The sequence below is a fragment of the Stylophora pistillata genome, chromosome 4, assembly GCF_964205215.1.
Source record: "Stylophora pistillata chromosome 4, jaStyPist1.2, whole genome shotgun sequence".
In the NCBI taxonomy this organism is placed as follows: Eukaryota; Metazoa; Cnidaria; class Anthozoa; order Scleractinia; family Pocilloporidae; genus Stylophora; species Stylophora pistillata.
In genome coordinates this window covers 34,156,893-34,227,863 of record NC_142522.1, presented here as the reverse complement: position 1 = coordinate 34,227,863, position 70,971 = coordinate 34,156,893, and the positions used below count along the sequence as shown (strand labels likewise).

The following is a 70,971-nucleotide window of genomic DNA, read 5'->3' as shown; positions in this document are numbered from 1 at the left end:
TTCGTGTCGCACTTCTTTCCAGTTCCACCTCCAACTCGTTTGGGATTCAGGTACTACTTCCCTTTTGCGCAACTCGAAGTTGTGCAAGAAATGTCCAACATTTCTCTCGCCCTCGGATTTGATCCGAGTTTTGTCGTTATTTTTGTGTTTAAAGACTACCAACATGCTTCTCCCGCGTGTGACTCAAATTTTACGTTTCCTTCTAGTGTGACGTACGCAAGCCTTCCGTTCTCTGAGTGGGTGATTCCAGCTCCAACTCTCTCTCGGCCTTTGCGATCTCATTTAAAATGGCTAAAAAAATATATATCCATTATGCAATAGAATGCGCAATAAACTGGAGTGAAAACCAACTATTCAAAAAGTTTTGATTTCCTATTAACATCATAGTTATTTTTCATCTACAGGACGTCTCGGACAACGGGTGCTCTAAGTATCCTCGATTGTACATTCCTGGCCAGACTAACCTACTGTTCAATAAGAAAATTTTCTTCCTGAGCCTGTTGTATGGAGCTCTTACGTCGTTAGCAATCTTCTTTTTGTCCTACGGCGCGTTCCGTGATGAAATAGTGAAGGATGGCTTAGAGACGTCATCTGTGTATTTCTTCGGTACGGTGGTCGCCGCTATATTGGTAGTCGTTGTCAATATTGAGGTGAGTGAATAGGCGCTGAAAATTCAGTCTGGTGACAGTGTTAACGAATAGTTTAATCTTCTCTGTTTTGATGAACTTAATCAACGATTGACTATAGTTGGGACGAAGGAAGATAGTTCTGAAAACTGAGGAACATGAAGAGCTCGTGTACTGTGACAAAACAATAACTTAGGTTTTTTAAAATTTTATTTTGATATGTTACGGCGTTGTGCTGGTACCATAATGGCTGTATCACAGGAAGAAATATTGACGCAATTTTTTTTTCCTCGACAGATCTCGTTTCTTACACAGTACTGGACATGGATTAATCACTTTTTTACCTGGGGTAGCATTGTGTTCTACTTCGTTTTCTACTTCGTCTTTTACGCCGAGTTTGTTTTCAAGCTTTTCCCGCAGGGCCACTATTATGGAATGCAGTTTGAGGTGTACGGTAATCCGAAATTCTGGTTTACCCTATTCCTTGTTCTTGCTGTGTCAACAGCACCTCGTTTGTCGTACTACTTTCTCGAGAATGAAATGAGTCCCACACTAAGCGACATTGTGAGGCGAAAAGAAGCACACAAGAGAATGCGCTTTACTTCCCCACTGGTAGAGTATGAGCCTCAGCTAGTTCGTAGGCGAACCTCTAAACGTTCAAGTTACGCCTTCGCTCATCAAGAAGGATTTGGCAAAATTGTTATGTCACCGGCAACATTTTTAAGGAAAAAATTACGTTCAACAACTCAGCCGGCTGGCCAAAGTAGTGTAGTTACTTTGTAATTCGATAAAAATTACCACATCGATTGACTTTTTATTTTCTTATTGTTATTTTTTTAATCCATTGACAGACATATACGCCAGACGTAAATTATGAAAGTAAATGCACTTTTGGAAACTTGGCAGTTAGGGAAACTTCTATTTTTATCCCTAACGCATTTTATAGGCCATAGTTTTATTCATTTCCCCCTCCATGAAGAATGCTCACGTGAAACAAAGATTGTACACTTTCGACCAATCGTCAGAACGATTTAGACTAGGTTTACACTAGAGGAGAGTTTTCCGGATTCGTAAATGTTTCCGGATTCATTAATTTCGGAGTATTCGGATTCGTAGGCGTTTACACTGAAAGGATATTCGGATTCCTGACCGTTTACACACAACGACAACTCCGGGAACATTCGAAATGGAATGGTTACCAAGCCCAGTGTTGTTTCGTCGTTCGATCGACAAAGTGAAAATGCCTCCCCCAAAAAAGGCTAGAGTAGATCCAGATGCCACTGAGGCAAATTTGAGTTGGACAGATGCCAAGCAGTCTACGTCGTTGGCGATTAAGTGTGGCTGACGTTAAACTTCCTTGCAATAATGATTTGCGTTTCTTCAGAAATGCACATGATAAAATTTATCGCCTGAACCTACAACAAGATTAGGCAACCGGAGACCGCCAGCAATGTTAGCACCAGATCCATTTTGGTTTCACCGCAAACTCAAAAGATTGCAGGTGGAAATAATATCCGGATTCGAGAAAAAAAGCGGTTACACGACAAAACTTTCCGGATTCAAAAGTTATCGGATTCAAAGTTCCCACTTTAAATTCCGGATTCAAAATCTCCGGAGACACGACCAAACCGGGAAGTTTTTATTTCGGATTCGTCCACTTTCGTGTAAACGGCAGAAAGAATCCGGTACTAAAACGTTTCGGATTCATCACGAATCCGGAACAATTTCCTCTAGTGTAAACCTAGTCTTATTGAGCTTCTGTTATGATAAATACTTGCTCATGGCTATTTCATTGCATGTTTACCGACATACATTTAGTCAACACCGTTATTCATTTGCATTTTTTTTTATTTAACGATTTATATCCTACTTAGACCGAGATACATATTGGTACAATTAGTATTGTTTAGTGTGTATCGATGCGAAAAAGGTTAAAAAATTTTTAACTAGTAGGCCATCCAAGTGAGTGTAATTAATTCCGATTACGTTTCAGGGCTAAACCTTTAGTTTATTGCCCTGTCGGTTTTTTCCAATGAACTAAAAAATAGATTTGATTCACCTTTGAGCAGAAGTAACGTTCAATTTGATATTTCTTTTCTCATATTCACTTCTATTTACTTCATAAACGGCCATTTGTGACTGCTTTTGAAAGTGTTACGAGTAACATTCCACATTTGACATATTAACAAAGGCCAGGCAATGGTTTAAAAGATTATACAGAGTTGTCACAGTTGTGTACTCCCAATTGTATAAATGCCTGAGAGTTTACAAACTCTGCGTTCCAAAATATTTTTGAAATCCCAGTTCCTTCTCGTGTTGTTGAGCCAAAAAGCCTCACCTTGGAGAAGCTTTCAATCAGTGCAATCACCGCCAGCACTGGCTAGTGATAAACCATTCTTGAGCAGGCTTCGCCGTCGTCAATTTTATGTTCAGAAGGCACTCATTTCGATCCTGGAGCTTACCTCTGTTGCCCATAACATGCGCAATTGAGAAGATGCCCTAAGTTCGAGATAAAAGAAATAGTTACTTCTAAGGTAACAGTCATAACTTAGTACGTTTTAAACAGCCATAAGGTATAGGACGAGCGTCTCAGCAAACGGTCAACTACTTAGTCCACCATTTTAAGTCAGTTAAATTAATGCATTTTAGCAGATGCATAGATTTTCCACACTATTTGATTTTGAGGAAGAAAGGGTATATTGTAATGTTAGGCCTTCTTTTAAGATTAAATTTGAAAAAAATAAATACTCTTCCAACCTCAAATGATTAAAAATGAAACAATTAAACAATTGCTACTGCTGTATATTACTTTGCAGGAGTATTTGAGTTAATCACAGGATTTCCTCGAATAAGCACTCACGCTCTATTAAGCCAGGCCAGGCCAGTGGGAATTTGTCTGTTGTGTTGTTATTTGTATCGGACTTATTTCCCTAAAAATGCTGGTCTTCACTTGCGACGGAGTCGCAATCAGAAGTGTGGAGCGATACGATCAAGTAAAAATCAAACCGACGGAGTCGGAAGCAGAACACCAATTCTGCCTATGACTCCGTCGCTTACGATCTAGTGAAAACTGCATGGTCGGAGTCGGAAGTGGAAGCGGAAGAATAAACCTATCATAATGCTCGATTCCATCTTTCCAAAATGCACAAAGAGCCGTAACAAATTTAAACGTGTGAGCTTGATTATATAAAATTACGAAATTAGAAGTTAAAATACTCGAAACCTACCGAAAGTAGAATTTATGATCACCAAGTCCGCGAGGTTAGCATACTCTCCCAAAGCTGCTCGAGTCGATAGGTATCACGAACCCAAAATCGCTTTCTTTTTCGAACGATATCATTCCTGTATTGTCTCTGCCTGCGCAAAATAATGATTAATAAGAGCCAAAGCGCAAGTTGCTCTTCGTCCGCCATATTGTCTTTGGCGCCAAAATTTGTACTTTCGCGGGCCTGGGAATCGAGCATTGCGATTGGTTTATTCTTCCGCTTCGCTTCCGACGCTGACAATGCAGTTTTCACTAGATCGTAAGCGACGGAGTCATAAGCGGAATCGGAAGAAAATTGAAACGTTCTGATTCTTCCGACTTCGATTTCGTCGAGCTTATGACTCCGCTTACGACTCCGTTTTTAGATTTTTACTAGGTCATAAGCGCTCTTACGACTCCGACTCCGTCGCCCGTTGGAAAGATGAGCAGTCTAAATCCCACAGGGATCAACGAACGCTTTTCATTCCACTAATTTATTCTTGTTTTTCTCGTTGCCATGTTCCCACCAATAACGTAGCTCCATTTTCTGCCTTTAAAAGCACACACAACCCACAATTCCTCTACTCGCTCCGACGAAGGGCTAACTCTCGAAACGTCGATCTTAGATATAACTTCTTTAAAGTCAGCAGGACCTGTACAGACTTTTGATTCAAACTGTTAGATAAGTTTTGGCCAAACTGGTTTTGCTTTAGGACTAAAGGAAAAAAATCACCTCCATTATTTCCATCAAAGGCAAGATAATTCCTCACTTTTTTTTGTAGCAATAATTAGTGTATCTTTATTCAAATTCAAGTCGATAACCATGGTTATAAACTCTTCTAAACAGCATTCAACGGAGACGCGTCGAGACCACATGTAACAAAGAAGCGTTTGCTCTACTTCAAAGGTTAAAATGATTACGGTCACCGAAAAACCAACGACGAAAAGGGCATTTCATTCTCGCTTGCGCGCCCCATCATTCCTTTTAATTGTACTCGTTTTAATGGTCATTCTTTTGGCGTACTATTGCTGGACACTCTCTGCAACAAACCAATCGCTTTTACGGGAACTGAGGGTTGTTCGAGGCAGTAAGTTGGAAGAAGAGAAAAGCCGTGCGGCACTAGAGGGAAAAATGGTTCGTATCGTAAATCAAAGACGCATGTTCGAGGAAGATTTTTTTAAGGAAAAGGAAAAGATAAAAGAAGTAGAAAGGACAGCCTTCGAAGAAGCTTCTGCTCTCAAGGTAAAATTAGAAATATCACAGAGACAGCTAGATAGCGCACAAAAGAAGGAGGTTTGTATAAAAGACTTATATACATTAACTTAAAAACTGGATGTGCCAGCGACACATTAACCGCTTCTGCAAATTTGACTTGTCATAATTTTGTGACAAGTATGCAACTCAGAGTAAGAATCTACATCGAAAATCTCATATATCTCGAATTTATTACGATTTTTGCAGTTTTACGAGGGGCTTTACTGAGAAGGGAACGCCATTTAATTGTGATATTTAGCCAGAAGTATATGGCCTATGCTATAGTTATCTGCTTTTATTTCAAGTGACGTAATCAATTTTAGGTAGCAAAATGACAATAAGATATTTTCCGATCGTCTCGAATTGATTTATACCACACTGCTTAGTAACAGAACTAACCCCCAAAGCTATTGCTAGAATTTTATTTCACGGTTTATGTCCAGTCATCTTCGCAGCCGTACTTTTGTCATGTCATTCAGCACTTTCTCACCTCCACTTGGAAGAGAGAACGTTACGGGACGAGACTTTATAGCTTAGTAGAATAATTGTTTTATTAAAAACGTTAAATTAAGTTATTAAATTTTATTCTTTTTTTTAGCTCCCTTTCAATTTTAAGCTGACGCGTGCGCTTATCATATTTGTAGATTATGGTATATTGGTTCATATACCATAATGGCTAAGCCAATAAAAATTCTTGAATTACATTATCCAATGATCCAGTTTTTAATAATACAAATTATATTAGGAGCTGGTATCCTTGATTCCTATGAGGCTCAGCAACATCTAACATCTGTACCTCGTTGTAACATTAACCATGGTTTAATTAACGCGCGCCTATGTTTGAACCACCTGACATGCATTCAAACAGTCACAGGAAATTGACTAGCATAGTGTTCTGGCATAATTCCTTTTAAGTCCTCAGTAAGATTAATATTAATTATAATGGATAAGTACATCAAGTTATCACATTCAAACGTCAACAAAGTAGCTCAGAGGCATGAAAATAAAGTGGACGTAGACTATGGTTCTTCCCTATTCTAAGGACATCTGTTTAAACGTCTTCTTGCAAATATCTCGTGTCTCGTCAATCTTCAAGATGAGTCCTTTCAAAATTTTTTCACGTTCTTAGTCAAGTGTGACCACACTTATAAACAATGTTTCAAGTCTAATTTTGAACAAAAGCTGACAAAACAAAGCTGATATTGCCTTTCGATCGTAAGGTCCTATACAGACCCTTGTACTGACTTGCTTTTTTCCGATACGTATATGTATCTGTAGTTGAGACAAAATACCGAACAAAACACAAAGTTAGGGCGTGGCCAATTTAGGCCAGCTGTTCAAAGCTAAGAAGGTAAGAGCACTGTTTAATATGTTATGGGGTAATGTAAAATGCGGCACTGCCAAATCAGATGCTTGTAATAGAAAATACAGGCATTCACGATGAGATTCGAAGAATGCGTCTCGTAATGAATAATTGGATTTCTGTGTAAACATAGACCACTTTCATAAATGGCTGCCGTATAAATATTCTTTTGTTTAAACTTAAATTAGCCCTTCTGGCCTCGCTTGAGATAATGTATTCTTTTGAATTTTGTACTGGAGAACGAGGCCAGTAGGGCTAATTTAAATTTAAACAAAAGAATATTAATCCGGCAGCCATTTATGAAAGTGGTGTATAGTAAAGAAATATTCATCAGTCAAACGACCCCCGCGAAGTGGGAATCTTATTGTCGCACAGACCTCTGGGTAAGCTTTCCTTGCAGTTTTCATCATGGCGTCAAACGGCCTAGTATTTAGACCGGGTCGAGGCCCATCTTTTATCCTAGTTGGGCTTGTTCTCATCGTTATAATACTGTTCTACAGCTACTGGGGTGTTTCTTCCAAAAATAATAAGTTACTTAGAGATGTTAGCGTTTTACAAGACCGGTTACGTGTCTTAGCGGCTCGAAAACTAACAGCAGACAAGAAAGGTTCTGCCCTACTAACCCAAATCACTCAGTTGCAAGAAGACAAAGAGCAGAAAGATAAGGTTATAAACTCCAAAGATGAAAAAAATGCTGATTTATCAGCATCTTTACATAAGAAGGAGAATGAATTAACAAAAGTTCGACAGCAAGAGGTTGGTAGTTAACTGTAACTCCGCTTGGTGAAGTGTGTGCGGAACATTTATTACCCGCTTCTGATTAGCATATTGGAGACTTGTTTTCGTTTCCTTTTTAGGTTATTTAGATTTTTTATTCTAATTCTTGATATTGAAGCTGAAAACTTTGCACATCCGAAGTTTTTAGACATTCACGTGCTGGCTTACTTCTTTCAGTACACTACAACAGCTCAGTTCGGAATAATTTTGACAATAGTAGCTAAGCAACTTACTTTTTGCAGCTGAGAATGTGTGACTTTATATGTTAATTTTTGCGCATGATGGTTATTCTCGCCTGATTAACCCATGTTTCACTTAAGTTTATCACTCTGCAAGTACTTTTACTTCTACCTTTACCATTGATTGTTTACAAGTATACATGCAAACTGAAAATTGTGATTGGCTTTTAAACAGTGTCTGTAAAATACTGCTGTGAACCGAAGAGAATATTGCAGATTATTTATTGGATGGTTTCAATTGAATAATTTACTCTCTAACAGGGCATGCTTAATGATTGAACAGTCTCCTGTTCAACAACAATTTGTGTAGGTATTCACATGATTTCAAGTGCAATTTGGGATAAGTCAGTATGAGTAAATTTTTCAAAGGTTAACCAAATTGAAGAGACCCATAGAGCAAGGACTCTTTGTAGTCTCTGAAAATTTAACATGTGCTGACTTATTCCAAATTGCTTGAGAAAAAAATCATGTGATTTGATGTTAATGATATGCATGCATAAGTTTGGCAAAAAATTTTACTTCCTGTTATGTCTCGCTAGTTTGGTTGCATGCCTTTCTGTTGTTGCTAGAGTGGTCAGGGTTTTCCTGCAAGAACTGGCTTGCTTGATAAACAGCAACTCTCTTTTATCTTTTCTCTGTATTATTGAGAATTGGGTAATGTAGAGAATTAATCTAAGTGTCTCAGGCCACAAACCCCATTTCCTTTTCTCAACCAAGCTGAGTACCACACTTCCTTAAGTGGTGTAATGTCTCTCCTAACTGTGGTGACATTGCCTCCAAAGTTTTAGCCCATGACATTGTGATAAATGGTCAGTCCCAGAGGTATTATGGAGTATCATTGTGTGGCACGAGTCTAACTCAAATTATACTAACAAACTTGCATTGGCACACACTGTCAACACCAAACCAAGACGTACTAAACTTGTGAACTCCTTCATTGGTTCATTGGTGTAGAATGGGTTAAAGCAAGGGGTTACTAGTTCTGATACTTGTTGCAAGATACTTTGGTGTTTGCTGTTTTCTATGTTTTCTAGTAGAATTCCCACTCAAACTTTGACACAATGGATAAAGGCTACCTTAAGTATTTGCCACAGCTAAACTGGCAGTTTGACAAATGATACTTATCCATATTTATTTTGTTTCTAAAGCAAAATTACTTAATGGAGTTAGAGAAACTGAGGAAAGGAGTAAACAGTTCTTCCTCTGGTCTCAGAACATTGAAAGGTTAGTTGTACTTAATGATGTTGTGCAAAGTATCTCTATGGTTGTGTAGCTGCTTCAAAAAAAAAAATTTTTTTTTTCTTCTCAGGCAAGGCTGATCAGCTGTTGAAAAGCTATCAAGATATCAAGGCAAATTACTCTTCACTTCTGCAACAGATTACCATGTTGACATCTCAGAGGTGAATTTTATTTCTTTACATGTTTACCAATGACCTTGAGGATGTGTTTCTTATACTGCTTGATATTATTTTCAGCAACAAAATTATCTAATAGAATTAGAATTCCCTCAAAACGATGAACTGTATGTAACCTCCATGCATGAGACTTTTTGTACTGGTTGCCAAAGTCAAACTATTATCTCACATGGAAGGTTTTATATCCTTCAAATAATCAGTTCTTGAAAATATAATTTTCCCCTGAGTTTCCTTCCATTAGCAACCACTGTTGTCTAAACTCTGAAACATCTGCAAGTTTTCTAAGTCTACATGTCATCAGTTGACACCTACATTTGCTTTCTACTTTTCCTATGAAAGGGATCTTTACCAAAAGGAATTAGCAAATGTCAAAACAGAACTTGAAGACCTAAAGAAAAAAACAGGTAAAAAAAACATAATTATTATTCTTTTTTTGCCAACACATTTTCTTAGTATATCTATCTATTGCATTCTTTCTAAGATAACTTTCTTGTTGTCAAATGTGTTTGCACCCTGGAAAATTTTCAGAACTGTTTTGTGTGAAATTTCCTTTGAACTTTGTATGATTTCTTTCATTATCGTACATGTACATGTATTTCTTTTCGTTACGTCTATTTTGAAATTGGTTGTGATTCTTGTAATCTGATTGGCTGTCATCAGTGTGATTTGTATACACAAATTGCACATTTTTCGCTGTTAATCCCATCTTTTCCCAGCCAATGAGAAAACTTCACTAAAACACAACAACTAATCTGATTTCAAGGCTTGTGTAAAGAAACAAACCAAATTGCAGGAAAATGAAAGAAAACTTTTGCATCTTTTTGCAAACCAGCTCAGTACAGGATCAATTTAAATATTTGCACCAACTAAAAATTTCCTTATTTGAGGTCTGAAGTTTGGTATTTTAAAATGGGTGTAATAAGGTGGTGATTGAACTTTGTGTTGTACAATTTTGGTCTGAGATCATACTTGTGATTTCAAATCAAACTTGTATTGTGCGCTTGTCTGGTCCTGCAATCATGTGTATGATTTCAGACCTAAAAATACACATGCAAAAATTTCAGCATGCTCATTGGCTGAGAACTTGTCAACTAATCTCAAACAGTGCAAAAAGTTGAAATTGAATGCTGAAAATTGAAACTGGGTGCAGAAAGGTGAAATTAAATTGATTGACTCGTAACTTCTTCAAAGACTAAAAATTGCGCTTGTCCTATGGGCCAATGTAATTGGTTAGCCTTTGAAAAGTTTACTTGTGCTGATTTATCCCAAATTGCATTCAAAATCATGTGATTACCCATACAAATTGTACTCCATCCATTTTGATTACCATTAAAGTGCACCTAAACCCAAACATTTTTTTTCGCTTAACGAAATAAGCTTATTTTTTGGAGTATTTCTGTGCAAAAATTTTTTAATTTGCCTAAATCTTAAATTTTCTGTGCCTAGTCAAAATACGGAAAATCGGCGGCCATCTTGCCCCACGACCAAGTTTAAAGAGGAATGGCTCTAGCGGATAATGTGACGTCAAATCGAGAACACGAAAGTCTGCTTTTCACACATTTTCACTTGTTTGGGAAGGTTGTGGTCGATATTGTCCGAAACATGCCAACCAGGTGTGTTGTATGAGGAATGTATGAAGCGTGATACCCTTTTGTAAATTTCGCATGTTGCTACATCCTCCTACAACACACTTAGTCGGCATATTTTCGGACAAAATCGACCACAACCTTCCCAAACAAGCGAAAATGTGTGAAATGCAGACTTTCGTGTTCTTGATTTGACGTCACATTACCCGCTAGAGCCATTCCTCTTTAAACTCGGCCGTGGGGCAAGATGGCGGCCGATTTTCCGTATTTTGACTGGGCACAGACAATTGAAGATTTGAGCAAATAAAAAAATTTTTGCACAGAAATACTCCAAAAAATACACTTATTTCGTTAAGCAAAAAAAAATTTTTGGGTTTAGGTGCACTTTAAAAAACAGGGTGGCTAATTATGCTTTTCTTTCAATATCAGTTGATAAGGTCCCCACAAAACCCAATAATGAAGGAAATAAGGAACCAATGAGAGATGCCTCTGAAGGAGGCAGCACAAATGAGAGAGAAAGAGATGAACTAAAGAAAGCTGTACCAAGCATATCAGAGACAAACAAGAAAGGAGCTGGGAATGTGAATTCTTCCTCAGCAGCCAATGTTTCAGATCCAACAAACATGAAGTCAGGTGGAAATAAGACTCAAAGTGAAGAGAGTGCTGGTTCTCCAACTAAAAGTAGCACTGGCATCTTGGATAGATTGAAACAGGGCATTATGGGGGGACCAGACGCAGATGAGAAAGAGGTGACCAGAGTCAATGAAGGTGGCCAACAGCCAACTGAAAAGAGTTCTCCAAGTGATGAGAACAGTCAACAAGAAAATGAGGATGAAGCTAATGATGAAAGGGATGACCAGGAAGAGAATGAAAAGAAAGATATGGACAAAAGACAAGGACAAAATACTCCTATCAACACTGAGGAGAAAGACATGGAAGAAAAAGAAAAGACTGAATCTGTGAGAGATCAAGAGGATGAAAATGCTGAAGAGAATGAGAATGTGGATAATAAAGACAATGAATCTGACAAAGATGTGGATGACTCACAAAAGGATGAAGGAGAGGATACTGAAACCCAAGGGCAACCACTCTCTAGAGGCAGTCTTCAGAGGAAAATGATGATTCCTCCAGACAGTTTAAAAGACATTAGAGGCCTACCAAATGTAAGTACTGCCAGTAGTGTTTTCTCAAGTAGATTGTACAACAGTCCTTTCTGAGGTCTATTTAGTAAACTTAGACAGCTACACAATGCATGGTTATCATGTCAATTTTACTAGTATGTGATGTTGCTTGTGATTTTTTAGTTTACACACAAGCTTTTTTGCAGGGTACATGGCTCAACACTAAAGGTAGCCCACTAGCCACACACTTGTAGAAATTCAGTTTTGGCAAGTGGTTTTCAATTTCCACTAGCCAGTTTGGCTAGTAAACAAACTGAAATTGTTGTAACATCTAAGATGTAACTAGCCTGCTGCCAGGCACTTGGCTAGTAAGTTGAAAAGTTAGTGTCAAGCCATGGGGTATGTTGGAGTTGAATAATATGCTTAGTTTTAGTTTAAAGTTTCAAATTTGTTTTGGTGTGGTTTCATAAAGAGCGAGTTTGAAGCTCATTTTATTTTGTATACTGCACTCAATCCAAGTGTGGGGTGCATGCTTTTCTTCCAAGGTTTATGTGACAGAAGACAATAGATGCATAAGGTCGTAGTAGTAGCAAGTATGACAAATATTGTCAGAAATAGACAACTTTTTTTGAGAGACATGTTTCAGCATGCTTGTGCCATCTTCAATCAATGAGTAACTGAACGTGAGTAATTATAAAGCATACAAGTAGATGAATAAAAAATTTACAGTATGATGTAATACAAAGGCGGGTACTAATTACGTGACACCAAACATTAAAGGTGGGAACTTAAACACTAGAAAAGTGTTATAATGCTGTAATTGTTTGTTAAGTTAGGTTTGGCCTCGTTTATATTGAAAGGAAGAAACTCAAAGAAGCTTTTTATATAAATAAGACCAAACCTGAACTTAACAAACAATTACAGCATTATAACACTTTTCTAGCATTATAGTTTGCATTCTTTGGAAATGCACTTTAAGAATCTAAGGTGATTAAATGATTAAAGTCACCACAGAAAGTAAGGAACTATATGCGCCACGCCAACATTGTCATTTATCCTGTCACTCCTAATTTTAGATAAAAAGGAGTTTCTCACTACAGTATTTATACATATTCATACAGAAATATCAAGTCAAAACTCTTAAAGCAAAAATCAAAAGAAACTGTGTTAATAATTGCTACTGGGTGTTGTAGGAGTGGCTCGGCATTATTTTGAAATATCAGAAAAATTAATAATGATGATGATGCCTGGGCGGAGGGGGCATCTTCAACTTCCTTCGATTTGTTGTAAACTGCTTCTAGCAGTCTGGCAAAGTCCCCCGCACAGTGTTGTAAGAATGGCCTTGAAAAGCCCCATGGAGAGTGGTCATCTAACCCATCCATCCATCCATCCATCCATCCATGATAATAAAGACAGATATTTAACACGTGCATACGATCATTTTGTGTTTTCGACAGACTGATAATAAGCGACCCCCAGTTGGCAACTCAAGGCAAAGGTTTGACCCACGAAGGTCACGGGACACCCCTGGTAGTTTGGGTGTTGGAAGAAGCATGGTAAGATTTTTTTTTTTTTTGTCCTTTTACAAAGGAACAGCTGAAAGTATTTTAGGTAAATATATGATAATTGTGGTGGAATAAAGAACTAGGGATGGATGTATGTACGTATATGCAACTTCACCTGGATTATGATACAGAGGGATGTTTTTTTTTTTGTCTAGTTAAGGGCTCAGGACAAAGGAAAAAATTCTGTCTGGTTAAGAGCTTATGACAAAGGAAAAAATTCTGAAAATTTTTTCGAATTCTGCCTTCTAATACTTTACCACTGAGTCACAGACAGTCTACGGTGAGTTTGGCCACCTTGAGGTGCATATGCGTCATGCATGGTATTATGGTCGGTAATGTCGAAAGCGTCATGTGCGTTAACGGAATAACAAAGATGATTAATTTTGAGTTCGGTAAAGAGATAGAGAAAGATGTTTATTTTTCGTCTTTTCACGAGCGTAGGACAATCTTGTCCTCTTGTCTTCACTGTTGTAAGTGTTTATTTTCTCTTCGCCAGGGACGAGATGATCCAGATGATAGAATGATACGGAAGTAAGAATGATGTGTGGCCGAAAATTGTCCACAAATGGTCTTGTTTTTTTTACTGCGGAGATGCAAGACCCACGGTAAAAGAGCATCGAGGTTTAAGACAGCGTGGTAGCAGTAAAAACTCGACATGGATAGTAATTACATTTTAAGTGTTTGATAAAGCGAAGTAAGTTATTTAATTGCATTAAGGGGAGAGCAGAACCTCGTAGAAAGTTGTAATGTCTTTTTTTTTTCTTCTCTTTTACACGTGTAGAGGTGCTACATGTAGGTTTGTAGTTTGGTGTAACAAGTTTCACAAGAAGTGATGTTTGTAAATCGATTGGCTTTGTTTGTAAATCGATACATTTGCTACTTTTGTCCTTTAAAAGATATATATTTTAGTATTTTTGTTGGGCACGTATAACTCAATAACAATACCAAAAGGGTATTTAAATCAGCTTTAAGAAAACCTATTAACATTTCTATCATTAATTCTTGGTTAGTAGGGTAACCGACCGCGGATTCGGAACAGGCTAGGGTTAGGATCCTCCAGGAAGACTAAATTTTACGCTTTTGTTACGGGAGGACGAACGATGTTCTACATCGATTTTGTGGTAGCCAGCTGTAAAAAATAAATTTCAACACTCACCAACTTAGGACACTTTCGCCGCCATAGTAGAAATGGCACTTCCACAATGCAATGTGATCCCAGTAAACATAAACTTCGGTTGCTCGTTCACTTTTAGTTGTTCTCACTTCGGGATCCGGAAGTCTTCGGAAGTTACGGACAATCTTACTTAGAACATGATGACATGATACGTACTGGCCTTGCGCCAGTTAGCATCTAGTTAGCATGATAACAGTGATTTACATTTGAAAGGTAGCAAGGTTTGTATCATAACAAGGTCATCTCTAGCCTCACTCCCGTTCAAAGGCTTGGCAACCAAGCACACAACTGTAAAATGGACTATTAATTCCATTAGAATCTTTATCGGTGCCCTTGCTTCATGTTCGTTTATTGGTACTTATAAATTACGTATTTTCAAATTTAGGGTGTCATGTTAACCATTAACAGTTCGTCCAGTGTATTACGGAGGAACAAAAGAAATCTTTTAAAGTTTTCCCAATTTTTTGGGCTCAAATTTCATTCTGTAGGTTTTGACGAAGCTACCGATTTTATTAGCAATGCCTAGAAAATTGATCGGAAAAAATAGCTGGGATCCTTTAAACTAAGTTAGGCTATCAATTAGCACTTAATCTGCTGTAAATAGCACTAACGTCATGACTCTTTAATAAACTTCCAATACTTGTAGTTGACAACGGTTCCCCGTACATCTCTAGCGTTTTTTTTTTTTTTTCCTGTGTGTCTGTGTGTCTTTATTGTTCAAAAGATAAAATTACATATCTTATGTTACATCTAATACAGGAAGTACACTTTCACAAAGCTACATTATACTTAAAAACAATTCTATTAAAAAATGTATTCTTAAAACGGTTTGTGCGAATAGCGGGCATGACAGGGGATTTATTTCTCAAATTATACCTCGTGATCTTGGTCTCAGGGAAGTAGGCTCTAAGAGGATGGCTCCGGATAGTTGAAACCTTGCGACAAATTTTGTGATCTTGCGTTTTAAGTAAGTCACCTATCACTAATTTCTTAGATATGTATTTACGTTTAAAACAACGATCTAAAAACTGCTGGGCTATAGTTAGCTCCTGATAAGCGGTATCCACTCTCTCACCAAGATATGCCCGTTCGCTGGAATTTTGCATTTTAACCAGGCCAAAATGCTTAGACCTACTTCTTGCTTAGCATTATGACTTTGTTGCTCGGTCCCGGTATTGACATCGCCTCAGAGTCGGGTAGCCTGAGAAGCCGCGTCACGCTACCCGATTCTAGCCCACGTCTGAACCAAAGTCATACTATAGTCGAATCTATCGCAACTCAGTTTGGCAGGGCAGAAGCACGAGGTCTGAACTGGGCCATAGGTTTTCCTCAGTTTTAATACCGGAATGACTTCTTGTCAATTACGTAGCGATATAACTGCCCCGCCCCCGAAAAAGAATGTTAAGCGTAAAATACTCTCCTAATGTCGCTGTTACTATCAAAGTTATCATCATTGTTACAATTGTTATCATAGTTATTGTTATTACAGTTTTGGTCATCATTATTTGTCCGGGTCGGACACAAAGCGGCGAAGATGTCGAATAACAGAACAGCGCTTCAACCAACGAGTTTAATGACGGCGAAGAATACCAATATTTACAGAACGATCCAGTTGCCCTTCCATCAGAGATTGCGGGACTCAAGGAGCCGTAAAAAACCACATGATGAAGGGCGGTAAACGAAAGAAAAGGAACAGTTTTACGTACCTAAATTTTTACAAGCGCTTCAAGAGTAACCTTTCTTCCCCGGAAAGCAAAGGAAGTTTGTGTGTTTTTAAAATCCTTAAGTCCTTAGACTTCTCAGCTCTCCGTCTTACTTACTATGAGTCTCAACACTTCTTTTGACTCATGTCACCTTTTGAGCTTATGAAGCATGTAGCTCAGAAGAACCAGACAACAACAGGCCGATTTCATTGTTACCCATCCTATCGAAAGTAGAAGAGAGACTGGCACACAAGCAGTTTGTGGAATTTTGACAACGCATGATTAACTGTCGACATATCAAGGTGGCAACAGGAAAATGCATTCAACAGAAGCTGCCCTCATAAATTTTACAGACAACATTTTAAAGGCAACTGATGAAATATCAGCCTCGCCTTGGTTGATATGTCAAAATCTTTCGACAGATTTAATCATAGTCTATTGTTAGAAACTGAATTACGAGAACTAGGCCTCCCAGCTGCTGTAACTTCTTGGTTCAATAGCTATCTATCCTATCCTGTAGTTATCAAAGAGCTCGTTACGAAGATTAGATCTCAGAATTGTTACCCCTAACAAATAGAGTACCTTAGGGATCATTTTGGGTCCTGTGCTTTTTACTATTTACATCGATGATTTAATCAGTGTTATTACCCACAGTCAACCCACTGCGCATGCGTACGTTGGTAATAGTCAATTAGGAACATCAGTAATTGGTATACATATATCTCATTAACCAAGCGCGAGGGCCGTACTGGGAGAATATCGGCCCGAGGTCTTGGTCAAATAAGACCGAGGGCCGATATTCTTCCAGTACGGTCCCGAGCAAGCTTGGTTAATAAGAGATTTATTATACGACTGAAGTTCGAAGGAACACAAGTGCGGTATCATTCGGGACCATTCGGGACAGTGCCCGGTCCAATACTGAGAGAACATTGACCGGCAATAGAGCATTTTGATTGGTTGATTTTAGTTATTGGCCCTCTGACTGCCCGAGTCGTGTAATAAAAAGAATTATCTACTTATAAGTCTGAGTAGACAAAATTAGTGGTTGTTGTCTCAACACAACTAATTAAGAGGCTACCTCTTATCTTCTTATGCATGTTAGGCAAAACTGTCTCGCCAGTTTCGTTTACTAAGGGTCTCAGGGTATATATATATTTATAACCCACCCATTAATTTTGACGCGATTTTATTGGTTACTTTACGTCACGTGGTGCAAAATCGCAGGACAGTTATCACGCAATAACCCCCATCCGCGTCGACATTTGTCCTCCGATTTTTTCCGTGAAAAAGAAACATGAACACAAGAGTTTCAACTTTTCCGTTCTCCTATTTACATGGAAGGAAACCAAACTCGTTTTTTTTTTCCTTGCTTGCCTCAATCACGCGCATTCGCCATCAGATCACCTCTGGCTTTTTTTACTGTGTTTACGTGCAGTTTAATTGCGATGTGTAAATTAATGGGAGGGTAATTAAATAACTACTATTACGGATTGTGGAGATGATGTTTGACTACTATCGATTGTTAAATGAATGGTTATTTCTTTTGGGCGCTTTGAATAAGAAGGATTGACCAATACACTGATTCCTTTTTAACCCTAACCCCAACCATAAGAGAATACCCCGGTCATGTTTAAACGTAGACAGCAGATCGTGCAGAACGTAAACGGACCGTAAAGGATGTTTGTTTGTTTGTTTGTTTTTGGTTTTTGTTTTTTTTGTTTGCTTTTTTTGTAACTCTGATTTTCACCTCTTCCTGAAGGTTAGCACACACGAGGGGACTAGTCCCTGCGAATAGTTTCTGCGACTAGTCCCTGCGACTAGTCCTTGAAACTAGCCTCCTGAAGAGTTTACTGAGGGACTGGTCGCAGGGACTACTCCCTAGTAGTGTTTACACGCGAGGATCAATTGCACAGGAAACTAACAAAAACTGGGTGCAAACAGTATCATTCTGTCAATCTGAAGCTTTCTTAATAAACAAAAATTATCAAAATAGCAATGTAGCATTGAAATAAATCAGTTCAGTACAAACAGTAGATTGCTTAGCGAAGTTAATCAGAGCTTGAAATGTTTCTGATTCAGTTCGGATATAAGCGGAAAAAACCGCTTTGTTACCGATCAAATGTGGCCAATACAGAAACAAAAAGAGGCGAAAATTCGATCAAGATTTCCCGTACTCATGTAAATTATTTCAAACTGGTTTAATCCCAGGGAGGAAACATCAGAAATTATCTCTGAAGTTACGCAATCACTTCTGTGCATTGTGAACCGATCTGTGATTGGTCACAGGGACTTGTCCCACTAACAGTTCATACGAAGCGTTTTGAGGAACAAGTCGCTGGGAATTGTTGCAAAAATTCCAACCAGTTTGAATTCGTGGAATAAGTCCTAGGGACCAAATTTTAGTCCCTGCAACTAGATTTTGCGGCAAAAATGGATAGTTCACACGATGGGACTTGTCCACGCAACTAGTTGCAGGGACCAGTCGTAGGGACTAGTCCCCTCGCGTGTTACAAAAAAAAAAAATAAATAAAAACAAAAACAAAACAAAAAAAAAAACGGAAAAGCAAACAAGCAAACAAAATTTACAGTCTACGCGGACTGCACGGTCTGCAGTCAGCAGTCTGCGTTTTAGCATGATCAGGAATACCCCTTTTTGAAGATCTCACATGTTCCCCCTGCAATTTCTGTTTCAGTTTTGTGGAAGCAGATCTTGCCCCCTTAGCTTGTTGCTGATTTGCTTTTCCTTTTTTTTCAGTAGACGTTAGATTTTTTTGACACTTTTTAAGTTGAGTTTGGAGCCTCAACACGTCTTTTTTCAATTGAATGTTCCTTCCTTTTAAAAATACTGAAATTGGTTAAATTTAACTAATTTCACACGATAGAGTATGGAAACAAATACAAAGTAAAATTAAATTAAATTACCCTACTAGAAATCTTATTGACGAGGTATACACGTTTAGAGTGTGGAATTTCAATTTAGCAATAAATTGTTGTCGCAATACAATTGGAAGGGATTTGTAAGGTTGAATATCTGAAAGTATTGCGTTTCCACGGCGGTCCGTGCGTTGATAATTTTTTTCATGTATATTTAAACTTCTAACACAAGCCTTGTGAACTCTCGATACGCCGTAACGCAGATAATGAGGACTTGATTACAAGCTACTCTAACACAGCTAACGAACTCTTAATCACGACTACTGAGAGAAAATACGGTATAAACTTAACCTTCGTTACAGACACTCTAAGGATCAGCTGATCAGCCTCGGTATATGCAACACCATTCCTGTTTAAAGTAAAACGAACATAAATGATCGTTTTATCAATCTCAGCTAAAAAAGAGAACAATTTAGCAATTCCCGACTTAAACGCTGTTTTGTTGATGGAGACCTAGAGGTGATGGCCTTGTCTTAACCTCTATGAAACGAACACCTCTGTAATACTTATGCTTCATTTTGTCCTATCGGTGACCAAATTAAAGAGGTTCAATTGAAGTAATAGAGAATACCACATGGGCGCACATAGATATGGAATTTCTCTTCGCGTGTTCTCCTTGATATTTCACGAGTGAGCGCAGCTCATGCGTACGGGAGTTATCGAGTTGAATAAGATAGGAGAAATTTCATATTTATGAACAATCATATCAGATTATTTCGTTTGTTATATAAACATCATAGGCCTTTACAGACGAAAAAGTCGACTTTTTTAATGATACCCCAGGCAATTCACTTTCGGTTTAAGAAAATTTTGAAGGCCACTGTCTGTGAGCGATATCAGTAGCTGATTGGCGATACATTGAAACACACGTGAAAAATTACCGTAGTTTTGCGCGTGTGCAGTTACGGTTTTTTCAGGCATGGAAATCCTATAAAATACCACAGTTTTTTTTTTATTAACATGATTTATTTTTATACAGTAAATGGTTTGAAACTGGAGTTAACATATGATAGAGTAGTCTGATCATCCGGTTGAGTGTAAATTTCTGAGAACGACGGTTGTCGGTGGTGGTGACTGACGTTTCGACAACCTGAGCGGAAAGTCATCATCAGAGTCAAGTGAATTATTATACTGTCAGTTGAATGTTCTTAGTCCGGTTCGCATGACAAAATGATTGGTCAGTTTAGCCGTGATGTTATTGGCTGTAAAACTCAAATTAAATGGCGTAAGTCGCTCGTGATCACGAAAGTAGGACAAAATTGTCGTTACATTAACAATTCGTTAGATATTATTATTTTTTTTGTTTTAGTTTTGTTTTTCTTATTTTGGCATAACAACAACACAACAATGCATCACAATAACTTATTTTACATTAGATTACTATGTTAAAAAAAAGAAAGAAAGAAAAATTGCATCGATGAAAAAAATAAAAGTGGTATTAACACTAAATAAGCTAGGAGGTTAATTTAAAAAAAGGGGGGACGGCTCCAGTGCCTCACAACATTTTCAACTGTTGTTCAAAAGACTTTGATTGCAAAAATTGTGCGGAAGGTGCTCAATAACTTGTAACAAAGAAAATTACGTAATAACTTTTGTTGTTGTCGCATAACGTGTGCGACCTCACGGTGACACTTTGCCGAATAATATAATCTTGCCCGCATTAGTAGTCATTTTATGGTTGTATAGTTCAGTGGCAGAGTGTTTTAGAGAGCCATTCCGAAGGATCTCGAGATTATTTTATGTTTCGAGCCGTTCCAAAGGATCTCAACATTACTTTAGTTCATTTTTGGTGTTTCGTGAAACCAATAGTGTTTAGATACTATTCTATCATTAAAATATAGTAGCTTTTTCACTCAAGAAAGTATAAAAACAAATAGAGCTATGTTCCAAGTTGAGGCCAGCAATAACCATTCAATGAACAAATAATCTCCTCACAGAGTCTCAACATAAATTGTTGAAGAGTTTGTAGCTCAAAAGCCTTCCGCGTCTGTTCAAATTTCTTTTACCAGTAGAGGGTAAGTTTTCAGAAAATGCTTCAGATTATCCTACTTCCCTACATTTTGAAGACATCCGTCGTTTTTCAAGAACTGGACACCATGAACATTAGCCAGAATCTTGTACCTGCCATTACTTGCGAGCTCCATCGTGGCGGGAAAACTGTGACTGCTGTTACTGAGGAACACCATTGAGGCGGGAACTGAAAATTGTTTATGACGTCTGGATAGTAGCAGGCGTCATAACTGGTGGGAACCGCATAGGTGTCAATGTGAGTCTTGGAAGCAGAATACGGTTTACTTCTGTAGTAGCAGTACTGTTTCTCCAGCTCTTTAAAATTGAACTTGTAGGCGTACTTTCGTCCGCGAATTTTGGTCAGTACTTTCTTATGGTAGTAATAGCGCATTGCACGGCTGAACTTTTGATACGTTATGTTCGGTCTGCAATTCCTTTCTCCCCACAAAAGAGCCACTTCGGGTCCGGCCGACCGATCACGAATTCTCCATCGGCTCCCTCCCATGAAATGATTGACTGGTACCGCTGCACCGAGAGATGGTCCAGAAGAAACTTGAAGAGCTTGCTTGTTTTCCAGAGTTTTTCAAGTAAAACTTCAAGAGCAAAAGTAAACATAGAGCAATCAGAAAATAAAAATTTAAAATTAACAAGTCTCCTTCTAGCCATTTATGAACGAAGAGATAACAGGTTTCAGGTTTAGGATGAAAAGTAGTACTTTGAAGGCAACTAGCATTTCCCAGCCAGTAAATGTGTAATCATAAATTGAGTGTTCCCACTGCGAGAAACAGCTAATCAACACAGATAATACACAATTAATGACTGTCTTGATGAAAATCTGGAAATTATTTTTTACCTCTAATGAAATGGCCCGCCTAGACTAGCATAGCTATATGCGGGCAAGTCCGACTTTAAATTTATGTTTTATGTAATAACAATCATAAAAAATGATGATGATGATGAAATGTTTAAAAAAGAGTCCGAGCCCTAAAATTGTGACGTTTGAACGCTCTTTGCTTATGCGAATTTCCGTAAAATGTTTTTCTAAAGCTTTGGAGCAGTGCTCTCGTTTAAAATCAGTGGATACTCCTGAATTCAAGAATTTTTTGGTGAATATGTGTAGATTCAGTCAAGTTTACCTCATAATCCAAAAGGAAATTCGACAGTTTAATTGATGGTAGGGAGTCGAAGTTATATAATCATAATCATTGAATCATCATAAAAAATAGACAAGATTTTAATTAGTCTTTTAAGTTTGCTCGCAGGAACCTATCATTAAGACAGCACGTAAACACACATCCAAAGCTTACCACAGTTGTTATAAAAAAAGTTTTCACTTCCAGAAAAAGGCAGTCCACCTCTCCCTCTAATTTCACAAAGTCATCTTTGCAGCGGAAAGCTCACTCCGGCAAACAGCAACACTGATAAATAAAGGCTGTTAGTTTCAAAAGAAACTGTTTGGGGCTGCGTCGGTGGGGGTAACGAAATAATTTGGATATATCAACAAAGTTGAAATGGTAAATTGGCCACCGTAACGATTACAAAAGCTGACGTTTCGAGCGTTAGCCCCTCGTCGGAGCGACACTGATAGCCACATAATGCCGAGGTGTCCAGCTATAAGCTAATTCATAAGGTTATTGTTTTTACAAATCATATTTGTTTCCTGGCCAACGGAATGTAATTACTCCAAAAAAAAATGCTACCGTCGCTATAAACATGACAAATGTTTTCAGATAAACTTACGCAACAAAACCCGAAAACTGCTTTGAACAGAAGATGGACCAATCAGTAAAAAAGCCGTTTCCTTTCTACTGCACGGATTCAGAGGAACTGTGTTGTTTCTATGGTGATCGTTGCTATAACAGCTAGAAGTATTTGGTTACATATTGTATGAGTTTTTCGCCATGGGAACTGAATCTCAGTCCAATAGATCTTCATTAGTCGCAAAATGAGATGGAAATTATTAAAATGTTGCCAATCACGACCTCAGACGTTAGCCGCTTTTCCTATTTCCCGATGTATTTCGATCACTGCTTTGATGTTTTGATGAAGCATTCTTACAACTTACACAATCAGATTCTCTCGTGGCAGCGTATAGGCGGATTCATGTTGACGTCATTGTTTACATTTTTGCTCATTTGCATACGGCTTTGCGTAAAGAAGGAAGCATGTTAGATACAAATTGACTTCAGGCAGCTAAAGAGCTAGAAAACCTCAGTATATGGTGAAATTTTTAGCTCTTTGGGTGTAATATTCAAGGAGAAATAGTCCATCAAAAACTGCAAAATTTCTGGGTGGCAAAAGTGCTAATGAGCTCATACATTCTATGTAAAATTTTGAGTTTTTAAACCCGTGTTGCACAAAAAGTATTCAATGCATCAGGCTCGTATTCATTGGCCGAGTTAATCGTACTTTGACCTTTCGATATTCAGAACTGATTTATTTTTAGCTCCATCAGAAACTGAATTGCTTATGCTAATGAGGCAAATATTGTAAACAAGGATTCCCCTATACGATCACTCATCACAAAACTCATTGTTTCCAAGGAACTTGTCTCTAGGGAAACAGAACAAACCTAATTTGAATGACCAATTAACGTCAATTAAGGTTAATTAAGCTCTCCCTTGGGGCGTCACGGTGTTGAAACACAGTTGAGTGATTGTAATGGAGGCAACTACCAAATAAACATATCTCAGATTGTATTTAGTTACGTTGCCAAACAACAACCACAAAAAAATGTAGCGATTCTTCGAAATTTCCTATTTTTTTTAAGTTGTAGGTGTAGTTGAAGTAGGCACAGGATAGAAAAGTACGGATTATATTCAACTCAATAACAAACACTTACTGAAAATTTTTCAATTTCAATCCATTTTTATTTTGAGACTGGTGATGTGCCTTTTAAATACGAAGCAAATTATGAAAAACTATGCAAATTTTGTTTTGGATTAAAGCTGTTGGCTTTGATACTTAACAGAAAAAGAAAAGGAGTTTCTATCCGAAATCATGATTCGCCTTTCACGAACAAAGAAATTCTTTCGACTTGTATTTTTTTTCCGACTCCGGCAAAGCTGCGGAATGACGAGGGTCTCAATGGGGCAATAGGGAGCTTAAAGGATCCCTTCCAACCACAATACATTGCGCGCGCGATATGTGAAATCCGCCATTTTCTCTGCCATCCGGTATTGGACAAGTCGTGAAGTGGAAAGAAATCCTCGTTCATCCGATTACATTTGCCTCACTGAGGTCTTGAATTTCCTCAATCGCGTTCCAAATTTATTGTTCTTTCTAGTTGACTAGGCATCAAAACAATAATAGAGGCGCGCAGGGTATTGTGGTTGGAAGGGATCCTTTAAGCAACCGCGACGAAAGGGACGACGACGACGTCAAGTAATCGCGGAGGGTCTGGAACGAGGACGTCGTTTTTAGCGGGAAAATGAAACTTAAGCAGTGAAGTTGCTCAAGGACGACGACGTCTGAAATCTTGTTTATTCTCGCTTCGTCAGTTTAAGAAATGACATCGTCCATAGACGTCCCAAACCTTCTTCTTCTCACTCATGGATCAAATTTCCACATATATATCGAAAGTTCGAGAGTAGGTTATTCAATTCTTGAACATCAACAGTCCAAGGAATTATTAAGCTTTAGCTTTATTTACAATAATTTGCGCATCGCAAAAGTTTAAAATATTAAATTTTACGCAAGTTGTTTGAGATTTAAATTCAGTTCTAAGTGTTGCTGATATAAACAAACCTATTTCGCACAAGGTTTGTCTGATTTTCAACATGCTTTAGCCTGATATGTTCTATCTTTGATGCTCCTTCCTTTGGCGAGCAAACGACGTAAATCTGTCAATTTAATCAATGCTAGCTAGTGGTCGGCACAGATAGCAGTCGTCGCACTTCACCCTAGAATACTATTTTTTCTGGTGTGATTTTGTCGGAATAATTTTTAGGGCTGTAAATCTATATCAAACATTTTGAAAATAGATTCGGAAAACCTGACAGGTATTCAAGCTCATGTTAACACACGGATCTGAAGAATTCTTTGTTGTTAAAAGCGTCTCGATTGAAGAACAGCAACACGCAAAAATTTTAAGTAGCAATAATCCGGCAGTTCCATACACAGCTTTTGACCGAACGCAGAGGTGTATTACACTGCCATTTAAATCTTTTCATTCAATAATAATAATAAACAGCACTCTTTCATAAAATATACTCAAATAAATTTAAACCTTACGTGGTCGCTTTCACCGCATGACTTGTCTGTTGTGCGGACGAAGGAATATGAGTTGGTGGGTTTTCGAATTTTATTTGTTTAGAAAACTGAACAGAGTGGTTTAAATCAAACGAAGAAGCGAATACAAACTCCAACCGGCAATAGACTGTCTAAAAACTGACAATAAACCCGCACCTTTCGATGAGAAAAACTGCTTTGAAGTTCGGAAGTTCACGACGGCGTGAAACAGGTCCTTCTCAAGTCGTCGACGACAACACGACGACGGAATTCTTGGTTCGCGCTTGCGCAGTGACGTTCTTGCTACTTCCGGTCGTCGTCCTCCGTTCGTCGTCGTGGTTGCTTAAGCTCCCTAATAGCTCTTACAGTTAACGGTTAAAATTTTGGCCAATTTACGGCTAACGGTTAACTTATTTGCGTTGTAGTTAAAAGAAAAAAGCTTCAATATATCAACAAAGTTGAAATGGTAAATTGGCCACCGTTACGATTATAAAAGCTGACGTTTCGAGCGTTAGCCCTTCGTCGGAGCGAATAGGGGAATTGTGGGTTGTGTGTGCTTTTAAAGGCAGAAAAAGGAGCTACACAACCCACAATTCCCCTATTCGCTCCGACGAAGGGCTAACGCTCGAAACGTCGGCTTTTATAATCGTAACGGTGGCCAATTTACCATTTCAACTTTGTTGATATATTCAAATTATTTCGTTACCCCCACCGACGCAGCCCCAAACAGTTTCTTTAGAAACTATCAGCCTTTATTAAAAGAAAAAAGCTTACGGTTAACTTTTTCTACAATTTACGGTTAAAATTTTTTAAACCCCATGAGACCCTGCTCAATGAAAGGTGCACAATTCAACCAGTTAGATCCAGAGATTATTTGAAATTTTAGTCGGAGGTGCAAATTGAACTTATCAATGGCATACATTTTTTATTTCCCCCGAAAGACTCTTTTAAATATTTAACTCCATAAAGCTGAGATCCTAGAAAGCTGTAGTCCTCACTGTCTACCATACATTATTTTTCATTTTAGCGCTAAGGATTTGGTGTTAATCAAACACCATTCCCTGTTTGATATGAATCATTCTTCTCGTCACTTTTCTATTTGAAAATGTATTGGTATGTCAAGAAGAAATTCCTTTTGGTCACTAATAAGAGTAAAATAGCATCTAAAGTATTTTCGTGAGCTGTATGCTTTATTCAAATATCTTCATTCGTTCAGTCACGTGATGAGCAGAGACAATCCATGAATGATGGAGAATTTACCGAAAAGTTAAGAGTAGGAAAGAAACGAGATAAAGGGGAAATAAAAGAAGGGGAGGAGAGGGAGGGGAAGAAATGGTTAAAAAAGAAGAAAATATATGTCCAGCCGAGAGATTCAGGATATCTAGTGCTGTTCTTGTTCCCCCATCTGATGGTTAGGGTTCCTGAAGTGCTTTATCAGATTTTAACGAATATAATGGGAATTAAAATGGTATATCAATTGACTGCTCTCTTTCCCTCAAGTAAAAATCCATTTAGTGCAGTGGTAGTAATGAATCAGATGTTAAAAGAGGAGGAAAAAAGGTTTAATGGTCGCGTCATCTGCATCTTGCGTCAATCTGGTGGCAACAGTGGTCCGACTGATTCTGGCGACCTTTTCGTCGATCAGTATCGTTACTCTCACATTCCATATTGGCCTATAATTCTTGGCTCTTTAAAAGTTACCCATTAGCCCAATAGTGCCCCTCCAATATTTTATTAGATTTTTACGAAAATGGATTTTTTATGATAGATATAAATCACCGATCTTCCGCATTTGACAGCTCACAATATTTTACATGGCTCTATAACATCAACCGAGATTTTGCTCTCCAAACTACCAAACCTTCTCCACCAGCCCCAAATGGAGCATGCAATAGTTGATAAAATGGACCACAGCTGGTGTTCTTCATTTACTCATAGCCCTGATGACATAGAAGCTACTTGGGTTGGACATTTTCTTGTTGTTCTGAATGTGATTTTAAGTGGAAGCGCCACCTTAGGAAATCTTCTGATCTTGGTTGCCCTTCAAAAGGACTCTCGTCTTCATCCTCCATCGAAGCTTTTGTTTCGTTCCTTGGCGTCCACAGATCTCTGTGTTGGCCTTATTGCGCAGCCAAGTTTTGTTGTTTATCTATTTGTAATCCTAGAAAACAATCATAGCCTGTGTGAAATATCTGAAAATGTAACCAACGTTTCTGGCGCTGTCTTTACTGTCATTTCGCTTTGCACATTAACATGGATAAGTGTGGACAGATTCCTCGCTTTGCAGTTGGGGTTGAGGTACAGACACTTTGTGACAGTGGCCCGAGTTCGTAGAACCTTAATCTTTTCCTGGTTGCTCGTTTTATCAATTGGCACATTGCATTTTTGGAAATTCGATGTTTTTTTGGCCATCATGACTTTGATTGTAGTAATTTGCCTTGTTGCCACAATTTTCTGCTACTCGATGATTTTCGTTACTATGCGACGTCGGCGAGCGAAGCAGATAATTGATTTTGGACAACAAACAGGACACATGCTTAGATATAAAAAGGCAGTTTATAAATTGATGGGGATTTCCCTTTTAGTGGTATCGTTTTATCTGCCGTTTTCGTCCTTTATTACTGTAAGAGTTATAAGCGGACCCGACCCCAGCTTTGCAGTATGGTTGATAACTTTAACAACAGTAGTTTTTCTCAATTCCTCCCTGAACCCACTTGTTTATATTTGGAAGATCGGGGAAGTTAGACGAGCTGTAATTTATACAGTCCGCCGATTTTGTTAATGCTGTCTGTCTTGTTCACTAGTCGTTAAAGAATTCGATTAATTTTCCTGATCAAGAGACAACTTGAATGTTACCCTCAGTGTGACACGTACACTATAATGCATGTTAAAGATGGGGAGGAGATTGTCAGGTAAGAGGAAGTCGATTCTTAGATGGCTTAACACGCTTTGAAGTACGCACCCCCAGTTAATGGAGTATATTTCACCCATAGTAGCCAAGGAGTAGAAAAAACTAGAAATTTACAATTTTTTGGAGAAAATCTTGCTTTCCTCGGAATAAGGCTGTTGTTAATTACACAGTGGTTTTCCTTATATGACCAATATTTATTTATGATATTTAAGATAGTATGCGCGCTCTCATCAATCAAGTGTTGTGTTTAGATGAGGCCAAATAAACACGTAGAAAGACGTCTTTATTTAAAGCAAGACCAGGGATATTAAACGTAATTTCGTTCCTTTAAAAGTCTTTCTTTGCAAAGCATTAATTGTGCAATGAACGCATTTTCCGAAAAAAAAATTGAAAGTCCTTTCCTATGCAAGAAAAGTGCCCTCCAAAAATTGAACAAATTGCTTCAGATATTGTTGGCGATGTAAACTGAATTTAGAATTTAGAAAGGAAGCGTATTTTATTTTTCCTCCGGAAGTACTGCCTATAAACTAACCCCGTAAAGCTGGTCTCCATTGCTAAGTAAAACACTCCCTTTACTCCAAGATCCAAATAATAATTCTCCTCACCGCTTGCCATATATCTTTTATAGATTGAGCTCCGAGAATTTGGTTTCTGAATAAAGGAATATCTCCCAGTTTACTTTTTTCTTTCATCTTGCGTCAATTCGGTGGCAAAAATAGTGCCGCCGATCGATAGTCGTGACTTTCTTCGTTGAATTAAAATTGTGGAATTTCCGCCATATTTCAAATCGTTCAAATCGTTTGCCGAACTCCCATGTTAATCCCTGAATGAAGATCGCAACAGAAAATCAAGTGGGCCCGAAGTACTCTTTTTTATCAATTTTATGGCTATCTTTTCATTGTTGTAAATTCATATCATTTCAATCCGTAATAAAAAAATTGAGCTCTTGCACAATTCACTGAAGGTGTAACCAACGTCTCCGTTTCTGTATTGCACTCATCACACTTTGCACATTGACCGGAATGAGTGTGGACGGACTTTTCGCTTTGTTGTTGAGGCTGAGATACAGATCTAGAATCTTTGTAACAGGACCCGAGCCCAAAGAACCCTTGTTTTCCCAAATGATTTCGGAACAATTCCAAATCAAAGAGAAGAGAACCAACCATATCAATAGTTTATGTGATTTAATTAAGGGCAACTGTCGGATCCTTCCAATTGATGTGAGAAGTTTAGTATGAATAGCAACTGACGCTTTTGTGGTATTTAATTGGATTTTGATGAAGCCATCAGTAAGAGAACCGAATTTCATGTAACCATGGATCATAATCATCCTTATCAATGTGGTGGCAACAGAATTGTCATCGATAAACATACTCTTTTTCCATCAAATCAAAATTGTCCCAAATATTTGCCGAGATGGCATACTAATTACCTCTTTTGCTTCCCTCGATTTTTATCGTATTTTGGCCGCAAGGACGTGAGTTGTTCCAAAGTAATTTTTGAGATTTTAATGAGCGATTAGTGAGAAAAGAAAAATCTATTATTTTGCGGAAATGGGTTTTACACTATGTTCCCATATCTAATCTCTATCTGGTGGCAACCCACTTAGTTGTTTTCGTCAAATCAAATTTGTAGCTCTCACAACATTTTGAAATTGCCAGCCATTCTTAATTTTTAAAAGTTATTAGAGAATTTGCCCCTCAAAATGCCCGCAAACTTCTCTAATGCCTCCATGGAGATCGTTAAAGTTGATGAAATACTTCAAAGGTGTTCTTTGTTTATCGATAGCCTTAAAAACTGAGAGCCAACTTACGTTGAATATTTGTTTATTGTTGTGAACGTGATTTTGAGTGGAGGCGCATTCTTAGGGAATCTTCTGATCTTGGTTGCCCTTGAAAAAGATTTTCGAAAACGAAGAATATAATAGAAGTCTCAGCCTATAAACCATTTATTGTGTAACGAAAACTCTCCAGAATAGGTTGATTTTCCTTTCCTGTTCAAGGAAAGTCACGTTCTCTGTAGAAATTGAAATAATCGTTGGTGGTAGAAATTAGATTTTACAAATATAACTTTTATTTTATTTTTCCCCTAAACGTACTATTTACTTACTCTACTCCATAGAGCTTGGTTCATTTCTAATTGAAATGAACCTAAACCCTTTCAAGTCCAAAACCTAAATGTTACTTCTTCTCAATGCCTGCCTTACATTACTACTTTGATGATAAATCAAACAATAACTGATATTTTTCCTCGATCTCATCAACACTTCGCTCGAAAAGGTATTGTTAATGTCAGGGAAAATTCCTTTTTGGCCACCATCGAAGGGTTAATTAGGTACAACAGAAAAAAAGAATTGGATGAGTATTATATTTTAATGACTCCATTTATGCAATCTAGTGATTGGCAAAGAAATTAAACTGTTTGTGGAGGAGGGAGATTCAGTGGAAAATTTCATAGGAGAAAAGGGGAAAATGGAGGGGGAAGAGATGGCTGAAACATAGCAAAGTTTCAGTCAAGACGATAGATTGGATGTAGAATGCTGTTCGCGTGCCCTAGTTTCATACTTCACTCTCATAGTTGGTTCTTCTTTTAACGAAAAAAACAGAGGGTACATCGATTACATTTTGTCGTACCCTCAATTTTACCTCAAATTTGGCCTCAAGCAAAAGACAACTTCCCTCCGGTTGACAACCCATTAGTGCGTCAATAGTATTTAATCAGATGTAATACAGGAGAGCAAAATTCCATTTATTTACGGAAACAAGTTTTACATCATGATTATAATTACAAATCGTTATCCTTATCTTGCATCAATTAGGTGGTTTTTTCTTCAAATCACATTTGTCACGCTCTCAAATTATTTTACATTGCCCTTTAATATCTTGGAGGTGTAAGATTCAAGAAGGCGTTCCTCCCTCACGACTTTTTGATGGAAGATGCAAACATTAACCGATTGGACCTCAGGTGTTTTTGGTTTATCGATATCTTTGAATACCCAGAACCTCCTTGGGTTGTCTATTTTTTCATTGTTGTAAATGTGATTTTCAGTGGAAGCGCAATCTTAGGAAATCTGCTCATCTTGGTTGCCCTTCAAAAGGATTCTCGTCTTCATCCTCCATCTAAGCTTTTGTTTCGTTCCTTGGCGTCGACAGATCTGTGTGTTGGCCTTATTGCGCAGCCAAGTTTTGTTGTTTATCTTACTTTTATCCTTAAAAACAAATTGAGCCTATGTGAAATACCTGAAGCTGTAATCAACATCTCTGGCGCTGTATTAACTGTCATTTCGCTTTGCACATTGACCGGAATAAGTGTGGACAGACTTCTTGCTTTACAAATGGGAATGAGATATAGACACTTTGTAACAGTGGCCCGAGTTCGTAGAATCTTAGCCTCCACCTGGTTGCTAGTTTTATCGATTGGTGTTTTACACTTTTGGAAAATCAATTTTTTTTTTGCCATAACATGTTTTATTATAGTATTTTGCCTTGTAGCCCTAACTTTCTGCTACTCGATGGTTTTTGTTATTATGCGACGTCGACGAGAGCGACAGATAATTAATTTTGGACAACAAACAGGACACATCGTAAGATATAAAAAAGGAGTTTATAAATTGATAGGGATTTCCCTTTTAATGGTATCGTTTTATCTGCCATTTTCGTCCTTTATTACTGTAAGAGTTATAAACGGACCCGACGCCAGCTATGCAGCATGGTTGAAAACATTTACAACCGTAATTTTTCTCAATTCCTCCCTGAACCCACTTGTTTATATTTGGAAGATCAGGGAAGTTAGACGAGCCGTGATTGTCACAGTTCGCGAACCCTTTACATTTTGCCTCTAGCATGAACGGGCAAAGGCTAGGGTTAGTGTCCAATTGCTCAAATTGTTTGCTTTAATGTAACAAGCCAGTCGTCCTGTATTGAAGAATTGATTATGTTTCATCAATAGTAGTCAAGGATTGCAATAACTTATGTACTATATTTTTTTGATGCGGTAATTTGATAGTCAGGTCTCTACTTCTGTCTTCAATGAGGATATTACGACCGTCAGGTACGATTGCAATTGTAACTTTCGGCTTAATGAGTTGCCAGTTTCTCCAAGGTATATATGGTGAGGTATGAGCTTAATTTTTTTTTGCATCTTATTTTGGCCACAAGGATGTGAGTTGTTCTAAAAATAATTTTTGAGATTTTAATGAAGCCTTTAATGAGCAAAGGAAAATCCATTATTTTGCGGAAATGGGTTTTGCACTGTGATCTCATATCTACTCTCTATCTGGTGGCAAGTCACTTAGTGGTTTTCGTCAAAGGAAATTTGTATCTCTCACGACATTTTGAAATTGCCATATCATTCTTATCTTTAAAAGTTATTAGAGAATTTGCTCCTCAAAATTCCCGTGAACTTCTCTCATCCCTCCATGGAGATCGCTAAATTTGATGAAATACTTCAGAGGTGTTCTTAGTTTATCGATAGCCTTAAAGACCGAGAGCCAACTTGAGTTGAATATTTGTTTATTGTTGTGAATGTGATTTTGAGTGGAAGTGCATTCTTAGGGAATATTCTGGTCTTTAAAAAAGATTCTCGCCTTCATCCTCCCCCTAAGCTTTTGTTTCGTTCCTTGGCGTCGTCGGATCTGTTTGTTGGCCTAATTGTGCAACCCACTTTTGTTTTTTCATCTGTCCTAAAAATCAAAGATAGCCTTTGTAAAATATCTGAAAGTGTGGCCAACCTCTCCTGTATAGTTTTTCGCTGTTATTTCTCTATGCACATTCACTGGGATAGGTATGGACAGATTCCTCGCCTTGCAGTTGGGTATGGGATACAAATACAAGGTGACTGCGGCCCGTGTTCCACACGATAGGACGGAAAACGTGTGCACTGTAAATACCTCTCGTTGTCCCATACAAAGCCTTAGAAAACTTTACTAAGGCTTAGTGTGGGACAACAGGAGGTACTTACAGTGCACGTATTTTCCGTCCTGTCATTTTGTTTTATCCTGGTGCTAGTTTTATCGATTGGTGTGTTTCAGTTTTGGAAGTATAATTTCTTCTTTGTTATTTTGACTTTCACCGTAGTACTATGTCTAGTGCTAACAATTTCCTGAAACACGATGATTTTCGTGACTATACGTCATCGACGCGCGCGGCAGATTGCTAAAATGGGAAGATAAACAGGACATATGGTCAGGTATAAAAAGGCAGTCTATAAATTGCTATGCCGGGATCTCGCTTTTGATGATATTGTTTCATCTACCATTTTCTTACGCTACAGCTGTAAGACATATAAACGGACCAGAAACCACTAATGCATTATGGTTGGTAGCCATGACTTCAGTAGCTTTTCCCAATTCCTCCCTGAACCAACTTGTTTATATCTAGAAGATCGGGAATCCAATTTAGAGCGGAACAACTAAAAATGGATCATTTTTCCAAGAGACCACGATCTCTCGAGACTACGTCTGTCATTAGTTTATCACAGTTTTTTTTTTATGCAGCTTTCTAATACATACACCTACCCCTGTAAAATATCTTAATTTCGTGCAATGCCACTAAATAACTGATCAGCCCAAGACAATATCGATATCTAAGATAGTATGCATGCTCTGTGACCGGTCGATAGGTGCCCTTAGATGAGGCAATATACACACGTAAAAGGTCAATTACACAAAATGAATTTTGTTTTATTTTTCCCTAGATGCACTATTTTTAACTTAACTCCACGGAGCTGGGTTCAATGCTAATTAAAAGGTCATTTACCCTTTCAATTCCAAAATGTAAATGTTAATTCTTTTCAATGCCTCCAATACATTACTTACTACTTTGACGTTATATCAAACAATATCCCCAACTTGATATTTTTCTCTCATCTCATTAAGATATTGCTTGAAAAGGTATTGTTCATGTTAGGAAAAATTCCTTTTTCGCCACCATCGAAGGGTAAAGTAGTTCAAATAGAAAAAATATGTGTTATTAGTATTATATCTTAATGTCTCCATTTATGCAATCTAGTGATTGGCAAGGAAACTGTTTGCGGAGGCTGAGATTCAATGGAAAATTTCATAGAGTGCGGATGGGGAGAATGGAGGAGAAAGGGATGGCTGAGACATAGCAAAATTTGCGTCAAGGAGAAAGATTGGGTGAAGAATGCTGTTCTTGTGCTTAGTTTCATACTTCAGTGGAATAGTTAGTTCTCCTGTGGAGGTTTATCAGATTTTAACGAGAATTACCGGAGATGGTACATTGATGACCTTTTGTTGTCCCCTCAAATTTACCTCAAATTTGGCCTCAAGCAAAACACAAATTCCCTCTGGTTGACAACCCATTAGTGCGTCAGCAATATTTAATCAGATATTAATAGAGGAGAGGAAAATACCATTTATTCACGGGAAGTAAGGTTTACGTCATGATTACAAATCGTTATCCTTATCTTACGTCAATTTGGTGCTTTTTTCTTCAAATCACATTTGTCAGGCTCTTAAATTATTTCACATTGCCCTATAATATCTTGGTAGTGAAAGATTCAAGAAGGCACTCCTCCCTCACGACTTTTTGATGGAAGATGCAAACATTAATCGATTGAACTTCAGGTGTTTTTGGTTTATCGATATCCTCGAAGACTCAGAACCTTCTTGGGTTTTCTATTTTTTCATTGTTGTAAATGTGATTTTCAGTGGAAGCGCAATCTTAGGAAATCTGCTCATCTTGGTTGCCCTTCAAAAGGATTCTCGTCTTCATCATCCATCTAAGCTTTTGTTTCGTTCCTTGGCGTCGACGGATCTTTGTGTTGGCCTTATTGCGCAGCCAAGTTTTGTTGTGTATCTTATTTTTATCCTTAAAAACAAATTGAGCCTATGTGAAATATCGGAAGGTGTAACCATCATCTTTGGCACTGGCTTTACTCTCATTTCGCTTTGCACATTAACATGGATAAGTGTGGACAGATTCCTCGCTTTTCAGTTGGGGTTGAGATACAGAAACTTTGTAACAGTGGCCCGAGTTCGTAGAATCTTAGTCTTTTCCTGGTTGCTAGTCTTACCGATTGGCACATTGTACATTTGGAAATTCAATGTCTTTTTGACCAACACAACTTTGATTGTAGTACTTTGCCTGGTAGCTACAACTTTCTGTTACTCGACGATATTTGTTACTATGCGACGTCGACGAGCGCGGGAGATAATTAAGTTTGGACAACAAGCACGACACAGACTTAGATATAAAAGGACAGTTTATAAATTGATGGGGATTTCCCTTTTCATGGTATCGTTTTATCTGCTGTCTTCGTGCTTTCTAACTGTAAGAGTTATAAACCGACCCGACTTCAGGTATGGAGTAGGGTTGATAACTTTAACAACAGTAGTTTTTCTCAATTCCTCCCTGAACCCACTTGTTTATATTTGGAAGATCGGGGAAGTGAGACGAGCCGTGATTGTTACAGTTCGTGCACTCTTTACATTTTGCTTCTAGCTTTCACTAACGATAGCATGAAGTGGCAAAGGCTAAGGTTAGAGTGTCCAATTGCTCAAATTGTTTGCTTTAATGTAACGAGCCAGTCGTCCTGTATTGAAGAATTGATTGTGTTTCATCAATGGTAGTCAAGGAATGCAATTACTTATGTACTATTTTTTTTTGATGCGGTAATTTGATAGTCAGGTCTCTACTTCTGTCTTCAATGAGGATATTACGACTGTCAGATACGATTGCAATTGTAATTTTCGGCTTAATGAGTTGCCAGTTTCCCCAAGGTATATATGGTGAGGTATGAGCTTAATTTTTTTTTTTCATCTTATTATGGCCGCAAGGACGTTAGTTGTTCTAAAATAATTTTTGAGATTTTAATGAAGCCTTTAATGAGAAAAGGAAAATTTATTATTTTGCGGAAATGGGTTTTGCACTGTGATCTCATATCTACTCTCTATCTGGTGGCAACCCACTTAGTTGCTTTCCCCAAAGAAAGTTTGTATCTCTCACGACATTTTGAAATTGCCATATCATTCTTACCTTTAAAAGTTATTAGAGAATTTGTTCCTCAAACTGCCCGTGAACTTCTCTCATCCCTCCATGGAGATCGCTAAATTTGATGAAATACTTCAAAGGTGTTCTTAGTTTATCGATAGCCTCAAAGACCGAGAGCCAACTTGAGTTGAATATTTGTTTATTGTTGTGAATGTGATTTTGAGTGGAAGTGCATTCATAGGGAATATTCTGATCTTGGTTACCCTTAAAAAAAGATTCCCGCCTTAATCCTCCACCTAAGCTTTTGTTTCGTTCCTTGGCGTCGTCGGATCTGTTTGTTGGCCTAATTGCGCGACCCACTTTTGTTTTTTCATCTGTCCTAAAAATCAAAGATAGCCTTTGTAAAATATCTGAAAGCGTGGCCAACCTCTCCTGTATAGTTTTTCGCTTCTATTTCTCTATGCACATTCACTGGGATAGGTATGGACAGATTCCTCGCCTTGCAGTTGGGTATGAGATACAAATACTAGGTGACTGCGGACCGTGTTCGACACGATAGGACGGAAAACGCGTGCACTGTAAATACCTCTCGTTGTCCCATACAAAGCCTTAGAAAACTTTACTAAGGCTTAGTTTGAGACAACAGGAGGTACTTACAGTACACGTATTTTCCGTCCTGTCATTTTGTTTTATGCTGGTGCTAGTTTTATCGATTGGCGTGTTTCAGTTTTGGAAGTATAATTTCGTCTTTGCTATTCTGACTTTCACCGTAGTACTATGTCTAGTCCTAACAATTTCCTGATACATGATGATTTTCGTGACTATACGTCATCGACGCGCGCGGCAGATTGCTAAAATGGGAAGATAAACTGGACACATGTTCAGGTATAAAAAGGCAGTCTATAAATTGCTATGCCGGGATCTCGCTTTTGATGATATTGTTTTATCTACCATTTTCTTACGCTACAGCTGTAAGACATATAAACGGACCAGAAAGCGCTAATGCATTATGGTTGGTAGCCATGACTTCAGTAGTTTTTCCCAATTCCTCCCTGAACCAACTTGTTTATATCTAGAAGATCAGGAATCCAATTTAGAGCGAAACAACTAAAAATGGATCATTTTTCCAAGAGACCACGATCTCTCGAGACTACGTCTGTCATTAGTTTATCACAGTTTTGTTCTTATGCAGCTTTCTAATACATACCCCTACCCCTGTAAAATATCTTAATTTCGTGCAAGGCCACTAAATAACTGATCAGCCTAAGACAATATCGATATCTAAGATAGTATGCATGCTCTGTGACCGGTCGATAGGTGCCCTTAGATGAGGCAATATAAACACGTAAAAGGTCTTTTACACAAAATGAATTTTATTTTATTTTTCCCTAGATGCACTATTTTTAACTTAACTCCACGGAGCTGGGTTCAATGCTAATTAAAAGGTCATTTACCCTTTCAATTCCAAAATGTAAATATTAATTCTTTTCAATGCCTGCAATACATTACTTACTTCTTTGACGGTATATCAAACATTATCCCCAACTTGATATTTTTCTCTCATCTCATTAACATTTTGCTTGAAAAGGTATTGTTCATGTTAGGAAAAATTCCTTTTTCGCCACCATCGAAGGGTAAAGTAGTTCAAATAGAAAAAAATATATATTATTAGTATTATATATTAATGTCTCCATTTACGCAATCTAGTGATTGGCAAAGAAACCGTTTGCGGAGGCTGAGATTCAATAGAAAATTTCATAGAGTGAAGAAGGGGAGAATGGAGGAGAAAGGGATGGCTGAGACATAGCAAAATTTGCGTCAAGGAGAAAGATTGGGTGAAGAATGCTGTTCTTGTGCCTTAGTTTCATACTTCAGTCGAATAGTTAGTTCTCCTGTGGAGGTTTATCAGATTTTAACGAGAATTACAGGAGATGGTACATTGATGACCTTTTGTTGTCCCCTCAAATTTACCTCAAATTTGGCCTCAAGCAAAAAACAAATTCCCTCTGGTTGACAACCCATTAGTGCGTCAGCAGTATTTAATCAGATATTAATAGAGGAGAGGAAAATACCATTTATTCACGGGAAATAAGCTTTACGCCATGATTACAAATCGTTATCTTTATCTTGCGTCGATTTGGTGCTTTTTTTCTTCAAATCACATTTGTCAGGCTCTCAAATTATTTCACATTGCCCTATAATATCTTGGTAGTGAAAGATTCAAGAAGGCACTCCTCCCTCACGACTTTTTGATGGAAGATGCAAACATTAATCGATTGAACTTCAGGTGTTTTTGGTTTATCGATATCCTCGAAGACTCAGAACCTTCTTGGGTTTTTTTATTTTTTCATTGTTGTAAATGTGATTTTCAGTGGAAGCGCAATCTTAGGAAATCTGCTCATCTTGGTTGCACTTCAAAAGGATTCTCGTCTTCATCCACCATCTAAGCTTTTGTTTCGTTCCTTGGCGTCGACAGATCTGTGTGTTGGCCTTATTGCGCAGCCAAGTTTTGTTGTTTATCTTACTTTTATCCTTAAAAACAAATTGAGCCTATGTCAAATATCGGAAGGTGTAACCATCATCTCTGGCGCTGGCTTTACTCTAATTTCGCTTTGCACATTAACATGGATAAGTGTGGACAGATTCCTCGCTTTGCAGTTGGGGTTGAGATACAGAAACTTTGTAACAGTGGCCCGAGTTCGTAGAATCTTAGTCTTTTCCTGGTTGCTAGTTTTACCGATTGGCACATTGTACATTTGGAAATTCAATGTCTATTTGGCCAACACAACTTTGATTGCAGTACTTTGCCTGGTAGCTACAACTTCCTGTTACTCGACGATATTTGTTACTATGCGACGTCGACGAGCGCGGCAGATAATTGATTTTGGACAACAAACAGGACAAATGCTTAGATATAAAAGGACAGTTTATAAATTGATGGGGATTTCCCTTTTGATGGTATCGTTTTATCTGCCGTTTTCGTGCTTTATTATTGTTAGAGTTATAAACCCACCCGACTTCAGCTATGGAGTAGGGTTGATAACTTTAACAACAGTAGTTTTTCTCAATTCCTCCCTGAACCCACTTGTTTACATTTGGAAGATCGGGGAAGTGAGACGAGCCGTGATTGTTACAGTTCGCGCACTTTTTACATTTTGCTTCTAGCTTTCACTAACGATGGCATGAAGGGGCAAAGGCTAGGGTTAGAGTGACCAATTGCTCAAATTGTTTGCTTTAATGTAACGAGCCAGTCGTCCTGTATTGAAGAATTGATTATGTTTCATCAATAGTAGTCAAGGAATGTAATAACTTTTATATTATTTTTTTTGATGCGGTAATTTGATAGTCAGGTCTCTACTTCTGTCTTCAATGAGGATATTACGATCGTCAGGTTCGATTGCAATTGGAATTTTCGGCTTAATGAGTTGTTAGTTTCAGCAAGGTATTGTGAGGTACGAACTTAATTTTTGATTGTTGTTCTTATCTCAAACATTTTTCCTTTAAGTAAAATATCACAGCTCTTATGACCAAGTATCTGGAGCAACATGACGTAAGTTAAAAAAGAAAGCTAGTGAGTAGTATCGCTATTTCGTTCTTTGAGAGTAGTAACGAGTATTGTTGGAAGACTACTAGCACTCTCTGATTAGCGCACGTAGTGCTTTGTTCCAGTGTGTTGTTAAACTTTTTACCATTTTTAAAGTAGGCAATATTTTGTGATCTTGAACAGATGAAAAGATGACCAATAACTTAAAATGAAAGCTACAGAGATGTGAGTAATGCCAATGTAAGATTTGTTATGCCTTTTAGTGCTAACTAAATCATCATTGTAAGTCGCTTTTATTACACGTTTCGGGCAGTCAGAGGGCCAATAACTAAAATCAACCAATCAAAATGCTCTATTTCCGGTCCAATATTCTCTAAGTATTGGACCGGGCACTGTCCCGAATGGTCCCGAATGATATCGCACTTGTGTCCCTTTGAACTTCAGTCGTATAATAAATCTCTTATAAACCAAGCTTTCTTGGGACCGCACTGGAAGAATATCGGCCCTCGGTCTTTTTTGTACGGACCTCGCTGCGCTCGGTCCGTACTGTCAAGACCTCGGGCCGATATTCTCCCAGTACGGCCCTCGCGCTTGGTTAATAAGATATAGATATTAATTTCTCAAATAATACGTGAATTATAAATGTAAAAGAAGGCCGTATCACCTCGTGACGTTGTATCATGCGTGCGAGTTTCTGTTTTATTGTTATTTTAAGAATACATCGATAATAAAAGCTTTAATCCAGGCAGAAATACCTAAGTTTTAGTTTGAGAGTTCTTGATATAATCGAGAAGAACTTTTGTATCGCCTAGCGTTAAGAATACGAATACCACGATGGCAAAAAAACAGAAGAGATGTTGACGTTAAATCCTTACTCGTGTGCAACCCGTTGTATTTAACAGGTGCAAAACTCTGTCAGTCCAGAAAGCAAATTAAAAGCTCTTATAACGTATTTCATTCAATATAAACAAAGTTAGCTCAGAATAGAATTGTAGGAAAGTTCGACGAAGTTCATGGCGCCGATTTTCCCATTCCGAGAAAAGCGCAAATGAGAATCAATTTGGATTCACTAAAGGTAAATATCCCCTATTTCATATTTTCTTTGGCTGAATATTTGCCATTGAGGAGCGTGTCGCACTTAATGGCTGCTTTTTGTGGGTACAAAAAAAATCCTTTATCAGTGTCAATCCGGCGGCCACTTCAAAGACCTCGGCAACTCCAATGAGGCTCCAATTAAGAAACATAACTGCTAGCTGCATTACCCTCGATGCTATTGAGATGAAAATGTTTTGAAAGATTCTGTTGATTGTTATGTAAAAAAAAAAATTAAGTGTAAATCTATGGTTAAATAAACACTTAACCTTCGGATTTTAGGCCAAAAAAGAATCCTGAGCATATCTAGTGTTAGTTTTCTATTTTAAGCCCGTAACAAGATCATTAAGAGAAGAAATTAATTTTCAATTTGACTCCAGGGCCTAACGGAAATGAAAACTGAATGCGATTCTTATAACTTGCCATTATGAGGGTCTATATCTCATCTCAAAATAAATATCTTGGTGTTTAATATCCGCCATTCTAAAACAACTTTTGTATTCATGCCAAGAATTGTCAACTTTCCAAGATCGCATCAAACTAATATTTTGTGTAATGCGTCGTACGATTGCCATCCATAAAGTGAAACTGAATGTTCTAATTCACTTCCAAATGGAAAACAGTAGCTTAAGTCTCCAGTTTCAGGAGGTCACCGAATGCACTGCGTACGCTAACATGTTCTTCAACCTCAGATCGGCTTGGATAATTTTTTTCATCATTGCTTTCGATGTTGTTCTTTTTTTAATGGCAATCGTGGGAAACGCACTGATCTTAGTGGCTCTTCAGTCGGAATCTCACCTTTTTCCAACATCAAGAATGTTATTTCGCTCTCTAGCATCAACTGATCTTTGCGTCGGTCTTATAACTCAACCTTGCTTTGGAATATTTCTATTTTCGGTGGCGACAAATCGTATGCGCATATGTGAAATAACGGAAGGTATGCTACACGCCAGTGGCGCGGTACTTTGCGGTATATCTCTTTCCAATCTGACCGCAATAAGTGTGGATAGACTTCTCGCTCTGCACTTAGGGCTGAGGTACAGACAAGTTCTGACTGTTACACGAGTTCGTGGAGTTATAGCTCTCTCGTGGCTGGTGTATTCGTCACTTGGCTTGCTATACTACTTGAACATAGATGGTTTCTTGATTGCTTTGCCCATAAACACACTCTTATGTATTCTGTCCTTGACAATTTGCTACATGAAAATCGTGGTTACTATGCGTCGTCGTCAAGCTCGGGTTCACGAAGAGAGACACTTGAACAATGTCAATTCAGGCCGCCTGCAGATGTACCAAAAAACAGTTACTTATTCAATGTGGGTTTCGCTTGCAATAATATCTTTTTATCTTCCATTTATGGTTGTCTTAGTTGTCAGATCGATTCACGGAAACAGTCTCTCTTTAGTGCGTGCACAAGGCCTCGCTGCATGTTTGGTTTTTCTCAACTCATCGTTGAACCCGTTTATTTATTGCTGGAAGATCAAGGAAGTAAGACAAACTGTAAAGACGACGGTCAGACGCTGCTGGCCTCTATCTACACAAAATTGAAGCCTGACATCTTTATCAAGAAAATACTACTTGTCTGTATTGGCAACGAGTCAGATTTTTTTATTTCATTTAACGAGGGATGGATTTTTTTTCCTCACCTGTTATAATAAAGTCGCATAATAGAATCGTTAATAAAAAGGCCGAAATTGGTTAATTATTTGAGTTTTTGCGGAGCGCAGTTTTTTTGCTTTCCATTTCTACTTTAAAGAACATACGCAATAACGGGTGTTGCCATAAGGATGAGAACTGTCAAAATTTGGCTCATACTTTAAATCAATTCCTAAATAGTCGGGATGATTGTAAAAATGTTCCTTTGCAACAAGGACAACAAAAAAAACCGCTTGTCTGCACACTGGTGAGTTCCTTTCAACTGTACATAACATGATTAAAATCAATCTTGTCATCCCGTCGTGGTCACCTTCTTAAAGTTAATCAGTAAATCAGTAAGGGAAAGGTTGTCTCTAATTTACTGCCAAAATGCCACCATGTTGAATTTCCTCATTTAATAATAGGCCATTTTACAGTTGTGCACTTAGTTGCCAAGCCTTTGATTCAGAGTGAGGCTGAAGGTGACCTTGTTGTGATAGAGACCTGTAGATACTTGGCATGATAACAGAGTGAATTACATTTGAAAGGCAGCAAGGTTTGTATGATAATAAGGTCAACCCTAGCCTCACTCCCATTCAAAGGCTTGGTAACCAAGCACACAACTGTAAAATGGACTATTTAGAAGAACTCAGCTCTCGTCACTGCTGGTGTTTGAGAAACGTTGAGGTTGAAATTTGCATTTTGGTAGATGATATGGTAATGCGCCCTGCATTCCTTAAGCCTGCATTGTTTAAACCTGCTAATTCATTGTTCCATCATTTTGCCATCTTAAACAATAGCAAGTGCAAGCATAAATTCTCTAACAGCCGAATTTTATATTGCTCTAATACGATGGCGACCAAACAGCTTCTACTTCTTTCGGGCGATGTTGAAACCAACCCCGAATGACAAGGCGTGATTGACCAAAAGGGAGATTATCTGCAGGACTTCGCAAGGTCTGTTCACCTGGGATTAAACCCGAGTGTAGCACACAATAACATCCACAGCCTTAGGGATAAGGTCGACGAGATAAAAATATTGCTGCACATCTGCCGTTTTGACATTCTTGCGATTACTGAAACTCACTTGGATCGGAAAATTTCCAATCGTCAACTCGAGATTAATAACTACAAGATTATCCGAAGGGACAGAGACACTAACACCATCGGCGGTGGATGTTTATTCTATAACGCCAATCATATATGCTCAACTAGGCTAACAAGGGCGGATCCAGGAATTTTTGATAGGGGGGTCCAAACTTTGGTTCAGAAAGGACTGTTGGACTCTTTTGAGGCAAATTACTTCTCCTCCACACTCTCCACACTCCCCACACCCCCTCCCACCAGTCGCGGTTGCACGATATAATTCCTTGGCCGCTTACCGTTTACATAGATTCATTAATTTAAAAAATCAGCCAGTTAAAAAGTGATATACGATCCTGCGTATGTAAGAATTTCAGTCTCAAAGTTGTAAGCGTCAGGTCTGATAGGGGGGGGGGGTCCGGATCCCCCGGACCCTCCCCCTGGATCCGCCACTGGCTAAGCTCCTTGGAATTGAAGTACACTGAGGCTATATGGCTTAAGATTCTGAAACTCGTCCGTATTCATCGTAGGAACTGTTTATAGACCACCTTCAGATTCTCTATTCTTTGATAGATGTAAGGTCACACTCGAGAAACTCTGGATTAAACTCCGCAATGTAGTTATCATTGGCGACTTAAACTGCGATAGTACTTGTCTTACTGACGGTTCAATTTCCTCCACTTGTGGCCAAAAATTACAGGATTTGTCATCTCACTTTGACTACACGGTTAACAATGATAAACCAACTAGGGTGACAAGGGTAACAAGTGATACGTCTACTCTGATTGACCTGGTAATAAGCAGCAAGCGTAACCTGATAAAAAAAACACCAGAACAATCGAGCTTGGAATCTTGGACCACATGCTTGTCCATTCATCAGTCTAAACAAGGATCAAGCGACCCCCTCCTATGGCTCGTTCTTACAAAAACTTTGACCAAGCCAAATTTTCAACGGATATCGCTGAGGCCCCTTGGTCTGTATGCGAGGTATTCGACGACCTGGATGATTGTTATTGGGCGTGGACGCACATTTACGGTCAGATATGTGACAGGCACGCGCCCTTGCGCGAGATCAAAGTCAGAAGTCAGTCTTTACCCTGGGTTACTCCACGGATACGCCATATGATGAACTTACGCTTTAACACTCTTCTTAAAGCAAAACAATCCAAAAATCAAGAACTGCGGGCTAAGTATCGCTCATTAAGAAATAGGGTTACGCATGATGTCAGAGTTGTTAAATGCAAGTTCTACAACGATCTTTTTGACGAAGTAAAAGATTGCAAGTCGTACTGGAAGTTTGTCAAAAAAAGCTACTTACGGCTCTGTGCAGCAGCCCATACTTGGTATTAGGTCATCAGATGGGGAAATCAAAACATCTGATTACAAGAAAGCGCAGATTCTTAATGAGTACTTCTCTACTGTTGGTTAAAAGTTGGCAAACGATCTTCATGTTTGTAATCAGGAGAGTAGTAATATTTACTTCTGCCACGTTACTCCCTACATAACGAATATTTGCATATCATATGACAATGTTGCTAATAACATTAAAAAGATGAAAACAAACAAAGCCAGTGGACCGGATAATGTTTCCCCAAAACTACTTAAACACGCAGGAACTGGAGCGGATCCCATCATTACTGTCTCTTTATAAGCAAAGTGTTGCAAGAAAGTCAGTCCCTGCCTCATGGAAAAACGCTAACGTCTCTGCCCTCTTCAAGAAAGACGATGAAACTGACAAACAAAACTATCGACCAATTTACCTACTATGCGTCCCAGGAAACCTAATTGAACAGGCTGTTGCCACCACAATTTTATGCTCATATTTCTGAGCATAATCTCAACCACTCTCACCAGTGGACTTACAAAAAGGGCCACTCGACCGAATTGTTGTTGGTAAAATTGTTCGAGGACTGGAGACGTGCACTGGATAAAAATCTAGTGGTTGGCATCGTCTTCGTTGACATCCGCAAGGCCTTCGATTCCATCTCTCATCATGTCCTCTTGAAAAAGTTGCAAGCAGTTGGTGTTGCTGGTGATCTATGGTGCTGGATCAAAGATTAGTTAGCTGACCGCTCTCAAGCCACAGTCGTAAATGGTTTTCACTCCGAAATTCTACCTGTGAAGTTTGGCGTGTCGCAGGGATCCGTTTTGTGTCCCACCTTGTTTTCGTTGTTTTGCAACGATTTGCCTGACATAGTTGGGGATTGTGATGGTGATATTCACATGTATGCTGATGACGCTACGATTTACGCGGCTGCGTCTTCTCCTGATATAGTCGCTGTTGTCATACGCGTGCAATCTCAAGCAAAAGCTTATTTAAACATTTTCTAAAACACAAAACCTCATACGCTTAGTTGAATTTATAGATGAATAATATTTTAATTAATTTTTAATTAATTGGGTTAATTTTTAAATATTCCACCGTATTAGATTAATTAAGTCAATTACCGTATTTCTTCACCTATAAGCCGATCTCGGCTATAAGCCGAGACCCTGACTTTCAGGGTCTTTACGCTACACTCAAGCTGCCCAAAAAAAAAGGTAAAACCATCGGCTATAAGCCGAGAGCGAAATTATTGATTGTAACTGGCCATTTGAGCAAGCGAACCTCACGGAAAACATAAGAAATTGACTCACTAAACACAAAACCTAATGAATTACAATAAACACAAAAGAAAAAAAGCGAACCAATCAAGAGATATGAATATCAATTGATCCAACGAACTGTATAAATACTACCACGCGACAACAGATTAACCACAACAACAATAATAATCTCAGTTAAACGTTTCAAAGTATCAATCTATCGAGTATACCTTTCGTCGCTGTCACTTTTTATCATCATGCCTAAAGCACGCCGTTCCTCGTATAGTATGGCTTTCAAGATAAAAGTTATCGCGGAAGCTGAAGCGGTAGAAAACAACTCGGAAATCGCTCGAGAATATGGACTAAGCGAGTCCATGGTACGACGCTGGAGAAGAGACCAGGCGACTATTCTTTCCGGAGAGCTGAAGATGTCTGCAAAACGTGCGACGATGGGCCGTTTCACTCCGAAATATCCCGAACTAGACCAGCAAGTGATGGAGTGGTTTTCACAGCAAAGAGAACAAGGTTGGTATTTACTTTTCTGTCTAAAATTTTAAGAGTTTTTGAAGAGTTGAATGATATCGTCTTTCAGTGCGTGGGAAACAGAGACTTTGATTGGTCAGAAATATGTTGTTGTCATGACAATTTCATAACATGTCACGAAAAGAGTGCTGCAGTCACGAATCTACGGTTATCTCGCAGCAAAATAAGATTGTTATTTTATTTTTCGTAGGTATTGCGGTGAGTGGATTGATCCTTCGCCTTAAAGCTAAAGAGCTCTCCGATGATCCTGCTTTCAAAGCTTCCCGTGGATGGTACGAGAAATGGAAACGACGCCACTCGGTCAGCATGCGAACCAAAACAACTCTGGCCCAGCGATTGCCCGCCGATCTCGAAGAGAACATTGTGTGCTTTCATCGCTTCGTCATTGCAGCAAGAAGACGCGCCGACTACCCTTTATCCCGCATCTACAACATGGATGAGACACCCATGCGTTTTGAGCTGCCATCGAACCGAACACTGGAATTCAGTGGAAGCCGAACAGTGCCAGTAAAATCTTGCGGAGCGGAAAAGCGGAGCTTCACCGTCGTTCTTGCTGTTGCTGCCGATGGAGCAAAGGTGCCACCGAAAGTCATCTTCAAAGGCGTCCGTACACCGAGAGATCTGGTTGTGCCGCATCCTCTTCGTGTTTCCTTCCATAAGAAAGGGTGGATGGATGAACAGGGCATCCGAGAATGGATTCGACAGAGTTTGCCCCGTGCCGAGCGTTCCCTTTTGGTGTGGGACTCATTCCGAGCTCACTTGACCGATTCCGTGAAAGATGACCTGAAGCAGCGAAACATTGACGTCGCAGTTATCCCTGGTGGCCTAACCCCGGTTGTACAGCCCTTGGATAAGTGCCTAAACAAGCCATTTAAAGATAATGTGCGCCGAAAGTACTTGGCGTGGATGACATCTGGGCCATTTGAGTTTACCCCAGCTGGGAAGAAGAAGGCGCCAAGCAGAAATCTTGTCCTCAGGTGGATCAAGGAAGCATGGGCAGAGATACCCGAAGAGATGGTTGTCAAATCCTTCAAGACCTGCGGTATTTCCAATGCCTTGGACGGAACAGAGGACGACGTGGTCTACTCTGAGGAAACCCCAGAAGTAGATGATGAATACATAGAAGAGAACGAGTTCGACACAGACAGCGAAAACGAAACGGATGGCGAGTAAACCATTGGGTTGAAAGCCCTTGCACGTATCCGTCAAACGGCTCCTTTAGGAGCCACCAATTTCATAAAAGTGAATAACCAATATTCAGAAGTTATTTTTGTTGTGTTTTATTACTTCTGCTTCATTGCTAACTTGACTACAAGCCGGGGGGGTAAAGTTATTCAGCAACTGTATATTTTTAAAATGTAAAACCCTCGGCTATAAGCCGAACCCCGTTCTCCGTGAAAAATCTCCCAAAATTTTGGGTCGAAAACTGAAAAAATCGCTCGGCTTATAGGTGAAGAAATACGGTAGGTTGATTTTAAATCAAGGTTAATTAATTGGTTAGATTAATTTTTATATACACGACCATAATAGGTTAATTAGGTTGATTATATTGCTCCCAGTCCTCTTTCGCCGTTGGACGGCTTAAAGACAGGGGGCCGGTTATTCAAACAAAGCAGAGCTGGCGTTTAACAAAACCACGTTCTAAACTAAATTTGTGAACATTATCAAGAAGGGTGGTAACTGGCAATGGAAAGACATTCATTTATCAAAAACACCTTCTTATGGAGTTTTCTAAACTCTTGCCAGGTATTCTTATCCTTATGGGATAAAATATGCCGCAAGTGCCGGCACTCGCGAGCATCCTAACACACTTTGTCCGCGCATCACTTATCGTTCTCACGGCCCGCTTCAAATGGATCGAAGCCTTTTATCCGAGCTCCTACGACTTAAGTTATGAAGTTTGTTAATCTTAGGATGGTGGCTATGTTTCAGAGGCCCCAAAATCTTCAAGTGAATGTGGCCATTTCTAGCTACTCAGAGGTTTATACAATGGACATAGAAATCTCATTAATCATCAGCGAATTTAGAAAGCTTAGAAAATAATTAATTCGCGCCCGGTTCTTAACAATTTGTCATCAATTCCGAGCGTGCAATTATTTTAGCTGAGATGCTTTAAAAATCCTTTGAAACAACCGCTTCGCGTTTGTCGGTCGCAAAAAGAGAAACATTGCCGATATCTGCCGGGTAACCAATGATATAAAATGGAAGCTCATCCGCTCGGATTAAGAAGCATTCAGTCAGTCAGTCATGATCAGTACCGAGATGAAGAGCAATCACTTGAAAACTGTTGTCGTTACACCTGTGGAGTCATCTGTCACGACCCTTCATTTAGTGGCGTCCAGTGCCTCTCCTGATGAACCGTCCCCACCGGCAAACATTCGCCTAACTCTGGTAGGTTTAAACAAATTTACCGATGCACTTATTGCATTAAATGCAGTAGGAGGTTAAATTACTAATCAAAGTTTTCAACAAAGCTGATCAAAATAATTTTTACAGATTATTGAGAGCAAATTTCAGATCAAGTTCGTTAAAGCTGGTTTCTTGCCGTGATTTATTAAAATGAAATTAGTCTACTGATGTTGCACTCTGAACATGGACACAATTGAATGGTTAATGTATCCTTTATCTTTACTTCTCTTATCTAAAAGTCTAAAGTCATCTCTTGCAACCAAATTAATAAAACAAGTTATGTTATTTAATATCCAAACACACTTCCAGCTATAAGTCCAGTTGTACTTCACGAGCATTCCCCCCACCCCGTGCACCGAAAGTTACTATTTTAACTTAATATACTTTATAACCTGTTTTTATATCATTTACAGTAATGGTGGAGGCACAGAATGAAAACAGTTTCAGTTACCGTGCGGCACATTTATGCAGCTCTCGTAATTATGCCAGTCAGAGCCCATTTCCTCGCTCTGATTGCGCATACTCCTGTAGTGATTGCACAGACGACCACGCGTCAAGACATTTCGGGAAAATTCCACGGACTAGAAGACAGTGCGAGCCATTTTCGTCAACTGAAAGACCGAAGGTGGAGAGAGCGTTTAAGCGACAGACGTCGGCGTATTTATCCTCTGCAGAAGAAGATGAATCGACAGGAATATACGAGATTTTACTAGAAAAACGTCAACGGGCGAGTCATTCACAACTTTTCTTATTGAGTAAAGTACCTCGGCCACCAAGAGAACCGGGCTGTTTTTGTTGCCATAATTAAGTAACACAAAAGTAAGAGCTGAGGCGATTTCGGGTAAAAGTGCGAAAGAACTCTTTCCATGTCGTCCCAATAATTTCAGCAAAATACACAGTCAATATATGGTAATTAATCTTGTATTTGTTATTGTGTTATTGATCTCGAGATTATTTTATGTTTCGAGCCGTTCCAAAGGATCTCAACATTACTTTAGTTTATTTTTGGTGTTTCGTGAAACCAATAGTGTTTAAATACTATTCTATCATTAAACTATAGTAACTTTTTAGATGTATCATCACTCAAGAAAGTATAAAAACAAATAGAGCTATGTTCCAAGTTGAGGCCAGCAATGACCATTCGATGAACAAATAATCTCCTGACAGAGTCTCAACATGAATTGTTGAAGAGTTTGTAGCTCAAAAGCCTTCCGCGTCTGTTAAAATTTCTTTTACCAGTAGAGGGTAAGTTTTCAGAAAATGCTTCAGATTATCCTACTTCCCTACATTTTGAAGACATCCGTCGTTTTTCAAGAACTGGACACCATGAACATTAGCCAGAATCTTGTACCTGCCATTACTTGCGAGCTCCATCGTGGCGGGAAAACTGTGACTGCTGTTACTGAGGAACACCATTGAGGCGGGAACTGAAAATTGTTTATGACGTCTGGATAGTATCAGGCGTCATAACTGGTGGGAACCGCATAGGTGTCAATGTGAGTCTTGGAAGCAGAATACGGTTTACTTCTGTAGTAGCCGTACTGTTTCTCCAGCTCTTTAAAATTGAACTTGTAGGCGTACTTTCGTCCGCGAATTTTGGTCAGTACTTTCTTATGGTAGTAATAGCGCATTGCACGGCTGAACTTTTGATACGTTATGTTCGGTCTGCAATTCCTTTCTCCCCACAAAAGAGCCACTTCGGGTCCGGCCGACCGATCACGAATTCTCCATCGGCTCCCTCCCATGAAATGATTGACTGGTACCGCTGCACCGAGAGATGGTCCAGAAGAAACTTGAAGAGCTTGCTTGTTTTCCAGAGTTTATCAAGTAAAACTTCAAGAGCAAAAGTAAACATAGAGCAATCAGAAAACAAAAATTTAAAATTAACAAGTCTCCTTCTAGCCATTTATGAACGAAGAGATAACAGGTTTCAGGTTTAGGATGAAAAGTAGTACTTTGAAGGCAACTAGCATTTCCTAGCCAGTAAATGTGTAATCATAAATTGAGTGTTCCCACTGCGAGAAACAGCCAATCAACACAGATAATACACAATTAATGACTGTCTTGATGAAAATCTGGAAATTATTTTTTACCTCTAATGAAATGGCCCGCCTAGACTAGCATAGCTATATGCGGGCAAGTCCGACTTTAAATTTGTGTTTTATGTAATAACAATCATAAAAAATGATGATGATGATGAAATGTTTAAAAAAGAGTCAGAGCCCTAAAATTGTGACGTTTGAACGCTCTTTGCTTATGTGAATTTCCGTAAAACGTTTTTCTAAAGCTTTGGAGCAGTGCTCTCGTTTAAAATCAGTGGATACTCCTGAATTCAAGAATTTTTTGGTGAATATGTGTAGATTCAGTCAAGTTTACATCATAATCCAAAAGGAAATTCGACAGTTTAATTGATGGTAGGGAGTCGAAGTTATATAATCATAATCATTGAATCATCATGAAAAAAAAGACAAGATTTTAATTAGTCTTTTAAGTTTGCTCGCAGGAACCTATCATTAAGACAGCACGTAAACACACATCCAAAGCTTACCACAGTTGTTATAAAAAAAGTTTTCACTTCCAGAAAAAAGCAGTCCACCTCTCTCTCTAATTTCACAAAGTCATCTTTGCAGCTGAAAGCTCACTCCGGCAAACAGCAACACTGATAAATAAAGGCTGTTACTTTCTAAAGAAACTGTTTGGGGCTGCGTCGGTGGGGGTAACGAAATAATTTGGATATATCAACAAAGTTGAAATGGTAAATTGGCCACCATAACGATTACAAAAGCTGACGTTTCGAGCGTTAGCCCCTCGTCGGAGCGACACTGATAGCCACATAATGCCGAGGTGTCCAGCTATAAGCTAATTCATAAGGTTATTGTTTTTACAAATCATATTTGTTTCCTGGCCAACGGAATGTAATTACTCCAAAAAAAAATGCTACCGTCGCTATAAACATGACAAATGTTTTCAGATAAACTTACGCAACAAAACCCGAAAACTGCTTTGAACAGAAGATGGACCAATCAGTAAAAAAGCCGTTTCCTTTCTACTGCACGGATTCAGAGGAACTGTGTTGTTTCTATGGTGATCGTTGCTATAACAGCTAGAAGTATTTGGTTACATATTGTATGAGTTTTTCGCTAGGGGAACTGAATCTCAGTCCAATAGATCTTCATTAGTCGCAAAATGAGATGGAAATTATTAAAATGTTGCCAATCACGACCTCAAACGTTAGCCGCTTTTCCTATTTCCCGATGTATTTCGATCACTGCTTTGATGTTTTGATGAAGCATTCTTACAACTTACACAATCAGATTCTCTCGTGGCAGCGTATAGGCGGATTCATGTTGACGTCATTGTTTACATTTTTGCTCATTTGCATACGGCTTTGCGTAAAGAAGGAAGCATGTTAGATACAAATTGACTTCAGGCAGCTAAAGAGCTAGGAAACCTCAGTATATGGTGAAATTTTTAGCTCTTTGGGTGTAATATTCAAGGAGAAATAGTCCATCAAAAACTGCAAAATTTCTGGGTGGCAAAAGTGCTAATGAGCTCATACATTCTATGTAAAATTTTGACTTTTTAAACCCGTGTTGCACAAAAAGTATTCAATGCATCAGGCTCGTATTCATTGGCCGAGTTAATCGTACTTTGACCTTTCGATATTCAGACATGATTTATTTTTAGCTCCATCAGAAACTGAATTGCTTATGCTAATGAGGCAAATATTGTAAACAAGGATTCCCCTATACGATTACTCATCACAAAACTCATTGTTTCCAAGGAACTTGTCACTAGGGAAACAGAACAAACCTAATTTGAATGACCAATTAACGTCAATTAAGGTTCATTAAGCTCTCCCTTGGGGCGTCACGGTGTTGAAACACAGTTGAGTGATTGTAATGGAGGCAACTACCAAATAAACATATCTCAGATTGTATTTAGTTACGTTGCCAAACAACAACCACAAAAAAATGTAGCGATTCTTTGAAATTTCCTATTTTTTTTAAGTTGTAGGTGTAGTTGAAGTAGGCACAGGATAGAAAAGTACGGATTATATTCAACTCAATAACAAACACTTACTGAAAATCTTTCAATTTCAATCCATTTTCATTTTGAGACTGGTGATGTGCCTTTTAAATACGAAGCAAATTATGAAAAACTATGCAAATTTTGTTTTGGATTAAAGCTGTTGGCTTTGATACTTAACAGAAAAAGAAAAGGAGTTTCTATCCGAAATCATGATTCCCCTTTCACGAACAAAGAAATTCTTTCGACTTGTATTTTTTTTCCGACTCAGGCAAAGCTGCGGAATGACGAGGTCTCAATGGGGCAATAGGGAGCTTAAGCAACCGCGACGAAAGGGAAGACGACGACGTCAAGTAATCGCGGAGGGTCTGGAACGAGGACGTCGTTTTTAGCGGGAAAATGAAACTTAAGCAGTGAAGTTGCTCAAGGACGACGACGTCTGAAATCTTGTTTATTCTCGCTTCGTCAGTTTAAGAAATGACATCGTCCATAGACGTCCCAAACCTTCTTCTTCTCACTCATGGATCAAATTTCCACATATATATCGAAAGTTCGAGAGTAGGTTATTCAATTCTTGAACATCAACAGTCCAAGGAATTATTAAGCTTTAGCTTTATTTACAATAATTTGCGCATCGCAAAAGTTTAAAATATTAAATTTTACGCAAGTTGTTTGAGATTTAAATTCAGTTCTAAGTGTTGCTGATATAAACAAACCTATTTCGCACAAGGTTTGTCTGATTTTCAACATGCTTTAGCCTGATATGTTCTATCTTTGATGCTCCTTCCTTTGGCGAGCAAACGACGTAAATCTGTCAATTCAATCAATGCTAGCTAGTGGTCGGCACAGATAGCAGTCGTCGCACTTCACCCAAGAATACTATTTTTTCTGGTGTGATTTTGTCGGAATAATTTTTAGGGCTGTAAATCTATATCAAACATTTTGAAAATAGATTCGGAAAACCTGACAGGTATTCAAGCTCATGTTAACACACGGATCTGAAGAATTCTTTGTTGTTAAAAGCGTCTCGATTGAAGAACAGCAACACGCAAAAATTTTAAGTAGCAATAATCCGGCAGTTCCATACACAGCTTTTGACCGAACGCAGAGGTGTATTACACTGCCATTTAAATCTTTTCATTCAATAATAATAATAAACAGCACTCTTTCATAAAATATACTCAAATAAATTTAAACCTTACGTGGTCGCTTTCACCGCTTGACTTGTCTGTTGTGCGGAGGAAGGAATATGAGTTGGTGGGTTTTCGAATTTTATTTGTTTAGAAAACTGAACAGAGTGGTTTAAATCAAACGAAGAAGCGAATACAAACTCCAACCGGCAATAGACTGTCTAAAAACTGACAATAAACCCGCACCTTTCGATGAGAAAAACTGCTTTGAAGTTCGGAAGTTCACAACGGCGTGAAACAGGTCCTTCTCAAGTCGTCGACGACAACACGACGACGGAATTCTTGGTTCGCGCTTGCGCAGTGACGTTCTTGCTACTTCCGGTCGTCGTCCTCCGTTCGTCGTCGTGGTTGCTTAAGCTCCCTAATAGCTCTTACAGTTAACGGTTAAAATTTTGGCCAATTTACGGCTAACGATTAACTTATTTGCGTTGCTGTTAAAAGAAAAAAGTTTGAATATATCAACAAAGTTGAAATGGTAAATTAGCCCTTCGTTAGCCCTTCGTCGGAGCGAATAGGGGAATTGTGGGTTGTGTAGCTCCTTTTTCTGCCTTTAAAAGCACACACAACCCACAATTCCCCTACTCGCTCCGACGAAGGGCTAACGCTCGAAACGTCAGCTTTTATAATCGTAACGGTGGCCAATTTACCATTTCAACTTTGTTGATATATTCAAATTATTTCGTTACCCCCACCGACGCAGCCCCAAACAGTTTCTTTAGAAACTATCAGCCTTTATTAAAAGAATAAAGGTTACGGTTAACTTTTTCTACGATTTACGGTTAAAATTTTTTAAACCCCATGAGACCCTGCTCAATGAAAGGTGCACAATTCAACCAGTTAGATCCAGAGATTATTTGAAATTTTAGTCGGAGGTACAAATTGAACTTATCAATGGCATACATTTTTTATTTCCCCCGAAAGACTCTTTTAAATATTTCACTCCATAAAGCTGAGATCCTAGAAAGCTGTAGTCCTCACTGTCTACAATACATTATTTTTCATTTTAGCGCTAAGGATTTGGTGTTAATCAAACACCATTCCCTGGTTGATATGAATCATTCTTCTGGTCACTTTTCTATTTGAAAATGTATTGGTATGGCAAGAAGAAATTCCTTTTGGTCACTAATAAGAGTAAAATAGCATCTAAAGTATTTCGTGAGCTGTATGCTTTATTCAAATATCGTCATTCGTTCAGTCACGTGATGAGCAGAGACAATCCATGAATGATGGAGAATTGACCGAAAAGTTAACAGCAGGAAAGAAACGAGATAAAGGGGAAATAAAAAAAAGGAGAGGAGAGGAAGGGGAAGGAAATGGTTAAAAAAGAAGAAAATATATGTCCAGCCGAGAGATTCAGGATATCTAGTGCTGTTCTTGTTCCCCCATCTGATGGTTAGGGTTCCTGAAGTGCTTTATCAGATTTTAACGAATATAATGGGAATTAAAATGGTATATCAGTTGCCTGCTCTCTTTCCCTCAAGTAAAAATCAATTTAGTGCAGTGGTAGTAATTAATCAGATGTTAAAAGAGGAGGAAAAAAGGTTTAATGGTCGCGTCATCTGCATCTTGCGTCAATCTGGTGGCAACAGTGGTCCGACTGATTCTGGCGACCTTTTCGTCGATCAGTATCGTTACTCTCACATTCCATATCGGCCTATAATTCTTGGCTCTGTAATAGTTACCCATTAGCCCAATAGTGCCCCTCTAATATTTTATCAGATTTTTACGAAAATGGATTTTTTATGATAGATATAAATCACCGATCTTCCGCATTTGACAGCTCACAATATTTTACATGGCTCTATAACATCAACCGAGATTTTGCTCTCCAAGCTACCAAACCTTCTCCACCAGCCCCAAATGGAGCACGCAATAGTTTATAAAATGGACCACAGCTGGTGTTCTTCATTTTCTCATAGCCCTGATGACATACAAGCTACTTGGGTTGGACATTTTCTTGTTGTTTTGAACGTGATTTTAAGTGGAAGCGCCACCTTAGGAAATCTTCTGATCTTGGTTGCCCTTCAAAAGGACTCTCGTCTTCATCCTCCATCGAAGCTTTTGTTTCGTTCCTTGGCGTCCACAGATCTCTGTGTTGGCCTTATTGCGCAGCCAAGTTTTGTTGTTTATCTATTTGTAATCCTAGAAAACAATCATAGCCTGTGTGAAATATCTGAAAATGTAACCAACGTTTCTGGCGCTGTCTTTACTGTCATTTCGCTTTGCACATTAACATGGATAAGTGTGGACAGATTCCTCGCTTTGCAATTGGGGTTGAGGTACAGACACTTTGTGACAGTGCCCCGAGTTCGTAGAACCTTAGTCTTTTCCTGGTTGCTCGTTTTATCAATTGGCACATTGCATTTTTGGAAATTCGATGTTTTTTTGGCCATCATGACTTTGATTGTAGTAATTTGCCTTGTTGCCACAATTTTCTGCTACTCGATGATTTTCGTTACTATGCGACGTCGGCGAGCGCGGCAGATAATTGATTTTGGACAACAAACAGGACACATGCTTAGATATAAAAAGGCAGTTTATAAATTGATGGGGATTTCCCTTTTAGTGGTATCGTTTTATCTGCCGTTTTCGTCCTTTATTACTGTAAGAGTTATAAGCGGACCTGACCCCAGCTTTGCAGTATGGTTGATAACTTTAACAACAGTAGTTTTTCTCAATTCCTCCCTGAACCCACTTGTTTATATTTGGAAGATCGGGGAAGTTAGACGAGCTGTAATTTATACAGTCCGCCGATTTTGTTAATGCTGTCTGTATTATTCACTAGTCGTTAAAGAATTCGATTAATTTTCCTGATCAAGAGACAACTTGAATGTTACCCTCAGTGTGACACGTACACTATAATGCATGTTAATGATGGGGAGGAGATTGTCAGGTAAGAGGAAGTCGATTCTTAGATGGCTTAACACGCTTTGAAGTACGCAACCCCAGTTAATGGAGTATATTTCACCCATAGTAGCCAAGGAGTACAAAAAACTAGAAATTTACAATTTTTTGGAGAAAATCTTGCTTTCCTCGGAATAAGGCTGTTGTTAATTACACAGTGGTTTTCCTTATATGACCAATATTTATTTATGATATTTAAGATAGTATGCGCGCTCTCATCGATCAAGTGTTGTGTTTAGATGAGGCCAAATAAACACGTAGAAAGACGTCTTTATTTAAAGCAAGACCAGGGATATTAAACGTAATTTCGTTCCTTGAAAAGTCTTTCTTTGCAAAGCATTAATTGTGCAATGAACGCATTTTCCGAAAAAAAAAATTGAAAGTCCTTTCCTATGCAAGAAAAGTGCCCTCCAAAAATTGAACAAATTGCTTCAGATATTGATGGCGATGTAAACTGAATTTAGAATTTAGAAAGGAAGCGAATTTCATTTTTCCTCCGGAAGTACTGCCTATAAACTAACCCCGTAAAGCTGGTCTCCATTGCTAAGTGAAACACTCCCTTTACTCCAAGATCCAAATAATAATTCTCCTCACCGCTTGCCATATATCTTTTATAGATTGAGCTCCGAGAATTTGGTTTCTGAATAAAGGAATATCTCCCAGTTTACTTTTTTCTTTCATCTTGCGTCAATTCGGTGGCAAAAATAGTGCCGCCGATCGATAGTCGTGACTTTCTTCGTTGAATTAAAATTGTGGAATTTCCGCCATATTTCAAATCGTTCAAATCGTTTGCCGAACTCCCATGTTAATTCCTGAATGAAGATCGCAAAAGAAAATCAAATGGGCCCGAAGTACTCTTTTTTATCAATTTTATGGCTATCTTTTCATTGTTGTAAATTTATATCATTTCAATCCGTAATAAAAAAATTGAGCTCTTGCGCAATTCACTGAAGGTGTAACCAACGTCTCCGTTTCTGTATTGCACTCATCACACTTTGCACATCGACCGGAATGAGTGTGGACGGACTTTTCGCTTTGTTGTTGAGGCTGAGATACAGATCTAGAATCTTTGTAACAGGACCCGAGCCCAAAGAACCCTTGTTTTCCCAAATGATTTCGGAACAATTCCAAATCAAAGAGAAGAGAACCAACTATATCCATAGTTTATGTGATTTAATTAAGGGCAACTGTCGGATCCTTCCAACTGATGTGAGAAGTTTAGTATGAATAGCAACTGACGCTTTTGTGGTATTTAACTGGATTTTGATGAAGCCATCAGTAAGAGAGCCGAATTCCATGTATCCATAGATCATAATCATCCTTATCAATGTGGTGGCAACAGAATTGTCATCGATAAAAATACTCTTTTTCCATCAAATCAAAATTGTCCCAAATATTTGCCGAGATGGCATACTAATTACCTCTTTTGCTTCCCTCGATTTTTATCGTATTTTGGCCGCAAGGACGTGAGTTGTTCCAAAGTAAATTTTGAGATTTTAATGAGCGATTAGTAAGAAAAGAAAAATCCATTATTTTGCGGAAATGGGTTTTACACTATGTTCCCATATCTAATCTCTATCTGGTGGCAACCCACTTAGTTGTTTTCGTCAAATCAAATTTGTAGCTCTCACAACAGAAATTGCCATGCCATTCTTAATTTTTAAAAGTTATTAGAGAATTTGCCCCTCAAAATGCCCGCGAACTTCTCTAATGCCTCCATGGAGATCGTTAAAGTTAATGAAATACTTCAAAGGTGTTCTTTCTTTATCGATAGCCTTAAAGACCGAGAGCCAACTTACGTTGAATATTTGTTTATTGTTGTGAATGTGATTTTGAGTGGAGGCGCATTCTTAGGGAATCTTCTGATCTTGGTTGCCCTTGAAAAAGATTCTCGAAAACGAAGAATATAATAGAAGTCTCAGCCTATAAACCATTTATTGTGTGACGAAAACTCTCTCCAGAATAGGTTGATTTTCCTTTCCTGTTCAAGGAAAGTTCTCTGTAGAAATTGAAATAATCGTTGGTGGTAGAAATTAGATTTTACAAATATAACTTTTATTTTATTTCTCCCCTAAACGTACTATTTACTTACTCTACTCCATAGAGCCTGGTTCATTTCTAATTGAAATGAACCTAAACCCTTTCAAGTCCAAAACCTAAATGTTACTTCTTCTCAATGCCTGCCTTACATTACTACTTTGATGTTAAATCAAACAATAACTGATATTTTTCTTCGATCTCATCAATACTTCGCTTGAAAAGGTATTGTTAATGTCAGGGAAAATTCCTTTTTGACCACCATCGAAGGGTTAATTAGGTACAATAGAAAAAAATAATTGGATGAGTATTATATTTTAATGTCTCCATTTATGCAATCTAGGGATTGGCAAAGAAATTAAACTGTTTGTGGAGGAGGGAGATTCAGTGGAAAATTTCATAGGAGAAAAGGGGAAAATGGAGGGGGAAGAGATGGCTGAAACATAGCAAAGTTTCAGTCAAGACGATAGATTCGATGTAGAATGCTGTTCGCGTGCCCTAGTTTCATACTTCACTCTCATAGTTGGTTCTTCTGTGAGGGTTCATCAGATTTTAACGAAATTAACAGAGGGTACATCAATTACATTTTGTCGTACCCTCAATTTTACCTCAAATTTGGCCTCAAGCAAAAGACAAGTTCCCTCCGGATGACAACCCATTACTGCGTCAGTAGTATTTAATTAGATGTAATACAGGAGAGGAAAATTCCGTTTATTTACGGAAATAAGTTTTACATCATGATTATAATTACAAATCGTTATCCTTATCTTGCATCAATTAGGTGGTTTTTTCTTCAAATCACATTTGTCACGCTCTTAAATTATTTTACATTGCCCTTTAATATCTTGGAGGTGTAAGATTCAAGAAGGCGTTCCTCCCTCACGACTTTTTGATGGAAGATGCAAACATTAGTCGATTGGACCTCAGGTGTCTTTGGTTTATCGATATCTTTGAATACCCAGAACCTCCTTGGGTTGTCTATTTTTTCATTGTTGTAAATGTGATTTTCAGTGGAAGCGCAATCTTAGGAAATCTGCTCATCTTGGTTGCCCTTCAAAAGGACTCTCGTCTTCATCCTCCATCTAAGCTTTTGTTTCGTTCCTTGGCGTCGACGGATCTGTGTGTTGGCCTTATTGCGCAGCCAAGTTTTGTTGTGTATCTTATTTTTATCCTTAAAAACAAATTGAGCCTATGTGAAATACCTGAAGCTGTAATCAACATCTCTGGCGCTGTATTAACTGTCATTTCGCTTTGCACATTGACCGGAATAAGTGTGGACAGACTTCTTGCTTTGCAGATGGGAATGAGATACAGACACTTTGTAACAGTGGCCCGAGTTCGTAGAATGTTAGCCTTCACCTGGTTGCTAGTTTTATCGATTGGTGTTCTACACTTTTGGAAAATCAATTTTTTTTTTGCCATAACATGTTTTATTATAGTATTTTGCCTTGCGGCCCTAACTTTCTGCTACTCGATGGTTTTTCTTATTATGCGACGTCGACGAGAGCTACAGATATTTAATTTTGGACAACAAACAGGACACATCGTAAGATATAAAAAAGGAGTTTATAAATTGATAGGTATTTCCCTTTTAATGGTATCGTTTTATCTGCCATTTTCGTCCTTTATTACTGTAAGAGTTATAAACGGACCCGACGCTAGCTATGCAGTATGGTTGAAAACTTTTACAACCGTAGTTTTTCTCAATTCCTCCCTGAACCCACTTGTTTATATTTGGAAGATCAGGGAAGTTAGACGAGCCGTGATTGTCACAGTTCGCGCACCCTTTACATTTTGCCTCTAGCATGAAGGGGCAAAGGCTAGGGTTAGAGTGTCCAATTCCTCAAATTGTTTGCTTTAATGTAGCAAGCAAGTCGTCCTGTATTGAAGAATTGATTGTGTTTCATCAATAGTAGTCAAGGAATGCAATAACTTATGTATTATTTTTTTTTATACGGCAATTTGATAGTCAGGTCTCTACTTCTGTCTTCGATGAGGATATTATGACCGTCAGGTACGATTGCAATTGTAATTTTCGGCTTAATGAGTTGCCAGTTTCTCGAAGGTATATATGGTGAAGCATGAGCTTAATTTTTTTTTTGCATCTTATTTTGGCCACAAGGATGTGAGTTGTTCTAAAATAATTTTTGAGATTTTAATGAAGCCGTTAATGAGCAAAGGAAAATCCATTATTTTGCGGAAATGGGTTTTGCACTGTGATCCCATATCTACTCTCTATCTGGTGGCAACTCACTTAGTGGTTTTCGTCAAAAGAAATTTGTATCTCTCACGACATTTTGAAATTGCCATATCATTCTTATCTTTAAAAGTTAATAGAGAATTTACTCCTCAAAATGCCCGTGAACTTCTCTCATCCCTCCATGGAGATCGCTAAATTTGATGAAATACTTCAGAGGTGTTCTTAGTTTATCGATAGCCTTAAAGACCGAGAGCCAACTTGAGTTGAATATTTGTTTATTGTTGTGAATGCGATTTTGAGTGGAAGTGCATTCTTAGGAATATTCTGATCTTGGTTACCCTTAAAAAATATCCTCGCTTTAATCCTCCACCTAAGCTTTTGTTTCGTTCCTTGGCGTCGTCGGATCTGTTTGTTGGCCTAATTGCGCAACCCACTTTTGTTTTTTCATCTGTCCTAAAATTAAAGATAGCCTTTGTAAAATATCTGAAAGCGTGGTCAACCTCTCCTGTATAGGTTTTGCTGTCATTTCTCTATGCACATTCACTGGGATAGGTATGGACAGATTCCTCGCCTTGCAGTTGGGTATGAGATACAAATACTAGGTGACTGCGGACCGTGTTCGACACGATAGGACGGAAAACGCGTGCACTGTAAATACCTCTCGTTGTCCCATACAAAGCCTTAGAAAACTTTACTAAGGCTTAGTGTGGGACAACAGGAGGTACTTACAGTACACGTATTTTCCGTCCTGTCATTTTGTTTTATTCTGGTGCTAGTTTTATCGATTGGTGTGTTTCAGTTTTGGAAGTATAATTTCGTCTTTGCTATTCTGACTTTCACCGTAGTACTATGTCTAGTCCTAACAATTTCCTGATACATGATGATTTTCGTGACTATACGTCATCGACGCGCGCGGCAGATTGCTAAAATGGGAAGATAAACAGGACACATGTTCAGGTATAAAAAGGCAGTCTATAAATTGCTATGCCGGGATCTCGCTTTTGATGATATTGTTTTATCTACCATTTTCTTACGCTACAGCTGTAAGACATATAAACGGACCAGAAAGCGCTAATGCATTATGGTTGGTAGCCATGACTTCAGTAGTTTTTCCCAATTCCTCCCTGAACCAACTTGTTTATATCTAGAAGATCAGGAATCCAATTTAGAGCGAAACAACTAAAAATGGATCATTTTTCCAAGAGACCACGATCTCTCGAGACTACGTCTGTCATTAGTTTATCACAGTTTTGTTCTTATGCAGCTTTCTAATACATACCCCTACCCCTGTAAAATATCTTAATTTCGTGCAAGGCCACTAAATAACTGATCAGCCTAAGACAATATCGATATCTAAGATAGTATGCATGCTCTGTGACCGGTCGATAGGTGCCCTTAGATGAGGCAATATAAACACGTAAAAGGTCTTTTACACAAAATGAATTTTATTTTATTTTTCCCTAGATGCACTATTTTTAACTTAACTCCACGGAGCTGGGTTCAATGCTAATTAAAAGGTCATTTACCCTTTCAATTCCAAAATGTAAATATTAATTCTTTTCAATGCCTGCAATACATTACTTACTACTTTGACGGTATATCAAACATTATCCCCAACTTGATATTTTTCTCTCATCTCATTAACATTTTGCTTGAAAAGGTATTGTTCATGTTAGGAAAAATTCCTTTTTTGCCACCATCGAAGGGTAAAGTAGTTCAAATAGAAAAAAATATATATTATTAGTATTATATATTAATGTCTCCATTTACGCAATCTAGTGATTGGCAAAGAAACTGTTTGCGGAGGCTGAGATTCAATAGAAAATTTCATAGAATGAAGAAGGGGAGAATGGAGGAGAAAGGGATGGCTGAGACATAGCAAAATTTGCGTCAAGGAGAAAGATTGGGTGAAGAATGCTGTTCTTGTGCCTTAGTTTCATACTTCAGTCGAATAGTTAGTTCTCCTGTGGAGGTTTATCAGATTTTAACGAGAATTACAGGAGATGGTACATTGATGACCTTTTGTTGTCCCCTCAAATTTACCTCAAATTTGGCCTCAAGCAAAAAACAAATTCCCTCTGGTTGACAACCCATTAGTGCGTCAGCAGTATTTAATCAGATATTAATAGAGGAGAGGAAAATGCCATTTATTCACGGGAAATAAGCTTTACGCCATGATTACAAATCGTTATCTTTATCTTGCGTCGATTTGGTGCTTTTTTTCTTCAAATCACATTTGTCAGGCTCTCAAATTATTTCACATTGCCCTATAATATCTTGGTAGTGTAAGATTCAAGAAGGCACTCCTCCCTCACGACTTTTTGATGGAAGATGCAAACATTAATCGATTGAACTTCAGGTGTTTTTGGTTTATCGATATCCTCGAAGACTCAGAACCTTCTTGGGTTTTCTATTTTTTCATTGTTGTAAATGTGATTTTCAGTGGAAGCGCAATCTTAGGAAATCTGCTCATCTTGGTTGCACTTCAAAAGGATTCTCGTCTTCATCCACCATCTAAGCTTTTGTTTCGTTCCTTGGCGTCGACAGATCTGTGTGTTGGCCTTATTGCGCAGCCAAGTTTTGTTGTTTATCTTACTTTTATCCTTAAAAACAAATTGAGCCTATGTCAAATATCGGAAGGTGTAACCATCATCTCTGGCGCTGGCTTTACTCTAATTTCGCTTTGCACATTAACATGGATAAGTGTGGACAGATTCCTCGCTTTGCAGTTGGGGTTGAGATACAGAAACTTTGTAACAGTGGCCCGAGTTCGTAGAATCTTAGTCTTTTCCTGGTTGCTAGTTTTACCGATTGGCACATTGTACATTTGGAAATTCAATGTCTATTTGGCCAACACAACTTTGATTGCAGTACTTTGCCTGGTAGCTACAACTTCCTGTTACTCGACGATATTTGTTACAATGCGACGTCGACGAGCGCGGCAGATAATTGATTTTGGACAACAAACAGGACAAATGCTTAGATATAAAAGGACAGTTTATAAATTGATGGGGATTTCCCTTTTGATGGTATCGTTTTATCTGCCGTTTTCGTGCTTTATTATTGTTAGAGTTATAAACCCACCCGACTTCAGCTATGGAGTAGGGTTGATAACTTTAACAACAGTAGTTTTTCTCAATTCCTCCCTGAACCCACTTGTTTACATTTGGAAGATCGGGGAAGTGAGACGAGCCGTGATTGTTACAGTTCGCGCACTCTTTACATTTTGCTTCTAGCTTTCACTAACGATGGCATGAAGGGGCAAAGGCTAGGGTTAGAGTGTCCAATTGCTCAAATTGTTTGCTTTAATGTAACGAGCCAGTCGTCCTGTATTGAAGAATTGATTATGTTTCATCAATAGTAGTCAAGGAATGTAATAACTTTTATATTATTTTTTTTGATGCGGTAATTTGATATTCAGGTCTCTACTTCTGTCTTCAATGAGGATATTACGATCGTCAGGTACGATTGCAATTGGAATTTTCGGCTTAATGAGTTGTTAGTTTCACCAAGGTATTGTGAGGTACGAACTTAATTTTTGATTGTTGTTCTTATCTCAAACATTTTTCCTTTAAGTAAAATATCACAGCTCTTATGACCAAGTATCTGGAGCAACATGACGTAAGTTAAAAAAGAAAGCTAGTGAGTAGTATCGCTATTTCGTTCTTTGAGAGTAGTAACGAGTATTGTTGGAAGACTACTAGCACTCTCTGATTAGCGCACGTAGTGCTTTGTTCCAGTGTGTTGTTAAACTTTTTACCATATTTAAAGTAGGCAATATTTTGTGATCTTGAACAGATGAAAAGATGACCAATAACTTAAAATGAAAGCTACAGAGATGTGAGTAATGCCAATGTAAGATTTGTTATGCCTTTTAGTGCTAACTAAATCATCATTGTAAGTCGCTTTTATTACACGTTTCGGGCAGTCAGAGGGCCAATAACTAAAATCAACCAATCAAAATGCTCTATTTCCGGTCCAATATTCTCTAAGTATTGGACCGGGCACTGTCCCGAATGGTCCCGAATGATATCGCACTTGTGTCCCTTTGAACTTCAGTCGTATAATAAATCTCCTATAAACCAAGCTTTCTCGGGACCGCACTGGAAGAATATCGGCCCTCGGTCTTTTTTGTACGGACCTCGCTGCGCTCGGTCCGTACTGTCAAGACCTCGGGCCGATATTCTCCCAGTACGGCCCTCGCGCTTGGTTAATAAGATATAGATATTAATTTCTCAAATAATACGTGAATTATAAATGTAAAAGAAGGCCGTATCACCTCGTGAGGTTGTATCATTCGTGCGAGTTTCTGTTTTATTGTTATTTTAAGAATACATCGATAATAAAAGCTTTAATCCAGGCAGAAATACCTAAGTTTTAGTTTGAGAGTTCTTGATATAATCGAGAAGAACTTTTGTATCGCCTAGCGTTAAGAATACGAATACCACGATGGCAAAAAAACAGAAGAGATGTTGACGTTAAATCCTTACTCGTGTGCAACCCGTTGTATTTAACAGGTGCAAAACTCTGTCGGTCCAGAAAGCAAATTAAAAGCTCTTATAACGTATTTCATTCAATATAAACAAAGTTAGCTCAGAATAGAATTGTAGGAAAGTTCGACGAAGTTCATGGCGCGGATTTTCCCATTCCGAGAAAAGCGCAAATGAGAATCAATTTGGATTCACTAAAGGTAAATATCCCCTATTTCATATTTTCTTTGGCTGAATATTTGCCATTGAGGAGCCTGTCGCACTTAATGGCTGCTTTTTGTGGGTACAAAAAAAATCGTTTATCAGTGTCAATCCGGCGGCCACTTCAAAGACCTCGGCAACTCCAATGAGGCTCCAATTAAGAAACATAACTGCTAGCTGCATTACTCTCGATGCTATTGAGATGAAAATGTTTTGAAAGATTCTGTTGATTGTTATGTAAAAAAAAAAATTAAGTGTAAATCTATGGTTAAATAAACACTTAACCTTCGGATTTTAGGCCAAAAAAGAATCCTGAGCATATCTAGTGTTAGTTTTCTATTTTAAGCCCGTAACAAGATCATTAAGAGAAGAAATTAATTTTCAATTTGACTCCAGGGCCTAACGGAAATGAAAACTGAATGCGATTCTTATAACTTGCCATTATGAGGGTCTATATCTCATCTCAAAATAAATATCTTAGTGTTTAATATCCGCCATTCTAAAACAACTTTTGTATTCATGCCAAGAATTGTCAACTTTCCAAGATCGCATCAAAATAATATTTTGTGTAATGCGTCGTACGATTGCCATCCATAAAGTGAAACTGAATGTTCTAATTCACTTCCAAATGGAAAACAGTAGCTTAAGTCTCCAGTTTCAGGAGGTCACCGAATGCACTGCGTACGCTAACATATTCTTCAACCTCAGATCGGCTTGGATAATTTTTTTCATCATTGCTTTCGATGTTGTTCTTTTTTTAATGGCAATCGTGGGAAACGCACTGATCTTAGTGGCTCTTCAGTCGGAATCTCACCTTTTTCCAACATCAAGAATGTTATTTCGCTCTCTAGCATCAACTGATCTTTGCGTCGGTCTTATAACTCAACCTTGCTTTGGAATCTTTCTATTTTCGGTGGCGACAAATCGTATGCGCATATGTGAAATAACGGAAGGTATGCTACACGCCAGTGGCGCGGTACTTTGCGGTATATCTCTTTCCAATCTGACCGCAATAAGTGTGGATAGACTTCTCGCTCTGCACTTAGGGCTGAGGTACAGACAAGTTCTGACTGTTACACGAGTTCGTGGAGTTATAGCTCTCTCGTGGCTGGTGTATTCGTCACTTGGCTTGCTATACTACTTGAACATAGATGGTTTCTTGATTGCTTTGCCCATAAACACACTCTTATGTATTCTGTCCTTGACAATTTGCTACATGAAAATCGTGGTTACTATGCGTCGTCGTCAAGCTCGGGTTCACGAAGAGAGACACTTGAACAATGTCAATTCAGGCCGCCTGCAGATGTACCAAAAAACAGTTACTTATTCAATGTGGGTTTCGCTTGCAATAATATCTTTTTATCTTCCATTTATGGTTGTCTTAGTTGTCAGATCGATTCACGGAAACAGTCTCTCTTTAGTGCGTGCACAAGGCCTCGCTGCATGTTTGGTTTTTCTCAACTCATCGTTGAACCCGTTTATTTATTGCTGGAAGATCAAGGAAGTAAGACAAACTGTAAAGACGACGGTCAGACGCTGCTGGCCTCTATCTACACAAAATTGAAGCCTGACATCTTTATCAAGAAAATGCTACTTGTCTGTATTGGCAACGAGTCAGATTTTTTTATTTCATTTAACGAGGGATGGATTTTTTTTCCTCACCTGTTATAATAAAGTCGCATAATAGAATCGTTAATAAAAAGGCCGAAATTGGTTAATTATTTGAGTTTTTGCGGAGCGCAGTTTTTTTGCTTTCCATTTCTACTTTAAAGAACATACGCAATAACGGGTGTTGCCATAAGGATGAGAACTGTCAAAATTTGGCTCATACTTTAAATCAATTCCTAAATAGTCGGGATGATTGTAAAAATGTTCCTTTGCAACAAGGACAACAAAAAAAAAACGCTTGTCTGCACACTGGTGAGTTCCTTTCAACTGTACATAAAATGATTAAAATAAATCTTGTCATCCTGTCGTGGTCACCTTCTTAAAGTTAATCAGTAATTCAGTAAGGGAAAGGTTGTCTCTAATTTACTGCCAAAATGCCACCATGTTGAATTTCCTCATTTAATAATAGGCCATTTTACAGTTGTGCACTTAGTTGCCAAGCCTTTGATTCAGAGTGAGGCTGAAGGTGACCTTGTTGTGATAGAGACCTGTAGATACTTGGCATGATAACAGAGTGAATTACATTTGAAAGGCAGCAAGGTTTGTATGATAACAAGGTCAACCCTAGCCTCACTCCCATTCAAAGGCTTGGTAACCAAGCACACAACTGTAAAATGGACTATTTAGAAGAACTCAGCTCTCGTCACTGCTGGTGTTTGAGAAACGTTGAGGTTGAAATTTGCATTTTGGTAGATGATATGGTAATGCGCCCTGCATTCCTTAAACCTGCATTGTTTAAACCTGCTAATTCATTGTTCCATCATTTTGCCATCTTAAACAATAGCAAGTGCAAGCATAAATTCTCTAACAGCCGAATTTTATATTGCTCTAATACGATGGCGACCAAACAGCTTCTACTTCTTTCGGGCGATGTTGAAACCAACCCCGAATGACAAGGCGTGATTGGCCAAACGGGAGATTATCTGCAGGACTTCGCAAGGTCTGTTCACCTGGGATTAAACCCGAGTGTAGCACACAATAACATCCACAGCCTTAGGGATAAGGTCGACGAGATAAAAATATTGCTGCACATCTGCCGTTTTGACATTCTTGCGATTACTGAAACTCACTTGGATCGGAAAATTTCCAATCGTCAACTCGAGATTAATAACTACAAGATTATCCGAAGGGACAGAGACACTAACACCATCGGCGGTGGATGTTTATTCTATAACGCCAATCATATATGCTCAACTAGGTTAACAAGGGCGGATCCAGGAATTTTTGATAGGGGGGTCCAAACTTTGGTTCAGAAAGGACTGTTAGACTCTTTTGAGGCCAATTACTTCTCCTCCACACTCTCCACACTCTCCACACCCCCTCCCACCAGTCGCGGTTGCACGATATAATTCCTTGGCCGCTTACCGTTTACATGGATTCATTGATTTAAAAAATCAGCCAGTTAAAAAGTGATATACGATCCTGCGGATGTAAGAATTTCAGTCTCAAAGTTGTAAGCGTCAGGTCTGATAGGGGGGGGTCCGGATCCCCCGGACCCTCCCCCTGGATCCGCCACTGGCTAAGTTCCTTGGAATTGAAGTACACTGAGGCTATATGGCTTAAGATTCTGAAACTCGTCCGTATTCATCGTAGGAACTGTTTATAGACCACCTTTAGATTCTCTATTCTTTGATAGATGTAAGGTCACACTCGAGAAACTCTGGATTAAACTCCGCAATGTAGTTATCATTGGCGACTTAAACTGCGATAGTACTTGTCTTACTGATGGTTCAATTTCCTCCACTTGTGGCCAAAAATTACAGGATTTGTCATCTCACTTTGACTACACGGTTATCAATGATAAACCAACTAGGGTGACAAGGGTAACAAGTGATACGTCTACTCTGATTGACCTGGTAATAAGCAGCAAGCGTAACCTGATAAAAAAACACCAGAACAATCGAGCTTGGAATCTTGGACCACATGCTTGTCCATTTATCAGTCTAAACAAGGATCAAGCGACCCCCTCCTATGGCTCGTTCTTACAAAAACTTTGACCAAGCCAAATTTTCAACGGATATCGCTGAGGCCCCTTGGTCTGTATGCGAGGTATTCGACGACCTGGATGATTGTTATTGGGCGTGGACGCACATTTACGGTCAGATATGTGACAGGCACGCGCCCTTGCGCGAGATCAAAGTCAGAAGTCAGTCTTTACCCTGGGTTACTCCACGGATACGCCATCTGATGAACTTACGCTTTAACACTCTTCTTAAAGCAAAACAATCCAAAAATCAAGAACTGCGGGCTAAGTATCGCTCATTAAGAAATAGGGTTACGCATGATGTCAGAGTTGTTAAATGCAAGTTCTACAACGATCTTTTTGACGAAGTAAAAGATTGCAAGTCGTACTGGAAGTTTGTCAAAAAAAGCTACTTACGGCTCTGTGCAGCAGCCCATACTTGGTATTAGGTCATCAGATGGGGAAATCACAACATCTGATTACAAGAAAGCGCAGATCCTTAATGAGTACTTCTCTACTGTTGGTTAAAAGTTGGCAAACGATCTTCATGTTTGTAATCAGGAGAGTAGTAATATTTACGTCTGCCACGTTACTCCCTACATAACGAATATTTGCATATCATATGACAATGTTGCTAATAACATTAAAAAGATGAAAACAAACAAAGCCAGTGGACCGGATAATGTTTCCCCAAAACTACTTAAACACGCAGGAACTGGAGCGGATCCCATCATTACTGTCTCTTTATAAGCAAAGTGTTGCAAGAAATTCAGTCCCTGCCTCATGGAAAAACGCTAACGTCTCTGCCCTCTTCAAGAAAGACGATGAAACTGACAAACAAAACTATCGACCAATTTACCTACTATGCGTCCCAGGAAACCTAATTGAACAGGCTGTTGCCACCACAATTTTAATGCTCATATTTCTGAGCATAATCTCAACCACTCTCACCAGTGGACTGACAAAAAGGGCCACTCGACCGAATTGTTGTTGGTAAAAATGTTCGAGGACTGGAGACGTGCACTGGATAAAAATCTAGTGGTTGGCATCGTCTTCGTTGACATCCGCAAGGCCTTCGATTCCATCTCTCATCATGTCCTCTTGAAAAAGTTGCAAGCAGTTGGTGTTGCTGGTGATCTATGGTGCTGGATCAAAGATTACTTAGCTGACCGCTCTCAAGCCACAGTCGTAAATGGTTTTCACTCCGAAATTCTACCTGTGAAGTTTGGCGTGTCACAGGGATCCGTTTTGTGTCCCACCTTGTTTTCGTTGTTTTGCAACGATTTGCCTGAC

The 70,971-nt window shown here is 38.6% G+C and overlaps 8 protein-coding genes and 1 pseudogene across 11 annotated transcripts in view; all 9 read left to right on the top strand.

The window, feature by feature from the left end:
- LOC111322893 (phospholipid-transporting ATPase ID) overlaps nt 1-3,415 on the top strand; it is a 49,509-nt gene extending 46,094 nt beyond the window's left edge. For all 3 annotated transcript variants that reach the window (XM_088756893.1, XM_088756891.1, XM_088756894.1), the window contains 2 exons: nt 405-650; nt 924-3,415. In XM_088756893.1, coding sequence (XP_088613019.1) covers nt 405-650; nt 924-1,409 — 732 coding nt within the window. In that variant the 3' untranslated portion in view covers nt 1,410-3,415. The remainder of the gene's footprint in view (nt 1-404; nt 651-923) is intronic.
- Nucleotides 3,416-4,768: 1,353 nt separating this feature from the next.
- Nucleotides 4,769-15,018, top strand: LOC111322925 (uncharacterized). Of its 2 annotated transcripts, none has more exons than XM_022926161.2 (7): nt 4,769-5,113; nt 8,653-8,728; nt 8,814-8,904; nt 9,259-9,323; nt 10,935-11,668; nt 13,084-13,182; nt 13,688-15,018. In XM_022926161.2, exons 1-7 carry the CDS (start codon nt 4,784-4,786, stop codon nt 13,724-13,726), a joined length of 1,434 nt encoding a protein of 477 aa, XP_022781896.1. In that variant the 5' UTR covers nt 4,769-4,783; the 3' UTR covers nt 13,727-15,018. The 2 variants fall into 2 exon arrangements, with proteins under 2 accessions (XP_022781896.1, XP_022781895.1); XM_022926160.2 differs by lacking the exon at nt 4,769-5,113 and adding an exon at nt 6,874-7,244.
- Nucleotides 15,019-27,055: 12,037 nt separating this feature from the next.
- Nucleotides 27,056-28,831, top strand: LOC148733464 (melanocyte-stimulating hormone receptor-like). Its single transcript, XM_088755913.1, has one exon. It carries the CDS (start codon nt 27,122-27,124, stop codon nt 28,022-28,024), a length of 903 nt encoding a protein of 300 aa, XP_088612039.1. The 5' UTR covers nt 27,056-27,121; the 3' UTR covers nt 28,025-28,831.
- A 2,175-nt stretch (nt 28,832-31,006) lies between these two features.
- On the top strand, nt 31,007-36,035 carry LOC148733463 (melanocyte-stimulating hormone receptor-like). Its single transcript, XM_088758980.1, has 2 exons — nt 31,007-32,015; nt 35,654-36,035. Exon 1 carries the CDS (start codon nt 31,083-31,085, stop codon nt 31,992-31,994), a length of 912 nt encoding a protein of 303 aa, XP_088615106.1. The 5' UTR covers nt 31,007-31,082; the 3' UTR covers nt 31,995-32,015; nt 35,654-36,035.
- On the top strand, nt 34,051-36,035 carry LOC148733462 (adenosine receptor A3-like). The gene has a single exon (XM_088758979.1). The coding sequence runs from the start codon at nt 34,705-34,707 to the stop codon at nt 35,614-35,616; it is 912 nt and encodes a 303-aa protein (XP_088615105.1). The 5' UTR covers nt 34,051-34,704; the 3' UTR covers nt 35,617-36,035.
- A 1,867-nt stretch (nt 36,036-37,902) lies between these two features.
- Nucleotides 37,903-40,466, top strand: LOC148733461 (melanocyte-stimulating hormone receptor-like; annotated as a pseudogene).
- A 15,441-nt stretch (nt 40,467-55,907) lies between these two features.
- On the top strand, nt 55,908-57,786 carry LOC148733460 (melanocyte-stimulating hormone receptor-like). Its single transcript, XM_088755905.1, has one exon. The coding sequence runs from the start codon at nt 56,076-56,078 to the stop codon at nt 56,976-56,978; it is 903 nt and encodes a 300-aa protein (XP_088612031.1). The 5' UTR covers nt 55,908-56,075; the 3' UTR covers nt 56,979-57,786.
- A 2,211-nt stretch (nt 57,787-59,997) lies between these two features.
- On the top strand, nt 59,998-61,624 carry LOC148733459 (melanocyte-stimulating hormone receptor-like). The gene has a single exon (XM_088755812.1). The coding sequence runs from the start codon at nt 60,049-60,051 to the stop codon at nt 60,958-60,960; it is 912 nt and encodes a 303-aa protein (XP_088611938.1). The 5' UTR covers nt 59,998-60,048; the 3' UTR covers nt 60,961-61,624.
- A 1,931-nt stretch (nt 61,625-63,555) lies between these two features.
- LOC148733458 (melanocyte-stimulating hormone receptor-like) lies at nt 63,556-65,730 on the top strand. Its single transcript, XM_088759057.1, has one exon. It carries the CDS (start codon nt 63,681-63,683, stop codon nt 64,590-64,592), a length of 912 nt encoding a protein of 303 aa, XP_088615183.1. The 5' UTR covers nt 63,556-63,680; the 3' UTR covers nt 64,593-65,730.
- The last annotated feature ends 5,241 nt before the right edge of the window (nt 65,731-70,971 follow it).

Excerpts from the sequence above, each read along its gene's own strand:
- LOC148733464 (XM_088755913.1), top strand. The coding sequence starts at position 27,122 with ATGGAGCATGCAATAGTTGATAAAATGGACCACAGCTGGTGTTCTTCA.
- LOC148733458 (XM_088759057.1), top strand. The coding sequence starts at position 63,681 with ATGGAAGATGCAAACATTAATCGATTGAACTTCAGGTGTTTTTGGTTT.
- LOC148733460 (XM_088755905.1), top strand. The coding sequence starts at position 56,076 with ATGGAGCACGCAATAGTTTATAAAATGGACCACAGCTGGTGTTCTTCA.
- LOC148733459 (XM_088755812.1), top strand. The coding sequence starts at position 60,049 with ATGGAAGATGCAAACATTAGTCGATTGGACCTCAGGTGTCTTTGGTTT.
- LOC111322925 (XM_022926160.2), top strand. The coding sequence starts at position 6,897 with ATGGCGTCAAACGGCCTAGTATTTAGACCGGGTCGAGGCCCATCTTTT. Across the intron at positions 9,324-10,934 it reads AGACCTAAAGAAAAAAACAG|TTGATAAGGTCCCCACAAAA; the intron begins GTAAAAAAAACA and ends TTTCAATATCAG. Across the intron at positions 11,669-13,083 it reads ACATTAGAGGCCTACCAAAT|ACTGATAATAAGCGACCCCC; the intron begins GTAAGTACTGCC and ends TGTTTTCGACAG.
- LOC148733462 (XM_088758979.1), top strand. The coding sequence starts at position 34,705 with ATGGAAGATGCAAACATTAATCGATTGAACTTCAGGTGTTTTTGGTTT.
- LOC148733463 (XM_088758980.1), top strand. The coding sequence starts at position 31,083 with ATGGAAGATGCAAACATTAACCGATTGGACCTCAGGTGTTTTTGGTTT.